At 38.6% G+C, this 72089-nt stretch overlaps 4 pseudogenes; all 4 read left to right on the top strand.

The window, feature by feature from the left end:
* The first annotated feature begins 16340 nt into the window (after nucleotides 1-16340).
* Nucleotides 16341-16437, top strand: LOC130023034 (uncharacterized; annotated as a pseudogene).
* Nucleotides 16438-31956: 15519 nt separating this feature from the next.
* Nucleotides 31957-32053, top strand: LOC130023033 (uncharacterized; annotated as a pseudogene).
* Nucleotides 32054-47572: 15519 nt separating this feature from the next.
* Nucleotides 47573-47669, top strand: LOC130023031 (uncharacterized; annotated as a pseudogene).
* A 23883-nt stretch (nucleotides 47670-71552) lies between these two features.
* On the top strand, nucleotides 71553-71649 carry LOC130022995 (uncharacterized; annotated as a pseudogene).
* The last annotated feature ends 440 nt before the right edge of the window (nucleotides 71650-72089 follow it).

Here is a 72089-nt window from a genome sequence, read left to right as displayed (position 1 = left end):
ATTTTCCTATTTCCTCTTAGAATCTAAAGCAGAAGTTGACTATTATCAAACTACTCTCATGTCAGGTAGAAAAAATCACATGAAATAATATTTGTAAAGATGACAAGCAGCTTAAACCTGGAACCTAATTACCACACAAATGAATCAAATCTCCTGAATCAAGTTAGAAAATACCATTTTTTAAATTTCAACAGGCAAGCGTACATGTACTTAAAAACCAGAACGTCATAAAACATTGAAGATTCTATTTCTTCCACCCACCTAGATAACTACTATTAGCTATTTATGGGATTCATCATTTCTGATGCATGTTTATATTCCAAATTGTCAAGTACCAAGTACTGTGTTCATAGAGATAATAAGGAAAAAAGTCACCAAGGATGCCTTTCTGATATACTGGTTTTCCTACTGGTACCCTACTCAAGGAACAGAATACTTTCTAGTCCTGGCATTTATTGAAGTAAATTGCTTTGACTTGCTCTCAGTGTATTTACCTCAGCATATTTAACATATATTCTTTCTTTTTTGATTTTAAATCCTTGGTTTTCTTCAACATTCAATCCAGACGGTTTCCCCTTCCGTGATAATTGCCGTCCATATTCTTTCATTCTTTCTGTCCTATTTTATTCTCCCTCATAAAGGTAAAGGTAAAGGCCCTCCCATTGATCGTTGATTTGCTCAAGCGGGCCCAGTAACGTCTCTATTGGAGACTTTGTTGTTACTGTGTCTGGCATATCGAATATGTCACGGGGAGCTTGCCAGGCCCTGCCGTGCGGGCGAGATACTCTCGGTACCTTGCCGGGCTCTCCGAGAGGGGCGGAGGAATCGAACTCGGGTCAGCCATGTTGGCCGCGTGTAAGGCGAACGCCCTACCCGCTGTGCTATCGCTCCAGCCATATCGTCTTGGTTTCGATTGGTCAATGTTTGATGAAAGTGATCCCAAACTTTCTTACCTTTGAGGGCTTGCCTCCCTATCGCTCAGCACTCCACACCTTCCCCATGCCCCAATTTTTCTTATTACCTGGTTTAAATAGAAAACTCAAAGATAAATGATTATTACAGTGTAATAGCACTATATTTAAAATACTGAGGTATAAATACATGAGGAGAGACCATTACAGAGCAAACATGCGAGTATATTTCAGCAGGATTCCACAGCATCTACATTTTCTTTTTCTGTAAAAATACTCTCTCTGATTTGCTTTTTTCAAAGGATATTATGTAAAATACACGATTAAAAGTAAAAAGAACCACAGAGAATCAACACAAATATATGTTTGTATTTGAGCTCATAAATATGTCTAAAATATAAACTAATCAATGAGGAAAAACAGTTTGTACGTGAGAGAAAGAAAGCCAATGTCTAAAATCACACAGCAAATGTCAAAGTCAACTAAAATGAGGCTTATAAAATTCAACTTGAATACTTTCTTTCACTAGTACATGTTGTTTTTACTAGACTGCTAAGTTTAGGGATGATAAATCTAATGAAAAGCTTTGAAAAGTATTATTCCTTACCTGACATGGTCAGAGAAGAGGAAATACCGATGAAAGGTAGACGAGAAGAGGAGACAGTATGAGAGTAAGTCAGTAAACTGCAGCGGCTTAAGACCACAAGTGTTCAGTACAGATGACTGGTCAATGGTGATTGGTCATTGGTTACTGGTCACTTGCCAGGATGATTCAAATTTTTTACAAACAACCGCATGGGAACCCCAAGGTTCTACCAGTTGGTAGTTGGTTTGGTGGGAGAATGGTGTCATAAAGTAGGCAGTTGAAAGGTAGAGGCTAGCCAATCAGGAGTTCCGATTCCCAAGAAGAAGACCGGATTGGATAAGAGAGAGGGGTAGAATGAAGCAGGCTAGGGAGATGGAATCCTACAAAACAGTTATAACAGTTTCAAATTCCTCAGACTATTGTGTTAGAAAACTACTCCCATTATACTTAAGAGCTTACATATTTCTTTAATAAATCAAGAAAAATACTAAATAATCATTTTTATTGCACTGTTAAAGAAACAACATTCGGTATTCCTAGTACTTTTCTATAACATTTACATCCAGCGGGTAGGGCATTTGCCTTGCAGGAGGCCAACCCTGATTCCGATTCCTCTGCCCGGCAAGATACCCAGATACCTAGAATATCTTGCCCTCATAGCAAAAGCCTGGCAAGCTACCCATGACGTATTCAATAGGCCAAAACCAGTAACAACAAGTCTCACAATCTGTTGTAAGAAGTTACTGGTGCCCACTCGAGCAAATGGACGAACCACGGGAGGATAGTGCTACAGTGCTATGATTGAAAATAATGATGGTTTCTTTCAATATGACAACACTTACTATGACAAATTGTAGATGAATCGAGATGTGTTAAAATGTAAAAATAATGAGAAGAAATTGTAAATGCACAAGTATCTTATTTTACAAAACAAACAGTTGTTCTAAAACTGTAGAATATGAAGAAAAATATATGCTCATTTGTGTGAAAATCTTACAATCTGAAAGAAAACATAAAAAGTAAATTAAGTGATCAAAAAACAAGCAAAACAAACAACTAATGGCAATTAATATGATAGGCAAATGATGAATGTTTTTAATAAATTACTGCTGTGAAATAAATCAATATTTAGCTATTAAACTTGTATAGAAAAAATAAGCATAAACCATGATCATATAATCTCTATTGAAAGAAGTGTAAATTCCTCGTAAACACAAGAGCAATTTTCAAGCTCACTAGTAGACAAAGAGCACAAAATAAAATGACAAATTAAAATGTGTCCCCAAATTACAAACATTTAAAAATCAGGTAACATCTTTTCCTAGCAAAGATGCTAAAAATAGACCTTTTCAAGTTATTTTATTGAGAATTAAATCTGTATAATAGTACGGCAATATGTACTTGGGTTTAAGCAGTTTAATATTCTTTAAGTAAATTAGCTTTTGTGAGCGTATATGGAAATTCAGGGATCAAACCCATAACCTCACAAATGTGAGGCAAATATTTTACCACTGAGATATATTTTCAACCATAGTTAGTGATTTTGTTTTTTTTTCTATAGTGTGAGGAATAAAACCCAAAATTTCATACTTGCAAGCCAAGTGCTTTAGCCCTGAGCTACATACACAGTCATAAGTAAGTTAGCTTTTTTTTTTCTTTTTTGGTCACACCTCGCTATGCACAGGGATTACTCCTGGCTCTGCACTCAGGAATTACCCCTTGCGGTGCTCAGGGAAGCATATGGTATGCTGGGAATTGAACCCAGGTCGGCCGCTTGCAAGATAAACATCCTACCAGTTGTGCTATCGCTCGAGCCCTAGTAAGTTAGCTTTTAATATCAGATCTTAAGTAAACAATCAGAAAAGTAGACAAATAGATATATATGTTCACAACAATATCATCTTAGCAATAAAACATTGCAATTATAAAAAACTCAATAAAATGTTATAGTATCTGAGATTTATTTTTCAAAGATTATACTTGTATATATGCAAATATAAATACAAAATTGAAAGACTCCAAAGAAATGTACCTTCATTTTATTTGTATGTTTATTCTGGTTCTATTTTCTTCTTAATATAGTTATCCCATGAACAATACAAATTTGGACCTCTATATGATTTTTTGTCAATAATTATATTTTGAAACTTTTTTGGAGGTTGGTATTGATGTAAAATAATTAAAAACGATCAATATATCCTAGAAATACAAAAAATCTAAGACAAAGTATGCCCTGCATGTATAAAATATATGCAGAAAAATTATTTGATTGGACCCCCGGAATTAGTAGAGGGGTTAAAGCACTTACCATGAACACAGCCAACTGAACTTAATGGCTGGCATCACCAGGAATGACACTTGAGCACAGAGTCAGAAGTTCCAAGCACCACATACTATGGCCCAAATACCCTACAAAAACAGAAATACAATTTATCACTTATTACTATAAAATACAAATTCATTATAAAGTCCATTATAAAATCCATTATAATTTTTTTAAATGTATCAAAATTTACAGACTTACAGGCCACAAATAGCATTACGTGCAGACAATGTGAGTAAATATTATTAAAAAACCATCTTCTTGGTCAACAGCAGACTATCTCTTAAATTTGGGGGTTTTCAAATGTTATACAGCAGTTGGCACCCTTAACCTCTATGTTACTCAAGAAACAGTTATATGTTTTTCTTTTCTTTTCTTCCTTTTTTGTGGGAGGGTAGCACACCCAGATGTGCTCTGGGCTCACTTCTAACTCTATCCAGAGATCACTCCTGGCAGGGACAGGGATCTGGGGACTGAGCTCAGGTTAGCTGCATAAAAGGTAAACACCCTCTACATACTGCACTAGCTCTTTGGCCTATATGTTTCCTTTTAATAAAGACATGTTAATAAAACTTTTTAAATAATTAAAAATCATTTGCAAATTCTGTTGAAGAAGTCAAAGAATACATGTTGTAAGTGACCATATAAAAGAAAGAAAATTAAAGTAAATTCCTTGGTAAGTTCTGGTAGTCTTGGAACCATGTTGCCCATGGGGTAATCAGCTAGCTAAGTCTTCCTTAACTTGGATGTTCCTTGTTCACATCCCTGATATCACTCCTATCCTCCACAGATCCCATTCCCAGTAAATCGTGTGATCACCAGATCTTGTGGTTTCAAGCTTTGTTTTCAGAGGAACCCAAATTTCATGTCCTTCCTTTTGAACTTATTGTCTCTTTTCCCATCATTTCAGACTTTTCACCCAGCATTTTTTCCTCACTGAATACAACTGTCCTTGAAGGGAGTTGAAGCTTGTTAGTTTTGAGAGATGACTGGGATCATTTTCCTCTAGCCATACATGAAAGGTAGCAAAACACTTTTCAAGTTGTTCTGTTCACAGCCATTAAACTACCCTTTCCTGGGAAAATTGATTAGCAGTTTAGACTTACGTCTGTCAGAAACTGCATTTGTTTTCTTCCATTTCCACCAAAGTAGTTACTGGTACCAAGCAGACTTAGTGAAATATATGTTCCTGTTAATACACTTGCACTTGGGATACATGTGAACACATTTCATGAACACATTTCACCTGGCATTTATGAAAGGTGGTCATCCAGTTTGCTTTTCTGGTGGCATTCTGTTTCTCACTATTCCTCTCCACAGCTATGTGATGTGAAAATACCATCTTTAGTAATTGGTACGATTGAAAGCTCCAGAAGGAATGCCAGCCCTTTCGGCTCTCTCGGTCTTATATGTAAACTCTTCTTTGGAACCTATCTTATTTTCGTATTTTTGTTTTGCTTATCATTTACGAAAAACATGTTAAAGTATTTAGAAAACATCTACCAAATCTCCCATGCTGATGACCAGCTGTCCAGTTCCCTACCCTTGCCGGTTTCCTTCCCATCCATCCATCACTCCATTAACTCTCCTAGGACCATCTCTTTCCGCCACCAACTTCCAGGCTCAAGGTCAAGTGGTACCAACCCCAAGATTCTACCAGTTGGTGGTTGGTTGGGTGGGAGAATGTTGTCATAAATTAGGCAGTTGAAAGGTAGAGGCTAGCCAATCAGGAGGTCAGATTCCCAAGAAGAAGACTGGATTGGATAGAGAGAGAGGTAGAATGAAGCAGGCTAGGGAGATGGAATCCTACAGGACAGTTATAACAGTTTCAACTTCCTCAGACTCTTATGTTAGAAAAATACTCCCATTATAATCAAGAGCTTACACATTTCATTAACAAATCAAGAAAATTACTAAATAATCATTTATATTGCACTGTTCACCAACATCATTAGGTCTTATTATTAGTATATTTTATATAACTTTTGCAGCACAGTGGGTAGGGCATTTGCCTTGCAGGAGGCCAACCCAAAGTTTCATACACGCAAGCCAAGTGCTTTAGCCCTGAGCCACAAAATCAGTCATCGGTAAGTTAGCTGTTAACTACTGATCTTAAATAAACAATCAGAAAATTAGACAAATAGATAAAAATGTTCACATCAATATAGACTGAGCAGTAAATCATTACAATTATGAAAAACACCAAAATTTTATTGTCACTGAAATTTATTTTTTAAAAATCATGCTTGTATATGGACTAATGTAAATACATAATTGAAAGACTATTGTAAAATCCATTATAAATTTTTAAATGTATCAAATTTACAGGTTTACAGACCACACTATCTTCGTTTTCTACGCACCAACATCTCATTATGATGAAAGAGAAATCGAGAAGTTCTACACGGAGCTAGAGGAGTTCTATAATGAAGACCACACCTTCTACAAGATCATTGTGGGTGATTTTAATGCCAAGATAGGACCGAGAAGATCAGCTGAAGAACTTCACATCGGGACCCATGGCCTAGAATGGAACAAACAGGGTGAGAGACTGTCTGAGTTCATCATGTTGACCAAGAGCATTCATGGTAACACACAGTTCCAGAAGGCAGAATCTAAATGATGGACATGGGAGTCTCCCGGTGGACGATTCCACAACAAAATAGACCACATCATATTCAATCAATGGTTTTGCCTGACTGAATTTGCTGTTGTCCCAAAATTTCGAACGGGATCGGACCACCGTCTCCTTCGTGCAAAATTCTACTTCACAGAGCGGGGAGAAAGGGCTGCAAAGTTCAAAAAGAGATCTCCCAGAATGACCACCAACTGGGAACTCTTTGCTACTATTGCGGCAACATGGGAAGATGCCATTGTTGACAACATTGACGAGGAATACAATCCACTGGTTCAGCACCTCCATGAATGTGCGAGGAACGCCAAGAGAGAGATAGCCACAAAAAATCGCCTATCTTCGAAAACCCTTGAGCTAATTCGCCAGCATGGTTTGGCGCATGCCTCAGGCAACCGCAAGCTAATGTTCTTCTCAGCACCCTTTTTTTGGTGTTCCCTTCTCTATCTGAGCTGCCTTTACCCCTAGAGTGTGAGGCTGGTATCTAAGCCATGGAGTGAAGAACCTGGTATTTATCACAGCTGTTCTTGTTGTTATTCTCTTAGTTTGCTACTTTATGTTACCCAGTTGAATGCAGTCTTTCTATGTCTGTCCCTCTCTTTCTGACTCATTTTGCTTAGCATAATATTTTCCACGCAGTAGCACTTGTAAGTAAATTTCATGACTTCATTTTTTTCGAACTGCTACATAGTACTCCACTGTGTAGATGTATCAACGTTTCTGTAATCAGTCATCTATTCTCAGGCAATCGGGTTTTTTCCATATTCTAGCTATTGTAAATAGTACTTCAATGAAAAAATAAGTGCAGGGGTCACTTCGACTATACTTTTTTGCGTCTCCGAGGTATATTCTCAGGAGTGGTATTGCTGGGTCAAATGGGAGCTCAAATTCTAATTTTTTGAGAATCATCTCTACTGTTTTCGGAAAGGGTTGAGCCAGTCGGCATTACCACCAGCAGTGAAAGAGGGTCCCTTTGTCGCCACATCACGCCAACAAAGGTTGCCTTTGTTTTTTTGAATGTGGGCCAGTGTCTGTGGTGTGAAATGATATCTCATTGTTGTTTTGATCCGCATCTCCCTGATGATTAAAGATGTAGAGCATTTTCTCATGTGCCTTTTAGCCATTCGGATTTCTTCTTTGATTAAGTCTCTGTTCATTTCGTTGCCCCATTTTTTGTTGGGGATGGATGTTTTCTTCTTGTGGAGTTCAATCAGTACTTTGTATATATTTGATATCAACCCCTTCTCAGATGTGTATTTGGAGAATATCCTTCCTCATTCTGTAGACTCTCTCTGTATTTTAGTCATTGTTTCTTTTGAGGTGCAGAAGCTTCTTAGTTTAAGATATTCCCACTTGCTTGGCCAGTGACGTGACATCCTTGAAGATAACATTAGCTTCAATGTCATGGAGGGTTTTTCCAACTTTGTCTTCAATGTACCTTATGGGTTCCGGTCTGATGATTAGGTCTTTGATCCATTTTCATCTTACTTTGGTACATTGTGTTAGGCAGAGATCGAAGCCCAGTAGTTTGCACGTAGTCGTCCAGTTTTGCCAGCACCATTTGTTAAAAAGACTTTCCTTACTCCACTTCACATTTCTTGCCCCTTTTTCAAAGATTAGATGGTCATATGTTTGAGGGGAGATGTCAGTATATTCAACCCCGTTCCATAGCTCTGCAGCTCTACCTTTGTTCCAGTATCCTTAATCTCTTTTGCTTGCCTAATTGCTATTGCTACTATTTCCAGTACTATGTTCAACAGCAGTTGAGAGAGTCGGAATCCTTATCTCGTTCCTGATCTTAGGGGGAACGCTCTCAGATTTTCCCCATTGAGAATGATGCTTGCTGTATGCTTGTGGTAGCTGGCTTTAACTATATTGGGGTAAGTCCCCTCTATCCCCAATTTGGCGAGGGTTTTCATCATAAACGGATGCTGGATCTTCTCAATTGCTTTCTCTACATCTATTGATATGATCATATGATTTTTATCTTTTGTTGATATGATGGATTATGTTGATTGATTTCCGAATGTTAAACCATCCTTGCATCCCCGGGATGAATCCCACTTGGTCATGGTGTATGATCTTTTTGATGAGCTGTTGAGTTCTCTTTGCTTGTATTTTGTTCAGAATCTTCTCCTCCGTGTTCATCAGTGATATCAGCCTGTAGTTTTCTTCTCTCGTGGTGTCTTTGTTTCCATTTGGTATTAGAGAGATATGGGATTCATAGAAACTGTTTGGTAGAGTTTCTGTTTTTTCAATTTCCTGGAAAAGTTTGAGAAGGACGGGCAGTAGATCCTCTTTAAATGTTTGGAAAAATTCGGTCGTGAATCCATCTGGACCTGGGCTTTTGTTTTTGGGAAGAATTTTGATTACAGTTTCAATTTCACTTTTATGACTAGGTCTATTCAGGTATTTTATATCCTCTTGACTCATTTTTGGGAGATTATAGGAATCCAGGAATTTATCCATTTCTTCTAACTTCTCTTTTTTCTTGGCATACAGACTTTCAAAGTAGTCTCTGATGATCTTTTGAATTTCTTTGGTTTCCATTGTGATATCTCCATTTTTATTTCTGATTCGGTTTATTAGTTTTCTCTCTCTCTGTTTCTTTGTGAGTGCTACTAGTGGTTTATCTATCTTGTTTATTTTCTCAAAGAACCAGCTCTTGGTTTCATCGATCTTTCGGATTGTTTCTTAGGTTTCCATGTCGTTGATTTCTGCTCTAAGTTTTATGATCTCTGTCCTTCTGTCCGATTTAGGCTCCTTTTCTTGATCCTTTTCTAAGATCTTGAGCTGTGAAATAAGTTGCTTATGTGCATCTTTTCTTCCGTCTATAGATATGCTTTCAGAGCTATGAATTTTCCCCTTAATAGGGCTTTAGCTGCATCCCATAAGCTCTGGTAGTTCGTGTCTTCGTTCTCATTTGTTTCCAGGTATCTTTTGATTTCTTCCTTGACGTCCTTCTTGACCCACACATTGTTCAGCAGTGACTTGGTTATTTTCCAGGTGTTCGATTTGGTTGTCCGTGTCTGTGTGTGATTCACATCTATCCTCAGTGCATCATGGTCTGAAAAGATTGTTGATACCCTTTCTATCTTCCTGATTCTATTGAGGTATGTTTTGTGGCCTAGCACATAGTCGATTTTGGAAAATGTTCCAGGAGCACTGGAGAAGAATGCGTATTCTTTCTTTGGGGCGTGTAAAGCCCTGTATAGGTCTATAAGTCCTTTCTCTTCTATTTCTTCATTCAAAGCCAATGTTTCCTTGCTGAGTTTTGTTCTTGTTGATCTATCCAGAGGTGATAAGGCGATGTTGAAGTCTCCATTTACTATTGTGTTGCTAGCACTGTCCTCTTTAAAATCTGATAGCAGTTGTTTTAAGTATCTAGCTGTTCCTTCATTAGGTACTTATACATTTAAGAGTATGATTTCTTCCTGTTGTATGTATTCCCTTGATGAAGAGAAAGTGGCCTTCGCTGTCCCTTCTAATCTTTTTCAGCCTGACATTAATGTTGTCGGATACTAGTGTGGCCATCCCAGCTTTTGTGAAGGAGCTGTTTGCTTGCAGGATTGTTTTCCATCCTTTCACTTTGAGTCTGTGTTTGCTCTGATTGTTCAGATGAGTTTCGTGTAGAAAGCAGAATGCTGGTTTCAGTTTCTGGATCCATTTTGCCACTCTGTGTCTCTTAGTAGGTGCATTTAGACATTGACATTAAGGGAGAGTATTGTCATGGGGTTTTGTGCCATCTTCCTGTAGGAGTTGTTTGTGTTTACACGTGTTTTCCTTCTTTTCTTACAGGAGCCCCTTTAGTTCTTCTTTTAGATTTGGTTTTGAGTGTATGAAGTTCCTGAGTTTGTGTTTATCTAAAAAGTGGTGTATCATTCCATCGAATTTGAGTGGGAGTTTTGCTGGATAGAGTATTCTCGGTGAGACGTTCATTTCTTTGAATTTTTTCACTATATCCCACTATTGCCTTCGGTTTTGAGGGTTTCCACTGATAGGTCTGCTGTAAATCTAAGGGGTGCTCCTTTGTATGTAATTTCCTTCTGTGACCTTGCTACTTGTAATATTGTGTATCTGTCCACAGCATCCATCGTTCTGACTATGATATGCTTGGAGTGTTTTTTCTGGGGTCTCCTTTAGCTGGTACCCTTCTGTCTCCTTGGATCTGGATGTCTGCTTTCCTTAACTCTGGGAACTTTTCAGCAATGGTTTCTTTTACTCTAGCTTTTTCATTGGGGTTGTTTCCCTGTCCTTCTGGTACTCCAATGATTCTAATGTTGTTCCTCTTGGTGTCATCCCCTTGGTCTCTGATTCTCCTTAGAGCCATTTTGAGGTCTTTTGCTATTGCTTGTTCTTCCCAGTGGGATTTCTGTTGCTAACCTTCAAGCTCGCTGATCCTAACTTCAGCTGCACTTATCCTATTGCTAAGGGCACTTACTAACTTTTTAATTTCATCCACTGAATCCTTTATTTGTGAATCTTCTTTTTTTAGCTTTTTAAAATTCTGTTCTCTTTTCTTCCTGTATTTTCTTGGCTCTCTTTTCTATTGTTTTTTTCATTTCTCTTTTAGACTTTGGATATCTCTTCCATTGATTCTTTGAATAGGTCCTTGAACACCCTCTGCATTTTATCCTGGAATTCTTTATCAAAGAGAGTGCAATTGTGGAAAACCTCGGTTGAGGATTCGGGATTCTTTTCTTCATATTCTCCTTGTGGTGGAGATTTGCGCTTTGGAGGAGGTACTTTTTAGTTTTGAGCTTGTACAGCACATTTCATACAGGTCTTTTGTTATAAATGGAGTAGGCGAGTGGGATGTTGTTGTATTCTAGTAGAGGTGGTCAGAAATTTTTAGTCGGTATTAGGCGACAAAGTGAGAGATGATAGTCCTGAGAGCCCAGATTGGGAAATATAACTGTGGCTGGCCACCCAGGAGAAGGCCACGCCCACTTCTGGGAGGAAACGCTCCCTATATGGTGGCCACGCCCCTGGCCCATCCCAGGGTCACTCCCACCCAGGATCCTGGAATGTAGGAGGAGCAATGGAAAATCCCATGGAGCTGCCTCAGGTGTCCCCTGCTGGAGGGTGTCCAGTTCTGCAGGAAAAGGTGGGGGGCTGGGGGTGAGTAGTGGAGGAGTGGTGCTCCCTCTACCCACCTGGAGGGGAGGGCTGATTAGGTGATGGATAGTACAAAGGAGCTGCTGCAGGTGTTGTCCGCAGGTGTACCCCTGTGGAGCGTGTCGAGTTCAGCGGGAAAAGGCACGGGGCTCTTGTTTTATTTTTAATTTATGTTCCAATATTAATGGTATCACCAGCTACTCAGTCAACCTAGCTAAACCCTAAAGTCTCTTCCACTTTCTCCTGCACAAGTCTCTGCTTTGTGACAAAAGGGAGGACCTCAGAATGCTGACATAAATCTAATACCCAAGGCTGCAGGAGATAGTGTAGTGCTTATGGAACTTGTCTCACATGCACTCAATTTGACTCCCAGCACCACCTGATTGCCAGAGTATCAAAGGCTGTATAGCCTCAGAGGACCCCAAGCACCATGGCCACGTTTTCTGAAAATTGTCTGTGGGGCCCCCACACCTCCTGAGCATTGCTTTACAGACTCTCCCAGCAACCAAAAAATATGTAGTGCCCCAGAAACATGTACTTGTCTTAATTAGGGAGCCTCACTTGAAGTGAGGTTCACAAGGAAATATTGCATGAAAACATAAATCAAAGAGCAGGGGAGACAGTGTAAATCATGTGAGTACAGATCATATATTTGGTGAAATGTGTTAAGATTCAGATGCCCTAGTCTTCGCACCAGGGATATTCCTTCAAAAATGCCCCAATATACTGGAAAGGTTCTAGAACATTAGATGACTGAAACTCAATTATGAGCAACTTTGTAACTTTGTATCTCTTGGTAATTCTAATCGTTAAAGTAAATTTTAAATACACCCATCAAAGTTACCTTTTTACCACTAAATGGGAAAGATACTTTATAATATTTATCCTCACCAAAAGCTCAACAGAGTGTGACACTTGCCAGGAAATGTCCTCCCTTGCATTTTTCTCATGATACTTATTAGTACTTCACTCTTCTGTTTCTTCCCTTTACTCATGCCAAATCTTCCCATCTCCCTTGCAAGCTCCTGAAACATTATCCATTCAACATTGATGCACTTTGCCACTGCTCCTCTTGACGTCTTGTCCATGTACTGATTCTAAAACATAACATAGCTGCAATTACAGTATTCATGCCAAAGACAGTCATTGATATGTCTTTGCGTTTAGCTTTCTACAAGCTATTGGCACACAGGTGATTAACATTTTTTTCCTACAGAGAACACAAAAATAGATATGCTGGGTTTTAAAGATCCATCAGTATTCTGAGGTACAAATGAAGGATATATATTTTTAATGTTTTATCCAATATCTGTGAGATAGACCATTGCAAATCTATTCATAATTTGCTTCCAGTCATACAACGATCCAACATCCGTCCCTCCTCTAGTGTACATTTCCCAAAACCAATATTCCTGGTTCCCTAAAACCATCCCCCAACACCCTACACCCACCCCCAGTGTGTCTCTATGGCAGGCTCTTTAATTCTTTCTCTCTGTCTCCTTTTTGTTTTGTGCATTAAGGGTCTCGTACAGGTACTAAGAGGTCATCATGTTTGTGCAAGGAATTTAGCATTTTTATCAGGAAAGTAAGCCTGGATTAGCTTTGAGGTATGGAAATGACTGCTGAGGCTTCCGTAAGTACAGGGCAGTGGGGGTGGTATGCCCATCCTGCCCAGAGAAAGCCTGGAGATTTCAGTCACAAAACCCGCATATCCGAATTTTCAGCTGTTATATTTCAGTGAGAGCCATCCTGAGACGATAGAAACCAGAGGAGAGCATGGTGGCGATTTTGGATTGTGGGAGCTAGTGGCTGCACTGGGTTCTGGTTGGGTGGGCAGCAAACTAACCTGCCTCCCTCTGATTTACCCTAGTGTCTTCAGCCTTTTGCAGGTCCAAGGTTAACTGTGGCTGTTGATATCTTCCAGATTTGTCTATGGGTCTTTGAAACAAGACCAATCCATTAGCTTGTATAGCTGAGCCTGGGGTGGTTTGTTAACATGGCTCCCACATATCTTTCGGGAGTTTAATTTCTCGGGAAACGTAGTCCTGAGTTGTTGGGAGCCAGCCAGAGGCACAGTGGCCATTTGAGGTTATCGGGAAGCATGAAGACACAATCAGACTGTTGATGCACTCACCTGAGGGTGCAGTTTGAATTCCTGCAGGCACTGCACAACCAGACTACTAACATACATTGACTGAATTAACGAATAATCAACATTTTCAAAATGTGTCTCTTTCTTGCATTTTAGAAGGGTAACTTCTAACAGGAAAATAATCTTCATGGTATAATCAAGACCTATGATTTATTCTTAATATATTTAATAAAAGCTACACATTTTGGAAATTTATACAAAGAAATACTTTTAAATTATCTGTCTTCATAATTTACTTGTAAATTACTAAGATATCACTGTTTCTTCCACCGTTCTTAGGATAGAAATTTACAGACAGAATGTGCTAAGTAAAAATTCATTTTGGCACTTCTCTTAAATGTAGTACTGGAAGTACTTGGAAGAGAAAATAGATAAGAAAAAGATATTAAGGGTTTTTCATGTATGAAAGTTAGAAATAATCTCTCACTATTCACAGAAGATATCATACTATATTCAGAGAATATTAAAATCTCTACGAAAAACTCCCAGAGACAATAGACATTTATAGTAAAATTGCAGGCTATAAACTCAATACCCAAAAGTCTATGGCTTTTTTATATGGAAGTAATGAGAGAGAAGAAAGTAACATGAAAAAGCAATCCCATTCACAATCGCGTCACAGAAAATCAAGAACCTTGGAATCAGCTTAACTAAAGAGGTAAAGGACCTATACATCAGGAAATTAAAAAAGACACGAGGAAATGGAAACATATATACTGCACAGGGAATGGGAGATTTAACATTGTCAAAATGGCAATTCTCCAAGAAGCATTGTAAAAATTCAACTTGATCCCTATAAAGATACCCATGACATTCTTCAAAGAAATTGATCAAGCACTCCTGAAATTCACATGGAACAACAAACGCACACGGATAGCTAAAGCAATTCTTGGGGAAAAGACAATGGAGGCATCACCTTCCCCAACCTCAAACTCTACTACAAACGATAATAATGAGAACAGCATGGTACTGGAACAAAGGCAGAGCTGCAGACCAATGGAAAAGGATTGAATATACTGACACACACCCTCAAATATATAATCATCTAATCTTTGATAAGGGAGCAAGAAATGTGAAGTGGATCAAGAGAGTCCTTATGAACAAACAGTGCAGAAAAAACTGGACAGCTACATGCAAAAAAAAAAAAATGGCTCAGACCTCTACCTAACACCATGCACAAAAGTCAGATTAAAATGGGTCAAAGGCCTCAACATCAGACCAGAATCCCTCAGGCTCATTGATGACAAGGTCGGCAAATACCTCCACAACATTGAAGCTAAAGGTATCTTCAAATATAACACGCCACTTGACAAGCACCTGGAAACAGAGATAAACAAAGGGAACTATCTTAAATTAAGCAGCTTCTGTACCTCAAAAGAAACAGTGACCAGAAACAAAGACTCCGCCATGCGGGCAAAATACTCACAGAAACCTACGAGGTTCTCTGAGAGTGAGAACTGGACAATCAGAGTTGCTGTTTTCTAAATAAGATCCAGTCTCTGGATGTTGGCCATTGATGGCATTACATGGATCCAGGAGCAGTTCGTGGTTGTAGCACTTAATTATTAGAAGATGGGGGATTTGGGAGGAGGGGGCACAGTCTTGATCTGAGCAGCCATAGAGATCTCATCCCCCCGGTCCCGCACATCTGGGTTCCTCTTCCAGTTCCTTCATGCAAGAGGCTCCTTCAAGCTTGGGAAGGGTGGTCTTAAGCGTACCTATGGCTGGTTGCAGAGGTCTTCAGCTGCTGGGGCTCTAATCAGGGCGGTGAGGGAAACTCACCCCGGCACATCCAAGGGGCCTCGGTGAGAAAAGCCAGGTGCGAGGTCAGGACACTGTCGTTTTAGACATATTTGGAATTAATTTTAGATCGAAAAGTACACATCATTCAAAATACTTATGTGCTTAGTAATAAATTACTACACACTTGTTCAATCACCTCAGAGACCCCACTCTGCTCAGAGAACTAGATTTTTAAATACAGGGCTGTTTTGCCCATGTGTCATGACTGACAATCACTATCAGTAGATATGAAACTCACTACACACAAAGATGCACACAGGTTACTTTGAGTCATCTATGTTGTTAATATGAGTTGGCCATTAAACTTCACTGAGACCCTTTGTTCTGTCCTTTATAGGAGCCTCATGAGTCTCACCTTCCGTTCAAGTTGAACTTGTAATAAGGTGGAATGAAATCATCAATATGATCCTCACCTCATCCTTCAGGAGAAAAATCCTACATACATTCAAGGTGGTCAAAGTGCAGACAACACCATCTACCTTTTCCTGGAGATGTACACAGGACTGAGGTGAGAACAGCAAAAGGCTCTATTTTAATGTTCTTAATGAAGGATTCAGGGAACAACATTAAACAAAATCAAATACCATCTTCCAAAAGAATTATTTTGTAAAACTGATGCCTAGGGTATGGTAAATGATAATATAGTAAAAACCACATTTTTATTTCTGGGACATTAAAGTTCTAAATCTATTTATTATTCATGCTGCTTTGAAATACATTCCTTGATTAGGAATCATTGTCTGCCATAGGAGTGAGGAAGGACAACACTCAAAGTAATAAGAAGCGAAAAATATGGAAAAATTAACTCCTACTAGGTTTGATAACACATATACTAAAATTGAAATGATACAATGATGAGCATGGTCCTTGTACAGAGATAACATGCAAACTTGTAAAGCATTCCATATTTTTGTTGCAAGAAGTATTAACAGGTATACTTTAAGCTAAGACAATCCCCACAAGTACAAAAATTATACATAAAGAGAGCACAAATCCCCAAAACAACAATCTCTCTCAATGTCAATGGACTAAATGTGCCAATTCAGACGCACAGAATAGGAAGATGAATTAGAAAATTGAACCCAACATTCTTCTGCCTGCAAGAAACATGTCTGAACAATCAAAGCATCCATGGGCTAAAAGTAAAAGGCTGGGAAACAAGTTTTCAAGAAAATATCACCTCCACAAAGCTGGAGTGGCCATACTAATATCAGACCACATGGACTTCAAGCTAAAGGTTATCAGATACAGTGAAGGTCATTTCTTAATGATCATGGGATATGTACATCAGAAAGAACTCACCCTCCTCAATGTATATGATCCTAATGACAGACCAGCAAAATACTTTAAAACAACTTCTAATAGACTTATAGAAAAACATTGATAGTAACACAATACTAGTAGGAGATTTCAACACTTCTTTGTCACTTCTCGATAGATCAAACAGACTGAAGCTCAGCAAGGAAATATTTTATTTAAGGGAAGTAATGAACAATCGTTGGCTTAGGGAAGAAATCAAAGAGGAAATAAAAAGTTTCCATAAACAAATGAGAATGAGGACACGAGCTACCAGAACTTGTGGGACACAGAAAAAGCAATGTTAAGAGGAAAGATTATAGCTCTGCCAGAATTCATCAGGAAGAAAGAAAGGGCCTACCTGAATAAATTAGAGATCAAGATTATGGAAAATAATCAACAAAAGTAGTCCAAACTAGGCTGGAGGAAGGAAATAATAAAACTTGTACGAGACATCAGTGAGCTAGAATCCCAAAATACAATCCAGAAGACCAATAAGAACAAAAACTGGTTCTTTGAGAAAATAAATAAGATCATTAAACTTAATAATAATAAATAATAAATAAGATAATATTTATTATATTTTATATATTTATATATATATATATATATTTATTATATTTTATATATATATATATATATATATATATATTTTATATATATATTTTATATATTATTTATATTTATATTATTATAATAATAATAAATAATAAATAAATAATAAATAAGATCATTATACTTAAGAGCTTACATATTTCTTTAATAAATCAAGAAAAATACTAAATAATCATTTTTATTGCACTGTTAAAGAAACAACATTCGGTATTCCTAGTACTTTTCTATAACATTTACATCCAGCGGGTAGGGCATTTGCCTTGCAGGAGGCCAACCCTGATTCCGATTCCTCTGCCCGGCAAGATACCCAGATACCTAGAATATCTTGCCCTCATAGCAAAAGCCTGGCAAGCTACCCATGACGTATTCAATAGGCCAAAACCAGTAACAACAAGTCTCACAATCTGTTGTAAGAAGTTACTGGTGCCCACTCGAGCAAATGGACGAACCACGGGAGGATAGTGCTACAGTGCTATGATTGAAAATAATGATGGTTTCTTTCAATATGACAACACTTACTATGACAAATTGTAGATGAATCGAGATGTGTTAAAATGTAAAAATAATGAGAAGAAATTGTAAATGCACAAGTATCTTATTTTACAAAACAAACAGTTGTTCTAAAACTGTAGAATATGAAGAAAAATATATGCTCATTTGTGTGAAAATCTTACAATCTGAAAGAAAACATAAAAAGTAAATTAAGTGATCAAAAAACAAGCAAAACAAACAACTAATGGCAATTAATATGATAGGCAAATGATGAATGTTTTTAATAAATTACTGCTGTGAAATAAATCAATATTTAGCTATTAAACTTGTATAGAAAAAATAAGCATAAACCATGATCATATAATCTCTATTGAAAGAAGTGTAAATTCCTCGTAAACACAAGAGCAATTTTCAAGCTCACTAGTAGACAAAGAGCACAAAATAAAATGACAAATTAAAATGTGTCCCCAAATTACAAACATTTAAAAATCAGGTAACATCTTTTCCTAGCAAAGATGCTAAAAATAGACCTTTTCAAGTTATTTTATTGAGAATTAAATCTGTATAATAGTACGGCAATATGTACTTGGGTTTAAGCAGTTTAATATTCTTTAAGTAAATTAGCTTTTGTGAGCGTATATGGAAATTCAGGGATCAAACCCATAACCTCACAAATGTGAGGCAAATATTTTACCACTGAGATATATTTTCAACCATAGTTAGTGATTTTGTTTTTTTTTCTATAGTGTGAGGAATAAAACCCAAAATTTCATACTTGCAAGCCAAGTGCTTTAGCCCTGAGCTACATACACAGTCATAAGTAAGTTAGCTTTTTTTTTTCTTTTTTGGTCACACCTCGCTATGCACAGGGATTACTCCTGGCTCTGCACTCAGGAATTACCCCTTGCGGTGCTCAGGGAAGCATATGGTATGCTGGGAATTGAACCCAGGTCGGCCGCTTGCAAGATAAACATCCTACCAGTTGTGCTATCGCTCGAGCCCTAGTAAGTTAGCTTTTAATATCAGATCTTAAGTAAACAATCAGAAAAGTAGACAAATAGATATATATGTTCACAACAATATCATCTTAGCAATAAAACATTGCAATTATAAAAAACTCAATAAAATGTTATAGTATCTGAGATTTATTTTTCAAAGATTATACTTGTATATATGCAAATATAAATACAAAATTGAAAGACTCCAAAGAAATGTACCTTCATTTTATTTGTATGTTTATTCTGGTTCTATTTTCTTCTTAATATAGTTATCCCATGAACAATACAAATTTGGACCTCTATATGATTTTTTGTCAATAATTATATTTTGAAACTTTTTTGGAGGTTGGTATTGATGTAAAATAATTAAAAACGATCAATATATCCTAGAAATACAAAAAATCTAAGACAAAGTATGCCCTGCATGTATAAAATATATGCAGAAAAATTATTTGATTGGACCCCCGGAATTAGTAGAGGGGTTAAAGCACTTACCATGAACACAGCCAACTGAACTTAATGGCTGGCATCACCAGGAATGACACTTGAGCACAGAGTCAGAAGTTCCAAGCACCACATACTATGGCCCAAATACCCTACAAAAACAGAAATACAATTTATCACTTATTACTATAAAATACAAATTCATTATAAAGTCCATTATAAAATCCATTATAATTTTTTTAAATGTATCAAAATTTACAGACTTACAGGCCACAAATAGCATTACGTGCAGACAATGTGAGTAAATATTATTAAAAAACCATCTTCTTGGTCAACAGCAGACTATCTCTTAAATTTGGGGGTTTTCAAATGTTATACAGCAGTTGGCACCCTTAACCTCTATGTTACTCAAGAAACAGTTATATGTTTTTCTTTTCTTTTCTTCCTTTTTTGTGGGAGGGTAGCACACCCAGATGTGCTCTGGGCTCACTTCTAACTCTATCCAGAGATCACTCCTGGCAGGGACAGGGATCTGGGGACTGAGCTCAGGTTAGCTGCATAAAAGGTAAACACCCTCTACATACTGCACTAGCTCTTTGGCCTATATGTTTCCTTTTAATAAAGACATGTTAATAAAACTTTTTAAATAATTAAAAATCATTTGCAAATTCTGTTGAAGAAGTCAAAGAATACATGTTGTAAGTGACCATATAAAAGAAAGAAAATTAAAGTAAATTCCTTGGTAAGTTCTGGTAGTCTTGGAACCATGTTGCCCATGGGGTAATCAGCTAGCTAAGTCTTCCTTAACTTGGATGTTCCTTGTTCACATCCCTGATATCACTCCTATCCTCCACAGATCCCATTCCCAGTAAATCGTGTGATCACCAGATCTTGTGGTTTCAAGCTTTGTTTTCAGAGGAACCCAAATTTCATGTCCTTCCTTTTGAACTTATTGTCTCTTTTCCCATCATTTCAGACTTTTCACCCAGCATTTTTTCCTCACTGAATACAACTGTCCTTGAAGGGAGTTGAAGCTTGTTAGTTTTGAGAGATGACTGGGATCATTTTCCTCTAGCCATACATGAAAGGTAGCAAAACACTTTTCAAGTTGTTCTGTTCACAGCCATTAAACTACCCTTTCCTGGGAAAATTGATTAGCAGTTTAGACTTACGTCTGTCAGAAACTGCATTTGTTTTCTTCCATTTCCACCAAAGTAGTTACTGGTACCAAGCAGACTTAGTGAAATATATGTTCCTGTTAATACACTTGCACTTGGGATACATGTGAACACATTTCATGAACACATTTCACCTGGCATTTATGAAAGGTGGTCATCCAGTTTGCTTTTCTGGTGGCATTCTGTTTCTCACTATTCCTCTCCACAGCTATGTGATGTGAAAATACCATCTTTAGTAATTGGTACGATTGAAAGCTCCAGAAGGAATGCCAGCCCTTTCGGCTCTCTCGGTCTTATATGTAAACTCTTCTTTGGAACCTATCTTATTTTCGTATTTTTGTTTTGCTTATCATTTACGAAAAACATGTTAAAGTATTTAGAAAACATCTACCAAATCTCCCATGCTGATGACCAGCTGTCCAGTTCCCTACCCTTGCCGGTTTCCTTCCCATCCATCCATCACTCCATTAACTCTCCTAGGACCATCTCTTTCCGCCACCAACTTCCAGGCTCAAGGTCAAGTGGTACCAACCCCAAGATTCTACCAGTTGGTGGTTGGTTGGGTGGGAGAATGTTGTCATAAATTAGGCAGTTGAAAGGTAGAGGCTAGCCAATCAGGAGGTCAGATTCCCAAGAAGAAGACTGGATTGGATAGAGAGAGAGGTAGAATGAAGCAGGCTAGGGAGATGGAATCCTACAGGACAGTTATAACAGTTTCAACTTCCTCAGACTCTTATGTTAGAAAAATACTCCCATTATAATCAAGAGCTTACACATTTCATTAACAAATCAAGAAAATTACTAAATAATCATTTATATTGCACTGTTCACCAACATCATTAGGTCTTATTATTAGTATATTTTATATAACTTTTGCAGCACAGTGGGTAGGGCATTTGCCTTGCAGGAGGCCAACCCAAAGTTTCATACACGCAAGCCAAGTGCTTTAGCCCTGAGCCACAAAATCAGTCATCGGTAAGTTAGCTGTTAACTACTGATCTTAAATAAACAATCAGAAAATTAGACAAATAGATAAAAATGTTCACATCAATATAGACTGAGCAGTAAATCATTACAATTATGAAAAACACCAAAATTTTATTGTCACTGAAATTTATTTTTTAAAAATCATGCTTGTATATGGACTAATGTAAATACATAATTGAAAGACTATTGTAAAATCCATTATAAATTTTTAAATGTATCAAATTTACAGGTTTACAGACCACACTATCTTCGTTTTCTACGCACCAACATCTCATTATGATGAAAGAGAAATCGAGAAGTTCTACACGGAGCTAGAGGAGTTCTATAATGAAGACCACACCTTCTACAAGATCATTGTGGGTGATTTTAATGCCAAGATAGGACCGAGAAGATCAGCTGAAGAACTTCACATCGGGACCCATGGCCTAGAATGGAACAAACAGGGTGAGAGACTGTCTGAGTTCATCATGTTGACCAAGAGCATTCATGGTAACACACAGTTCCAGAAGGCAGAATCTAAATGATGGACATGGGAGTCTCCCGGTGGACGATTCCACAACAAAATAGACCACATCATATTCAATCAATGGTTTTGCCTGACTGAATTTGCTGTTGTCCCAAAATTTCGAACGGGATCGGACCACCGTCTCCTTCGTGCAAAATTCTACTTCACAGAGCGGGGAGAAAGGGCTGCAAAGTTCAAAAAGAGATCTCCCAGAATGACCACCAACTGGGAACTCTTTGCTACTATTGCGGCAACATGGGAAGATGCCATTGTTGACAACATTGACGAGGAATACAATCCACTGGTTCAGCACCTCCATGAATGTGCGAGGAACGCCAAGAGAGAGATAGCCACAAAAAATCGCCTATCTTCGAAAACCCTTGAGCTAATTCGCCAGCATGGTTTGGCGCATGCCTCAGGCAACCGCAAGCTAATGTTCTTCTCAGCACCCTTTTTTTGGTGTTCCCTTCTCTATCTGAGCTGCCTTTACCCCTAGAGTGTGAGGCTGGTATCTAAGCCATGGAGTGAAGAACCTGGTATTTATCACAGCTGTTCTTGTTGTTATTCTCTTAGTTTGCTACTTTATGTTACCCAGTTGAATGCAGTCTTTCTATGTCTGTCCCTCTCTTTCTGACTCATTTTGCTTAGCATAATATTTTCCACGCAGTAGCACTTGTAAGTAAATTTCATGACTTCATTTTTTTCGAACTGCTACATAGTACTCCACTGTGTAGATGTATCAACGTTTCTGTAATCAGTCATCTATTCTCAGGCAATCGGGTTTTTTCCATATTCTAGCTATTGTAAATAGTACTTCAATGAAAAAATAAGTGCAGGGGTCACTTCGACTATACTTTTTTGCGTCTCCGAGGTATATTCTCAGGAGTGGTATTGCTGGGTCAAATGGGAGCTCAAATTCTAATTTTTTGAGAATCATCTCTACTGTTTTCGGAAAGGGTTGAGCCAGTCGGCATTACCACCAGCAGTGAAAGAGGGTCCCTTTGTCGCCACATCACGCCAACAAAGGTTGCCTTTGTTTTTTTGAATGTGGGCCAGTGTCTGTGGTGTGAAATGATATCTCATTGTTGTTTTGATCCGCATCTCCCTGATGATTAAAGATGTAGAGCATTTTCTCATGTGCCTTTTAGCCATTCGGATTTCTTCTTTGATTAAGTCTCTGTTCATTTCGTTGCCCCATTTTTTGTTGGGGATGGATGTTTTCTTCTTGTGGAGTTCAATCAGTACTTTGTATATATTTGATATCAACCCCTTCTCAGATGTGTATTTGGAGAATATCCTTCCTCATTCTGTAGACTCTCTCTGTATTTTAGTCATTGTTTCTTTTGAGGTGCAGAAGCTTCTTAGTTTAAGATATTCCCACTTGCTTGGCCAGTGACGTGACATCCTTGAAGATAACATTAGCTTCAATGTCATGGAGGGTTTTTCCAACTTTGTCTTCAATGTACCTTATGGGTTCCGGTCTGATGATTAGGTCTTTGATCCATTTTCATCTTACTTTGGTACATTGTGTTAGGCAGAGATCGAAGCCCAGTAGTTTGCACGTAGTCGTCCAGTTTTGCCAGCACCATTTGTTAAAAAGACTTTCCTTACTCCACTTCACATTTCTTGCCCCTTTTTCAAAGATTAGATGGTCATATGTTTGAGGGGAGATGTCAGTATATTCAACCCCGTTCCATAGCTCTGCAGCTCTACCTTTGTTCCAGTATCCTTAATCTCTTTTGCTTGCCTAATTGCTATTGCTACTATTTCCAGTACTATGTTCAACAGCAGTTGAGAGAGTCGGAATCCTTATCTCGTTCCTGATCTTAGGGGGAACGCTCTCAGATTTTCCCCATTGAGAATGATGCTTGCTGTATGCTTGTGGTAGCTGGCTTTAACTATATTGGGGTAAGTCCCCTCTATCCCCAATTTGGCGAGGGTTTTCATCATAAACGGATGCTGGATCTTCTCAATTGCTTTCTCTACATCTATTGATATGATCATATGATTTTTATCTTTTGTTGATATGATGGATTATGTTGATTGATTTCCGAATGTTAAACCATCCTTGCATCCCCGGGATGAATCCCACTTGGTCATGGTGTATGATCTTTTTGATGAGCTGTTGAGTTCTCTTTGCTTGTATTTTGTTCAGAATCTTCTCCTCCGTGTTCATCAGTGATATCAGCCTGTAGTTTTCTTCTCTCGTGGTGTCTTTGTTTCCATTTGGTATTAGAGAGATATGGGATTCATAGAAACTGTTTGGTAGAGTTTCTGTTTTTTCAATTTCCTGGAAAAGTTTGAGAAGGACGGGCAGTAGATCCTCTTTAAATGTTTGGAAAAATTCGGTCGTGAATCCATCTGGACCTGGGCTTTTGTTTTTGGGAAGAATTTTGATTACAGTTTCAATTTCACTTTTATGACTAGGTCTATTCAGGTATTTTATATCCTCTTGACTCATTTTTGGGAGATTATAGGAATCCAGGAATTTATCCATTTCTTCTAACTTCTCTTTTTTCTTGGCATACAGACTTTCAAAGTAGTCTCTGATGATCTTTTGAATTTCTTTGGTTTCCATTGTGATATCTCCATTTTTATTTCTGATTCGGTTTATTAGTTTTCTCTCTCTCTGTTTCTTTGTGAGTGCTACTAGTGGTTTATCTATCTTGTTTATTTTCTCAAAGAACCAGCTCTTGGTTTCATCGATCTTTCGGATTGTTTCTTAGGTTTCCATGTCGTTGATTTCTGCTCTAAGTTTTATGATCTCTGTCCTTCTGTCCGATTTAGGCTCCTTTTCTTGATCCTTTTCTAAGATCTTGAGCTGTGAAATAAGTTGCTTATGTGCATCTTTTCTTCCGTCTATAGATATGCTTTCAGAGCTATGAATTTTCCCCTTAATAGGGCTTTAGCTGCATCCCATAAGCTCTGGTAGTTCGTGTCTTCGTTCTCATTTGTTTCCAGGTATCTTTTGATTTCTTCCTTGACGTCCTTCTTGACCCACACATTGTTCAGCAGTGACTTGGTTATTTTCCAGGTGTTCGATTTGGTTGTCCGTGTCTGTGTGTGATTCACATCTATCCTCAGTGCATCATGGTCTGAAAAGATTGTTGATACCCTTTCTATCTTCCTGATTCTATTGAGGTATGTTTTGTGGCCTAGCACATAGTCGATTTTGGAAAATGTTCCAGGAGCACTGGAGAAGAATGCGTATTCTTTCTTTGGGGCGTGTAAAGCCCTGTATAGGTCTATAAGTCCTTTCTCTTCTATTTCTTCATTCAAAGCCAATGTTTCCTTGCTGAGTTTTGTTCTTGTTGATCTATCCAGAGGTGATAAGGCGATGTTGAAGTCTCCATTTACTATTGTGTTGCTAGCACTGTCCTCTTTAAAATCTGATAGCAGTTGTTTTAAGTATCTAGCTGTTCCTTCATTAGGTACTTATACATTTAAGAGTATGATTTCTTCCTGTTGTATGTATTCCCTTGATGAAGAGAAAGTGGCCTTCGCTGTCCCTTCTAATCTTTTTCAGCCTGACATTAATGTTGTCGGATACTAGTGTGGCCATCCCAGCTTTTGTGAAGGAGCTGTTTGCTTGCAGGATTGTTTTCCATCCTTTCACTTTGAGTCTGTGTTTGCTCTGATTGTTCAGATGAGTTTCGTGTAGAAAGCAGAATGCTGGTTTCAGTTTCTGGATCCATTTTGCCACTCTGTGTCTCTTAGTAGGTGCATTTAGACATTGACATTAAGGGAGAGTATTGTCATGGGGTTTTGTGCCATCTTCCTGTAGGAGTTGTTTGTGTTTACACGTGTTTTCCTTCTTTTCTTACAGGAGCCCCTTTAGTTCTTCTTTTAGATTTGGTTTTGAGTGTATGAAGTTCCTGAGTTTGTGTTTATCTAAAAAGTGGTGTATCATTCCATCGAATTTGAGTGGGAGTTTTGCTGGATAGAGTATTCTCGGTGAGACGTTCATTTCTTTGAATTTTTTCACTATATCCCACTATTGCCTTCGGTTTTGAGGGTTTCCACTGATAGGTCTGCTGTAAATCTAAGGGGTGCTCCTTTGTATGTAATTTCCTTCTGTGACCTTGCTACTTGTAATATTGTGTATCTGTCCACAGCATCCATCGTTCTGACTATGATATGCTTGGAGTGTTTTTTCTGGGGTCTCCTTTAGCTGGTACCCTTCTGTCTCCTTGGATCTGGATGTCTGCTTTCCTTAACTCTGGGAACTTTTCAGCAATGGTTTCTTTTACTCTAGCTTTTTCATTGGGGTTGTTTCCCTGTCCTTCTGGTACTCCAATGATTCTAATGTTGTTCCTCTTGGTGTCATCCCCTTGGTCTCTGATTCTCCTTAGAGCCATTTTGAGGTCTTTTGCTATTGCTTGTTCTTCCCAGTGGGATTTCTGTTGCTAACCTTCAAGCTCGCTGATCCTAACTTCAGCTGCACTTATCCTATTGCTAAGGGCACTTACTAACTTTTTAATTTCATCCACTGAATCCTTTATTTGTGAATCTTCTTTTTTTAGCTTTTTAAAATTCTGTTCTCTTTTCTTCCTGTATTTTCTTGGCTCTCTTTTCTATTGTTTTTTTCATTTCTCTTTTAGACTTTGGATATCTCTTCCATTGATTCTTTGAATAGGTCCTTGAACACCCTCTGCATTTTATCCTGGAATTCTTTATCAAAGAGAGTGCAATTGTGGAAAACCTCGGTTGAGGATTCGGGATTCTTTTCTTCATATTCTCCTTGTGGTGGAGATTTGCGCTTTGGAGGAGGTACTTTTTAGTTTTGAGCTTGTACAGCACATTTCATACAGGTCTTTTGTTATAAATGGAGTAGGCGAGTGGGATGTTGTTGTATTCTAGTAGAGGTGGTCAGAAATTTTTAGTCGGTATTAGGCGACAAAGTGAGAGATGATAGTCCTGAGAGCCCAGATTGGGAAATATAACTGTGGCTGGCCACCCAGGAGAAGGCCACGCCCACTTCTGGGAGGAAACGCTCCCTATATGGTGGCCACGCCCCTGGCCCATCCCAGGGTCACTCCCACCCAGGATCCTGGAATGTAGGAGGAGCAATGGAAAATCCCATGGAGCTGCCTCAGGTGTCCCCTGCTGGAGGGTGTCCAGTTCTGCAGGAAAAGGTGGGGGGCTGGGGGTGAGTAGTGGAGGAGTGGTGCTCCCTCTACCCACCTGGAGGGGAGGGCTGATTAGGTGATGGATAGTACAAAGGAGCTGCTGCAGGTGTTGTCCGCAGGTGTACCCCTGTGGAGCGTGTCGAGTTCAGCGGGAAAAGGCACGGGGCTCTTGTTTTATTTTTAATTTATGTTCCAATATTAATGGTATCACCAGCTACTCAGTCAACCTAGCTAAACCCTAAAGTCTCTTCCACTTTCTCCTGCACAAGTCTCTGCTTTGTGACAAAAGGGAGGACCTCAGAATGCTGACATAAATCTAATACCCAAGGCTGCAGGAGATAGTGTAGTGCTTATGGAACTTGTCTCACATGCACTCAATTTGACTCCCAGCACCACCTGATTGCCAGAGTATCAAAGGCTGTATAGCCTCAGAGGACCCCAAGCACCATGGCCACGTTTTCTGAAAATTGTCTGTGGGGCCCCCACACCTCCTGAGCATTGCTTTACAGACTCTCCCAGCAACCAAAAAATATGTAGTGCCCCAGAAACATGTACTTGTCTTAATTAGGGAGCCTCACTTGAAGTGAGGTTCACAAGGAAATATTGCATGAAAACATAAATCAAAGAGCAGGGGAGACAGTGTAAATCATGTGAGTACAGATCATATATTTGGTGAAATGTGTTAAGATTCAGATGCCCTAGTCTTCGCACCAGGGATATTCCTTCAAAAATGCCCCAATATACTGGAAAGGTTCTAGAACATTAGATGACTGAAACTCAATTATGAGCAACTTTGTAACTTTGTATCTCTTGGTAATTCTAATCGTTAAAGTAAATTTTAAATACACCCATCAAAGTTACCTTTTTACCACTAAATGGGAAAGATACTTTATAATATTTATCCTCACCAAAAGCTCAACAGAGTGTGACACTTGCCAGGAAATGTCCTCCCTTGCATTTTTCTCATGATACTTATTAGTACTTCACTCTTCTGTTTCTTCCCTTTACTCATGCCAAATCTTCCCATCTCCCTTGCAAGCTCCTGAAACATTATCCATTCAACATTGATGCACTTTGCCACTGCTCCTCTTGACGTCTTGTCCATGTACTGATTCTAAAACATAACATAGCTGCAATTACAGTATTCATGCCAAAGACAGTCATTGATATGTCTTTGCGTTTAGCTTTCTACAAGCTATTGGCACACAGGTGATTAACATTTTTTTCCTACAGAGAACACAAAAATAGATATGCTGGGTTTTAAAGATCCATCAGTATTCTGAGGTACAAATGAAGGATATATATTTTTAATGTTTTATCCAATATCTGTGAGATAGACCATTGCAAATCTATTCATAATTTGCTTCCAGTCATACAACGATCCAACATCCGTCCCTCCTCTAGTGTACATTTCCCAAAACCAATATTCCTGGTTCCCTAAAACCATCCCCCAACACCCTACACCCACCCCCAGTGTGTCTCTATGGCAGGCTCTTTAATTCTTTCTCTCTGTCTCCTTTTTGTTTTGTGCATTAAGGGTCTCGTACAGGTACTAAGAGGTCATCATGTTTGTGCAAGGAATTTAGCATTTTTATCAGGAAAGTAAGCCTGGATTAGCTTTGAGGTATGGAAATGACTGCTGAGGCTTCCGTAAGTACAGGGCAGTGGGGGTGGTATGCCCATCCTGCCCAGAGAAAGCCTGGAGATTTCAGTCACAAAACCCGCATATCCGAATTTTCAGCTGTTATATTTCAGTGAGAGCCATCCTGAGACGATAGAAACCAGAGGAGAGCATGGTGGCGATTTTGGATTGTGGGAGCTAGTGGCTGCACTGGGTTCTGGTTGGGTGGGCAGCAAACTAACCTGCCTCCCTCTGATTTACCCTAGTGTCTTCAGCCTTTTGCAGGTCCAAGGTTAACTGTGGCTGTTGATATCTTCCAGATTTGTCTATGGGTCTTTGAAACAAGACCAATCCATTAGCTTGTATAGCTGAGCCTGGGGTGGTTTGTTAACATGGCTCCCACATATCTTTCGGGAGTTTAATTTCTCGGGAAACGTAGTCCTGAGTTGTTGGGAGCCAGCCAGAGGCACAGTGGCCATTTGAGGTTATCGGGAAGCATGAAGACACAATCAGACTGTTGATGCACTCACCTGAGGGTGCAGTTTGAATTCCTGCAGGCACTGCACAACCAGACTACTAACATACATTGACTGAATTAACGAATAATCAACATTTTCAAAATGTGTCTCTTTCTTGCATTTTAGAAGGGTAACTTCTAACAGGAAAATAATCTTCATGGTATAATCAAGACCTATGATTTATTCTTAATATATTTAATAAAAGCTACACATTTTGGAAATTTATACAAAGAAATACTTTTAAATTATCTGTCTTCATAATTTACTTGTAAATTACTAAGATATCACTGTTTCTTCCACCGTTCTTAGGATAGAAATTTACAGACAGAATGTGCTAAGTAAAAATTCATTTTGGCACTTCTCTTAAATGTAGTACTGGAAGTACTTGGAAGAGAAAATAGATAAGAAAAAGATATTAAGGGTTTTTCATGTATGAAAGTTAGAAATAATCTCTCACTATTCACAGAAGATATCATACTATATTCAGAGAATATTAAAATCTCTACGAAAAACTCCCAGAGACAATAGACATTTATAGTAAAATTGCAGGCTATAAACTCAATACCCAAAAGTCTATGGCTTTTTTATATGGAAGTAATGAGAGAGAAGAAAGTAACATGAAAAAGCAATCCCATTCACAATCGCGTCACAGAAAATCAAGAACCTTGGAATCAGCTTAACTAAAGAGGTAAAGGACCTATACATCAGGAAATTAAAAAAGACACGAGGAAATGGAAACATATATACTGCACAGGGAATGGGAGATTTAACATTGTCAAAATGGCAATTCTCCAAGAAGCATTGTAAAAATTCAACTTGATCCCTATAAAGATACCCATGACATTCTTCAAAGAAATTGATCAAGCACTCCTGAAATTCACATGGAACAACAAACGCACACGGATAGCTAAAGCAATTCTTGGGGAAAAGACAATGGAGGCATCACCTTCCCCAACCTCAAACTCTACTACAAACGATAATAATGAGAACAGCATGGTACTGGAACAAAGGCAGAGCTGCAGACCAATGGAAAAGGATTGAATATACTGACACACACCCTCAAATATATAATCATCTAATCTTTGATAAGGGAGCAAGAAATGTGAAGTGGATCAAGAGAGTCCTTATGAACAAACAGTGCAGAAAAAACTGGACAGCTACATGCAAAAAAAAAAAAATGGCTCAGACCTCTACCTAACACCATGCACAAAAGTCAGATTAAAATGGGTCAAAGGCCTCAACATCAGACCAGAATCCCTCAGGCTCATTGATGACAAGGTCGGCAAATACCTCCACAACATTGAAGCTAAAGGTATCTTCAAATATAACACGCCACTTGACAAGCACCTGGAAACAGAGATAAACAAAGGGAACTATCTTAAATTAAGCAGCTTCTGTACCTCAAAAGAAACAGTGACCAGAAACAAAGACTCCGCCATGCGGGCAAAATACTCACAGAAACCTACGAGGTTCTCTGAGAGTGAGAACTGGACAATCAGAGTTGCTGTTTTCTAAATAAGATCCAGTCTCTGGATGTTGGCCATTGATGGCATTACATGGATCCAGGAGCAGTTCGTGGTTGTAGCACTTAATTATTAGAAGATGGGGGATTTGGGAGGAGGGGGCACAGTCTTGATCTGAGCAGCCATAGAGATCTCATCCCCCCGGTCCCGCACATCTGGGTTCCTCTTCCAGTTCCTTCATGCAAGAGGCTCCTTCAAGCTTGGGAAGGGTGGTCTTAAGCGTACCTATGGCTGGTTGCAGAGGTCTTCAGCTGCTGGGGCTCTAATCAGGGCGGTGAGGGAAACTCACCCCGGCACATCCAAGGGGCCTCGGTGAGAAAAGCCAGGTGCGAGGTCAGGACACTGTCGTTTTAGACATATTTGGAATTAATTTTAGATCGAAAAGTACACATCATTCAAAATACTTATGTGCTTAGTAATAAATTACTACACACTTGTTCAATCACCTCAGAGACCCCACTCTGCTCAGAGAACTAGATTTTTAAATACAGGGCTGTTTTGCCCATGTGTCATGACTGACAATCACTATCAGTAGATATGAAACTCACTACACACAAAGATGCACACAGGTTACTTTGAGTCATCTATGTTGTTAATATGAGTTGGCCATTAAACTTCACTGAGACCCTTTGTTCTGTCCTTTATAGGAGCCTCATGAGTCTCACCTTCCGTTCAAGTTGAACTTGTAATAAGGTGGAATGAAATCATCAATATGATCCTCACCTCATCCTTCAGGAGAAAAATCCTACATACATTCAAGGTGGTCAAAGTGCAGACAACACCATCTACCTTTTCCTGGAGATGTACACAGGACTGAGGTGAGAACAGCAAAAGGCTCTATTTTAATGTTCTTAATGAAGGATTCAGGGAACAACATTAAACAAAATCAAATACCATCTTCCAAAAGAATTATTTTGTAAAACTGATGCCTAGGGTATGGTAAATGATAATATAGTAAAAACCACATTTTTATTTCTGGGACATTAAAGTTCTAAATCTATTTATTATTCATGCTGCTTTGAAATACATTCCTTGATTAGGAATCATTGTCTGCCATAGGAGTGAGGAAGGACAACACTCAAAGTAATAAGAAGCGAAAAATATGGAAAAATTAACTCCTACTAGGTTTGATAACACATATACTAAAATTGAAATGATACAATGATGAGCATGGTCCTTGTACAGAGATAACATGCAAACTTGTAAAGCATTCCATATTTTTGTTGCAAGAAGTATTAACAGGTATACTTTAAGCTAAGACAATCCCCACAAGTACAAAAATTATACATAAAGAGAGCACAAATCCCCAAAACAACAATCTCTCTCAATGTCAATGGACTAAATGTGCCAATTCAGACGCACAGAATAGGAAGATGAATTAGAAAATTGAACCCAACATTCTTCTGCCTGCAAGAAACATGTCTGAACAATCAAAGCATCCATGGGCTAAAAGTAAAAGGCTGGGAAACAAGTTTTCAAGAAAATATCACCTCCACAAAGCTGGAGTGGCCATACTAATATCAGACCACATGGACTTCAAGCTAAAGGTTATCAGATACAGTGAAGGTCATTTCTTAATGATCATGGGATATGTACATCAGAAAGAACTCACCCTCCTCAATGTATATGATCCTAATGACAGACCAGCAAAATACTTTAAAACAACTTCTAATAGACTTATAGAAAAACATTGATAGTAACACAATACTAGTAGGAGATTTCAACACTTCTTTGTCACTTCTCGATAGATCAAACAGACTGAAGCTCAGCAAGGAAATATTTTATTTAAGGGAAGTAATGAACAATCGTTGGCTTAGGGAAGAAATCAAAGAGGAAATAAAAAGTTTCCATAAACAAATGAGAATGAGGACACGAGCTACCAGAACTTGTGGGACACAGAAAAAGCAATGTTAAGAGGAAAGATTATAGCTCTGCCAGAATTCATCAGGAAGAAAGAAAGGGCCTACCTGAATAAATTAGAGATCAAGATTATGGAAAATAATCAACAAAAGTAGTCCAAACTAGGCTGGAGGAAGGAAATAATAAAACTTGTACGAGACATCAGTGAGCTAGAATCCCAAAATACAATCCAGAAGACCAATAAGAACAAAAACTGGTTCTTTGAGAAAATAAATAAGATCATTAAACTTAATAATAATAAATAATAAATAAGATAATATTTATTATATTTTATATATTTATATATATATATATATATTTATTATATTTTATATATATATATATATATATATATATATTTTATATATATATTTTATATATTATTTATATTTATATTATTATAATAATAATAAATAATAAATAAATAATAAATAAGATCATTATACTTAAGAGCTTACATATTTCTTTAATAAATCAAGAAAAATACTAAATAATCATTTTTATTGCACTGTTAAAGAAACAACATTCGGTATTCCTAGTACTTTTCTATAACATTTACATCCAGCGGGTAGGGCATTTGCCTTGCAGGAGGCCAACCCTGATTCCGATTCCTCTGCCCGGCAAGATACCCAGATACCTAGAATATCTTGCCCTCATAGCAAAAGCCTGGCAAGCTACCCATGACGTATTCAATAGGCCAAAACCAGTAACAACAAGTCTCACAATCTGTTGTAAGAAGTTACTGGTGCCCACTCGAGCAAATGGACGAACCACGGGAGGATAGTGCTACAGTGCTATGATTGAAAATAATGATGGTTTCTTTCAATATGACAACACTTACTATGACAAATTGTAGATGAATCGAGATGTGTTAAAATGTAAAAATAATGAGAAGAAATTGTAAATGCACAAGTATCTTATTTTACAAAACAAACAGTTGTTCTAAAACTGTAGAATATGAAGAAAAATATATGCTCATTTGTGTGAAAATCTTACAATCTGAAAGAAAACATAAAAAGTAAATTAAGTGATCAAAAAACAAGCAAAACAAACAACTAATGGCAATTAATATGATAGGCAAATGATGAATGTTTTTAATAAATTACTGCTGTGAAATAAATCAATATTTAGCTATTAAACTTGTATAGAAAAAATAAGCATAAACCATGATCATATAATCTCTATTGAAAGAAGTGTAAATTCCTCGTAAACACAAGAGCAATTTTCAAGCTCACTAGTAGACAAAGAGCACAAAATAAAATGACAAATTAAAATGTGTCCCCAAATTACAAACATTTAAAAATCAGGTAACATCTTTTCCTAGCAAAGATGCTAAAAATAGACCTTTTCAAGTTATTTTATTGAGAATTAAATCTGTATAATAGTACGGCAATATGTACTTGGGTTTAAGCAGTTTAATATTCTTTAAGTAAATTAGCTTTTGTGAGCGTATATGGAAATTCAGGGATCAAACCCATAACCTCACAAATGTGAGGCAAATATTTTACCACTGAGATATATTTTCAACCATAGTTAGTGATTTTGTTTTTTTTTCTATAGTGTGAGGAATAAAACCCAAAATTTCATACTTGCAAGCCAAGTGCTTTAGCCCTGAGCTACATACACAGTCATAAGTAAGTTAGCTTTTTTTTTTCTTTTTTGGTCACACCTCGCTATGCACAGGGATTACTCCTGGCTCTGCACTCAGGAATTACCCCTTGCGGTGCTCAGGGAAGCATATGGTATGCTGGGAATTGAACCCAGGTCGGCCGCTTGCAAGATAAACATCCTACCAGTTGTGCTATCGCTCGAGCCCTAGTAAGTTAGCTTTTAATATCAGATCTTAAGTAAACAATCAGAAAAGTAGACAAATAGATATATATGTTCACAACAATATCATCTTAGCAATAAAACATTGCAATTATAAAAAACTCAATAAAATGTTATAGTATCTGAGATTTATTTTTCAAAGATTATACTTGTATATATGCAAATATAAATACAAAATTGAAAGACTCCAAAGAAATGTACCTTCATTTTATTTGTATGTTTATTCTGGTTCTATTTTCTTCTTAATATAGTTATCCCATGAACAATACAAATTTGGACCTCTATATGATTTTTTGTCAATAATTATATTTTGAAACTTTTTTGGAGGTTGGTATTGATGTAAAATAATTAAAAACGATCAATATATCCTAGAAATACAAAAAATCTAAGACAAAGTATGCCCTGCATGTATAAAATATATGCAGAAAAATTATTTGATTGGACCCCCGGAATTAGTAGAGGGGTTAAAGCACTTACCATGAACACAGCCAACTGAACTTAATGGCTGGCATCACCAGGAATGACACTTGAGCACAGAGTCAGAAGTTCCAAGCACCACATACTATGGCCCAAATACCCTACAAAAACAGAAATACAATTTATCACTTATTACTATAAAATACAAATTCATTATAAAGTCCATTATAAAATCCATTATAATTTTTTTAAATGTATCAAAATTTACAGACTTACAGGCCACAAATAGCATTACGTGCAGACAATGTGAGTAAATATTATTAAAAAACCATCTTCTTGGTCAACAGCAGACTATCTCTTAAATTTGGGGGTTTTCAAATGTTATACAGCAGTTGGCACCCTTAACCTCTATGTTACTCAAGAAACAGTTATATGTTTTTCTTTTCTTTTCTTCCTTTTTTGTGGGAGGGTAGCACACCCAGATGTGCTCTGGGCTCACTTCTAACTCTATCCAGAGATCACTCCTGGCAGGGACAGGGATCTGGGGACTGAGCTCAGGTTAGCTGCATAAAAGGTAAACACCCTCTACATACTGCACTAGCTCTTTGGCCTATATGTTTCCTTTTAATAAAGACATGTTAATAAAACTTTTTAAATAATTAAAAATCATTTGCAAATTCTGTTGAAGAAGTCAAAGAATACATGTTGTAAGTGACCATATAAAAGAAAGAAAATTAAAGTAAATTCCTTGGTAAGTTCTGGTAGTCTTGGAACCATGTTGCCCATGGGGTAATCAGCTAGCTAAGTCTTCCTTAACTTGGATGTTCCTTGTTCACATCCCTGATATCACTCCTATCCTCCACAGATCCCATTCCCAGTAAATCGTGTGATCACCAGATCTTGTGGTTTCAAGCTTTGTTTTCAGAGGAACCCAAATTTCATGTCCTTCCTTTTGAACTTATTGTCTCTTTTCCCATCATTTCAGACTTTTCACCCAGCATTTTTTCCTCACTGAATACAACTGTCCTTGAAGGGAGTTGAAGCTTGTTAGTTTTGAGAGATGACTGGGATCATTTTCCTCTAGCCATACATGAAAGGTAGCAAAACACTTTTCAAGTTGTTCTGTTCACAGCCATTAAACTACCCTTTCCTGGGAAAATTGATTAGCAGTTTAGACTTACGTCTGTCAGAAACTGCATTTGTTTTCTTCCATTTCCACCAAAGTAGTTACTGGTACCAAGCAGACTTAGTGAAATATATGTTCCTGTTAATACACTTGCACTTGGGATACATGTGAACACATTTCATGAACACATTTCACCTGGCATTTATGAAAGGTGGTCATCCAGTTTGCTTTTCTGGTGGCATTCTGTTTCTCACTATTCCTCTCCACAGCTATGTGATGTGAAAATACCATCTTTAGTAATTGGTACGATTGAAAGCTCCAGAAGGAATGCCAGCCCTTTCGGCTCTCTCGGTCTTATATGTAAACTCTTCTTTGGAACCTATCTTATTTTCGTATTTTTGTTTTGCTTATCATTTACGAAAAACATGTTAAAGTATTTAGAAAACATCTACCAAATCTCCCATGCTGATGACCAGCTGTCCAGTTCCCTACCCTTGCCGGTTTCCTTCCCATCCATCCATCACTCCATTAACTCTCCTAGGACCATCTCTTTCCGCCACCAACTTCCAGGCTCAAGGTCAAGTGGTACCAACCCCAAGATTCTACCAGTTGGTGGTTGGTTGGGTGGGAGAATGTTGTCATAAATTAGGCAGTTGAAAGGTAGAGGCTAGCCAATCAGGAGGTCAGATTCCCAAGAAGAAGACTGGATTGGATAGAGAGAGAGGTAGAATGAAGCAGGCTAGGGAGATGGAATCCTACAGGACAGTTATAACAGTTTCAACTTCCTCAGACTCTTATGTTAGAAAAATACTCCCATTATAATCAAGAGCTTACACATTTCATTAACAAATCAAGAAAATTACTAAATAATCATTTATATTGCACTGTTCACCAACATCATTAGGTCTTATTATTAGTATATTTTATATAACTTTTGCAGCACAGTGGGTAGGGCATTTGCCTTGCAGGAGGCCAACCCAAAGTTTCATACACGCAAGCCAAGTGCTTTAGCCCTGAGCCACAAAATCAGTCATCGGTAAGTTAGCTGTTAACTACTGATCTTAAATAAACAATCAGAAAATTAGACAAATAGATAAAAATGTTCACATCAATATAGACTGAGCAGTAAATCATTACAATTATGAAAAACACCAAAATTTTATTGTCACTGAAATTTATTTTTTAAAAATCATGCTTGTATATGGACTAATGTAAATACATAATTGAAAGACTATTGTAAAATCCATTATAAATTTTTAAATGTATCAAATTTACAGGTTTACAGACCACACTATCTTCGTTTTCTACGCACCAACATCTCATTATGATGAAAGAGAAATCGAGAAGTTCTACACGGAGCTAGAGGAGTTCTATAATGAAGACCACACCTTCTACAAGATCATTGTGGGTGATTTTAATGCCAAGATAGGACCGAGAAGATCAGCTGAAGAACTTCACATCGGGACCCATGGCCTAGAATGGAACAAACAGGGTGAGAGACTGTCTGAGTTCATCATGTTGACCAAGAGCATTCATGGTAACACACAGTTCCAGAAGGCAGAATCTAAATGATGGACATGGGAGTCTCCCGGTGGACGATTCCACAACAAAATAGACCACATCATATTCAATCAATGGTTTTGCCTGACTGAATTTGCTGTTGTCCCAAAATTTCGAACGGGATCGGACCACCGTCTCCTTCGTGCAAAATTCTACTTCACAGAGCGGGGAGAAAGGGCTGCAAAGTTCAAAAAGAGATCTCCCAGAATGACCACCAACTGGGAACTCTTTGCTACTATTGCGGCAACATGGGAAGATGCCATTGTTGACAACATTGACGAGGAATACAATCCACTGGTTCAGCACCTCCATGAATGTGCGAGGAACGCCAAGAGAGAGATAGCCACAAAAAATCGCCTATCTTCGAAAACCCTTGAGCTAATTCGCCAGCATGGTTTGGCGCATGCCTCAGGCAACCGCAAGCTAATGTTCTTCTCAGCACCCTTTTTTTGGTGTTCCCTTCTCTATCTGAGCTGCCTTTACCCCTAGAGTGTGAGGCTGGTATCTAAGCCATGGAGTGAAGAACCTGGTATTTATCACAGCTGTTCTTGTTGTTATTCTCTTAGTTTGCTACTTTATGTTACCCAGTTGAATGCAGTCTTTCTATGTCTGTCCCTCTCTTTCTGACTCATTTTGCTTAGCATAATATTTTCCACGCAGTAGCACTTGTAAGTAAATTTCATGACTTCATTTTTTTCGAACTGCTACATAGTACTCCACTGTGTAGATGTATCAACGTTTCTGTAATCAGTCATCTATTCTCAGGCAATCGGGTTTTTTCCATATTCTAGCTATTGTAAATAGTACTTCAATGAAAAAATAAGTGCAGGGGTCACTTCGACTATACTTTTTTGCGTCTCCGAGGTATATTCTCAGGAGTGGTATTGCTGGGTCAAATGGGAGCTCAAATTCTAATTTTTTGAGAATCATCTCTACTGTTTTCGGAAAGGGTTGAGCCAGTCGGCATTACCACCAGCAGTGAAAGAGGGTCCCTTTGTCGCCACATCACGCCAACAAAGGTTGCCTTTGTTTTTTTGAATGTGGGCCAGTGTCTGTGGTGTGAAATGATATCTCATTGTTGTTTTGATCCGCATCTCCCTGATGATTAAAGATGTAGAGCATTTTCTCATGTGCCTTTTAGCCATTCGGATTTCTTCTTTGATTAAGTCTCTGTTCATTTCGTTGCCCCATTTTTTGTTGGGGATGGATGTTTTCTTCTTGTGGAGTTCAATCAGTACTTTGTATATATTTGATATCAACCCCTTCTCAGATGTGTATTTGGAGAATATCCTTCCTCATTCTGTAGACTCTCTCTGTATTTTAGTCATTGTTTCTTTTGAGGTGCAGAAGCTTCTTAGTTTAAGATATTCCCACTTGCTTGGCCAGTGACGTGACATCCTTGAAGATAACATTAGCTTCAATGTCATGGAGGGTTTTTCCAACTTTGTCTTCAATGTACCTTATGGGTTCCGGTCTGATGATTAGGTCTTTGATCCATTTTCATCTTACTTTGGTACATTGTGTTAGGCAGAGATCGAAGCCCAGTAGTTTGCACGTAGTCGTCCAGTTTTGCCAGCACCATTTGTTAAAAAGACTTTCCTTACTCCACTTCACATTTCTTGCCCCTTTTTCAAAGATTAGATGGTCATATGTTTGAGGGGAGATGTCAGTATATTCAACCCCGTTCCATAGCTCTGCAGCTCTACCTTTGTTCCAGTATCCTTAATCTCTTTTGCTTGCCTAATTGCTATTGCTACTATTTCCAGTACTATGTTCAACAGCAGTTGAGAGAGTCGGAATCCTTATCTCGTTCCTGATCTTAGGGGGAACGCTCTCAGATTTTCCCCATTGAGAATGATGCTTGCTGTATGCTTGTGGTAGCTGGCTTTAACTATATTGGGGTAAGTCCCCTCTATCCCCAATTTGGCGAGGGTTTTCATCATAAACGGATGCTGGATCTTCTCAATTGCTTTCTCTACATCTATTGATATGATCATATGATTTTTATCTTTTGTTGATATGATGGATTATGTTGATTGATTTCCGAATGTTAAACCATCCTTGCATCCCCGGGATGAATCCCACTTGGTCATGGTGTATGATCTTTTTGATGAGCTGTTGAGTTCTCTTTGCTTGTATTTTGTTCAGAATCTTCTCCTCCGTGTTCATCAGTGATATCAGCCTGTAGTTTTCTTCTCTCGTGGTGTCTTTGTTTCCATTTGGTATTAGAGAGATATGGGATTCATAGAAACTGTTTGGTAGAGTTTCTGTTTTTTCAATTTCCTGGAAAAGTTTGAGAAGGACGGGCAGTAGATCCTCTTTAAATGTTTGGAAAAATTCGGTCGTGAATCCATCTGGACCTGGGCTTTTGTTTTTGGGAAGAATTTTGATTACAGTTTCAATTTCACTTTTATGACTAGGTCTATTCAGGTATTTTATATCCTCTTGACTCATTTTTGGGAGATTATAGGAATCCAGGAATTTATCCATTTCTTCTAACTTCTCTTTTTTCTTGGCATACAGACTTTCAAAGTAGTCTCTGATGATCTTTTGAATTTCTTTGGTTTCCATTGTGATATCTCCATTTTTATTTCTGATTCGGTTTATTAGTTTTCTCTCTCTCTGTTTCTTTGTGAGTGCTACTAGTGGTTTATCTATCTTGTTTATTTTCTCAAAGAACCAGCTCTTGGTTTCATCGATCTTTCGGATTGTTTCTTAGGTTTCCATGTCGTTGATTTCTGCTCTAAGTTTTATGATCTCTGTCCTTCTGTCCGATTTAGGCTCCTTTTCTTGATCCTTTTCTAAGATCTTGAGCTGTGAAATAAGTTGCTTATGTGCATCTTTTCTTCCGTCTATAGATATGCTTTCAGAGCTATGAATTTTCCCCTTAATAGGGCTTTAGCTGCATCCCATAAGCTCTGGTAGTTCGTGTCTTCGTTCTCATTTGTTTCCAGGTATCTTTTGATTTCTTCCTTGACGTCCTTCTTGACCCACACATTGTTCAGCAGTGACTTGGTTATTTTCCAGGTGTTCGATTTGGTTGTCCGTGTCTGTGTGTGATTCACATCTATCCTCAGTGCATCATGGTCTGAAAAGATTGTTGATACCCTTTCTATCTTCCTGATTCTATTGAGGTATGTTTTGTGGCCTAGCACATAGTCGATTTTGGAAAATGTTCCAGGAGCACTGGAGAAGAATGCGTATTCTTTCTTTGGGGCGTGTAAAGCCCTGTATAGGTCTATAAGTCCTTTCTCTTCTATTTCTTCATTCAAAGCCAATGTTTCCTTGCTGAGTTTTGTTCTTGTTGATCTATCCAGAGGTGATAAGGCGATGTTGAAGTCTCCATTTACTATTGTGTTGCTAGCACTGTCCTCTTTAAAATCTGATAGCAGTTGTTTTAAGTATCTAGCTGTTCCTTCATTAGGTACTTATACATTTAAGAGTATGATTTCTTCCTGTTGTATGTATTCCCTTGATGAAGAGAAAGTGGCCTTCGCTGTCCCTTCTAATCTTTTTCAGCCTGACATTAATGTTGTCGGATACTAGTGTGGCCATCCCAGCTTTTGTGAAGGAGCTGTTTGCTTGCAGGATTGTTTTCCATCCTTTCACTTTGAGTCTGTGTTTGCTCTGATTGTTCAGATGAGTTTCGTGTAGAAAGCAGAATGCTGGTTTCAGTTTCTGGATCCATTTTGCCACTCTGTGTCTCTTAGTAGGTGCATTTAGACATTGACATTAAGGGAGAGTATTGTCATGGGGTTTTGTGCCATCTTCCTGTAGGAGTTGTTTGTGTTTACACGTGTTTTCCTTCTTTTCTTACAGGAGCCCCTTTAGTTCTTCTTTTAGATTTGGTTTTGAGTGTATGAAGTTCCTGAGTTTGTGTTTATCTAAAAAGTGGTGTATCATTCCATCGAATTTGAGTGGGAGTTTTGCTGGATAGAGTATTCTCGGTGAGACGTTCATTTCTTTGAATTTTTTCACTATATCCCACTATTGCCTTCGGTTTTGAGGGTTTCCACTGATAGGTCTGCTGTAAATCTAAGGGGTGCTCCTTTGTATGTAATTTCCTTCTGTGACCTTGCTACTTGTAATATTGTGTATCTGTCCACAGCATCCATCGTTCTGACTATGATATGCTTGGAGTGTTTTTTCTGGGGTCTCCTTTAGCTGGTACCCTTCTGTCTCCTTGGATCTGGATGTCTGCTTTCCTTAACTCTGGGAACTTTTCAGCAATGGTTTCTTTTACTCTAGCTTTTTCATTGGGGTTGTTTCCCTGTCCTTCTGGTACTCCAATGATTCTAATGTTGTTCCTCTTGGTGTCATCCCCTTGGTCTCTGATTCTCCTTAGAGCCATTTTGAGGTCTTTTGCTATTGCTTGTTCTTCCCAGTGGGATTTCTGTTGCTAACCTTCAAGCTCGCTGATCCTAACTTCAGCTGCACTTATCCTATTGCTAAGGGCACTTACTAACTTTTTAATTTCATCCACTGAATCCTTTATTTGTGAATCTTCTTTTTTTAGCTTTTTAAAATTCTGTTCTCTTTTCTTCCTGTATTTTCTTGGCTCTCTTTTCTATTGTTTTTTTCATTTCTCTTTTAGACTTTGGATATCTCTTCCATTGATTCTTTGAATAGGTCCTTGAACACCCTCTGCATTTTATCCTGGAATTCTTTATCAAAGAGAGTGCAATTGTGGAAAACCTCGGTTGAGGATTCGGGATTCTTTTCTTCATATTCTCCTTGTGGTGGAGATTTGCGCTTTGGAGGAGGTACTTTTTAGTTTTGAGCTTGTACAGCACATTTCATACAGGTCTTTTGTTATAAATGGAGTAGGCGAGTGGGATGTTGTTGTATTCTAGTAGAGGTGGTCAGAAATTTTTAGTCGGTATTAGGCGACAAAGTGAGAGATGATAGTCCTGAGAGCCCAGATTGGGAAATATAACTGTGGCTGGCCACCCAGGAGAAGGCCACGCCCACTTCTGGGAGGAAACGCTCCCTATATGGTGGCCACGCCCCTGGCCCATCCCAGGGTCACTCCCACCCAGGATCCTGGAATGTAGGAGGAGCAATGGAAAATCCCATGGAGCTGCCTCAGGTGTCCCCTGCTGGAGGGTGTCCAGTTCTGCAGGAAAAGGTGGGGGGCTGGGGGTGAGTAGTGGAGGAGTGGTGCTCCCTCTACCCACCTGGAGGGGAGGGCTGATTAGGTGATGGATAGTACAAAGGAGCTGCTGCAGGTGTTGTCCGCAGGTGTACCCCTGTGGAGCGTGTCGAGTTCAGCGGGAAAAGGCACGGGGCTCTTGTTTTATTTTTAATTTATGTTCCAATATTAATGGTATCACCAGCTACTCAGTCAACCTAGCTAAACCCTAAAGTCTCTTCCACTTTCTCCTGCACAAGTCTCTGCTTTGTGACAAAAGGGAGGACCTCAGAATGCTGACATAAATCTAATACCCAAGGCTGCAGGAGATAGTGTAGTGCTTATGGAACTTGTCTCACATGCACTCAATTTGACTCCCAGCACCACCTGATTGCCAGAGTATCAAAGGCTGTATAGCCTCAGAGGACCCCAAGCACCATGGCCACGTTTTCTGAAAATTGTCTGTGGGGCCCCCACACCTCCTGAGCATTGCTTTACAGACTCTCCCAGCAACCAAAAAATATGTAGTGCCCCAGAAACATGTACTTGTCTTAATTAGGGAGCCTCACTTGAAGTGAGGTTCACAAGGAAATATTGCATGAAAACATAAATCAAAGAGCAGGGGAGACAGTGTAAATCATGTGAGTACAGATCATATATTTGGTGAAATGTGTTAAGATTCAGATGCCCTAGTCTTCGCACCAGGGATATTCCTTCAAAAATGCCCCAATATACTGGAAAGGTTCTAGAACATTAGATGACTGAAACTCAATTATGAGCAACTTTGTAACTTTGTATCTCTTGGTAATTCTAATCGTTAAAGTAAATTTTAAATACACCCATCAAAGTTACCTTTTTACCACTAAATGGGAAAGATACTTTATAATATTTATCCTCACCAAAAGCTCAACAGAGTGTGACACTTGCCAGGAAATGTCCTCCCTTGCATTTTTCTCATGATACTTATTAGTACTTCACTCTTCTGTTTCTTCCCTTTACTCATGCCAAATCTTCCCATCTCCCTTGCAAGCTCCTGAAACATTATCCATTCAACATTGATGCACTTTGCCACTGCTCCTCTTGACGTCTTGTCCATGTACTGATTCTAAAACATAACATAGCTGCAATTACAGTATTCATGCCAAAGACAGTCATTGATATGTCTTTGCGTTTAGCTTTCTACAAGCTATTGGCACACAGGTGATTAACATTTTTTTCCTACAGAGAACACAAAAATAGATATGCTGGGTTTTAAAGATCCATCAGTATTCTGAGGTACAAATGAAGGATATATATTTTTAATGTTTTATCCAATATCTGTGAGATAGACCATTGCAAATCTATTCATAATTTGCTTCCAGTCATACAACGATCCAACATCCGTCCCTCCTCTAGTGTACATTTCCCAAAACCAATATTCCTGGTTCCCTAAAACCATCCCCCAACACCCTACACCCACCCCCAGTGTGTCTCTATGGCAGGCTCTTTAATTCTTTCTCTCTGTCTCCTTTTTGTTTTGTGCATTAAGGGTCTCGTACAGGTACTAAGAGGTCATCATGTTTGTGCAAGGAATTTAGCATTTTTATCAGGAAAGTAAGCCTGGATTAGCTTTGAGGTATGGAAATGACTGCTGAGGCTTCCGTAAGTACAGGGCAGTGGGGGTGGTATGCCCATCCTGCCCAGAGAAAGCCTGGAGATTTCAGTCACAAAACCCGCATATCCGAATTTTCAGCTGTTATATTTCAGTGAGAGCCATCCTGAGACGATAGAAACCAGAGGAGAGCATGGTGGCGATTTTGGATTGTGGGAGCTAGTGGCTGCACTGGGTTCTGGTTGGGTGGGCAGCAAACTAACCTGCCTCCCTCTGATTTACCCTAGTGTCTTCAGCCTTTTGCAGGTCCAAGGTTAACTGTGGCTGTTGATATCTTCCAGATTTGTCTATGGGTCTTTGAAACAAGACCAATCCATTAGCTTGTATAGCTGAGCCTGGGGTGGTTTGTTAACATGGCTCCCACATATCTTTCGGGAGTTTAATTTCTCGGGAAACGTAGTCCTGAGTTGTTGGGAGCCAGCCAGAGGCACAGTGGCCATTTGAGGTTATCGGGAAGCATGAAGACACAATCAGACTGTTGATGCACTCACCTGAGGGTGCAGTTTGAATTCCTGCAGGCACTGCACAACCAGACTACTAACATACATTGACTGAATTAACGAATAATCAACATTTTCAAAATGTGTCTCTTTCTTGCATTTTAGAAGGGTAACTTCTAACAGGAAAATAATCTTCATGGTATAATCAAGACCTATGATTTATTCTTAATATATTTAATAAAAGCTACACATTTTGGAAATTTATACAAAGAAATACTTTTAAATTATCTGTCTTCATAATTTACTTGTAAATTACTAAGATATCACTGTTTCTTCCACCGTTCTTAGGATAGAAATTTACAGACAGAATGTGCTAAGTAAAAATTCATTTTGGCACTTCTCTTAAATGTAGTACTGGAAGTACTTGGAAGAGAAAATAGATAAGAAAAAGATATTAAGGGTTTTTCATGTATGAAAGTTAGAAATAATCTCTCACTATTCACAGAAGATATCATACTATATTCAGAGAATATTAAAATCTCTACGAAAAACTCCCAGAGACAATAGACATTTATAGTAAAATTGCAGGCTATAAACTCAATACCCAAAAGTCTATGGCTTTTTTATATGGAAGTAATGAGAGAGAAGAAAGTAACATGAAAAAGCAATCCCATTCACAATCGCGTCACAGAAAATCAAGAACCTTGGAATCAGCTTAACTAAAGAGGTAAAGGACCTATACATCAGGAAATTAAAAAAGACACGAGGAAATGGAAACATATATACTGCACAGGGAATGGGAGATTTAACATTGTCAAAATGGCAATTCTCCAAGAAGCATTGTAAAAATTCAACTTGATCCCTATAAAGATACCCATGACATTCTTCAAAGAAATTGATCAAGCACTCCTGAAATTCACATGGAACAACAAACGCACACGGATAGCTAAAGCAATTCTTGGGGAAAAGACAATGGAGGCATCACCTTCCCCAACCTCAAACTCTACTACAAACGATAATAATGAGAACAGCATGGTACTGGAACAAAGGCAGAGCTGCAGACCAATGGAAAAGGATTGAATATACTGACACACACCCTCAAATATATAATCATCTAATCTTTGATAAGGGAGCAAGAAATGTGAAGTGGATCAAGAGAGTCCTTATGAACAAACAGTGCAGAAAAAACTGGACAGCTACATGCAAAAAAAAAAAAATGGCTCAGACCTCTACCTAACACCATGCACAAAAGTCAGATTAAAATGGGTCAAAGGCCTCAACATCAGACCAGAATCCCTCAGGCTCATTGATGACAAGGTCGGCAAATACCTCCACAACATTGAAGCTAAAGGTATCTTCAAATATAACACGCCACTTGACAAGCACCTGGAAACAGAGATAAACAAAGGGAACTATCTTAAATTAAGCAGCTTCTGTACCTCAAAAGAAACAGTGACCAGAAACAAAGACTCCGCCATGCGGGCAAAATACTCACAGAAACCTACGAGGTTCTCTGAGAGTGAGAACTGGACAATCAGAGTTGCTGTTTTCTAAATAAGATCCAGTCTCTGGATGTTGGCCATTGATGGCATTACATGGATCCAGGAGCAGTTCGTGGTTGTAGCACTTAATTATTAGAAGATGGGGGATTTGGGAGGAGGGGGCACAGTCTTGATCTGAGCAGCCATAGAGATCTCATCCCCCCGGTCCCGCACATCTGGGTTCCTCTTCCAGTTCCTTCATGCAAGAGGCTCCTTCAAGCTTGGGAAGGGTGGTCTTAAGCGTACCTATGGCTGGTTGCAGAGGTCTTCAGCTGCTGGGGCTCTAATCAGGGCGGTGAGGGAAACTCACCCCGGCACATCCAAGGGGCCTCGGTGAGAAAAGCCAGGTGCGAGGTCAGGACACTGTCGTTTTAGACATATTTGGAATTAATTTTAGATCGAAAAGTACACATCATTCAAAATACTTATGTGCTTAGTAATAAATTACTACACACTTGTTCAATCACCTCAGAGACCCCACTCTGCTCAGAGAACTAGATTTTTAAATACAGGGCTGTTTTGCCCATGTGTCATGACTGACAATCACTATCAGTAGATATGAAACTCACTACACACAAAGATGCACACAGGTTACTTTGAGTCATCTATGTTGTTAATATGAGTTGGCCATTAAACTTCACTGAGACCCTTTGTTCTGTCCTTTATAGGAGCCTCATGAGTCTCACCTTCCGTTCAAGTTGAACTTGTAATAAGGTGGAATGAAATCATCAATATGATCCTCACCTCATCCTTCAGGAGAAAAATCCTACATACATTCAAGGTGGTCAAAGTGCAGACAACACCATCTACCTTTTCCTGGAGATGTACACAGGACTGAGGTGAGAACAGCAAAAGGCTCTATTTTAATGTTCTTAATGAAGGATTCAGGGAACAACATTAAACAAAATCAAATACCATCTTCCAAAAGAATTATTTTGTAAAACTGATGCCTAGGGTATGGTAAATGATAATATAGTAAAAACCACATTTTTATTTCTGGGACATTAAAGTTCTAAATCTATTTATTATTCATGCTGCTTTGAAATACATTCCTTGATTAGGAATCATTGTCTGCCATAGGAGTGAGGAAGGACAACACTCAAAGTAATAAGAAGCGAAAAATATGGAAAAATTAACTCCTACTAGGTTTGATAACACATATACTAAAATTGAAATGATACAATGATGAGCATGGTCCTTGTACAGAGATAACATGCAAACTTGTAAAGCATTCCATATTTTTGTTGCAAGAAGTATTAACAGGTATACTTTAAGCTAAGACAATCCCCACAAGTACAAAAATTATACATAAAGAGAGCACAAATCCCCAAAACAACAATCTCTCTCAATGTCAATGGACTAAATGTGCCAATTCAGACGCACAGAATAGGAAGATGAATTAGAAAATTGAACCCAACATTCTTCTGCCTGCAAGAAACATGTCTGAACAATCAAAGCATCCATGGGCTAAAAGTAAAAGGCTGGGAAACAAGTTTTCAAGAAAATATCACCTCCACAAAGCTGGAGTGGCCATACTAATATCAGACCACATGGACTTCAAGCTAAAGGTTATCAGATACAGTGAAGGTCATTTCTTAATGATCATGGGATATGTACATCAGAAAGAACTCACCCTCCTCAATGTATATGATCCTAATGACAGACCAGCAAAATACTTTAAAACAACTTCTAATAGACTTATAGAAAAACATTGATAGTAACACAATACTAGTAGGAGATTTCAACACTTCTTTGTCACTTCTCGATAGATCAAACAGACTGAAGCTCAGCAAGGAAATATTTTATTTAAGGGAAGTAATGAACAATCGTTGGCTTAGGGAAGAAATCAAAGAGGAAATAAAAAGTTTCCATAAACAAATGAGAATGAGGACACGAGCTACCAGAACTTGTGGGACACAGAAAAAGCAATGTTAAGAGGAAAGATTATAGCTCTGCCAGAATTCATCAGGAAGAAAGAAAGGGCCTACCTGAATAAATTAGAGATCAAGATTATGGAAAATAATCAACAAAAGTAGTCCAAACTAGGCTGGAGGAAGGAAATAATAAAACTTGTACGAGACATCAGTGAGCTAGAATCCCAAAATACAATCCAGAAGACCAATAAGAACAAAAACTGGTTCTTTGAGAAAATAAATAAGATCATTAAACCATGAGAAGCCCCTCAAAGAAACAAAGAGAAAGAATTCTAATAAATCGAATCAGAAATGCAAAGGGGGGTATCCTAATAGAAAATACAGAAATCCATAGGATCATCAGAGATTATTTTGAGAATCTTTGCAGCAGGAAATGAGAGAATCTTGAATAAATTGATACATTATTGGATTCCAATTACCTCCCAAGGCTGAACCAAGAAGATTTGGAATACTTGAACCTATCACTACCAAGGAAATTGAAATGATGGTCAAAATTATACCCCCAAACAGAATCCAGGGCCCAGATGGATTCAATAGTGAACTATTTCAAACCTTTAAAGAGGAACTGCTTCCAACATTTTTAAGATTTTCCAGGAAATTGAAGAAACAGAAATACTCCCAAATAGTTTCTATGAGGCAAAGAACACCCTAATACTCAAATCGACAGAGACACACAAAAAAAGAAAATTGCCGACCTATTTCCTTTGTGAATACAGATACAAAAATTTTCAAGAAAATACCAGCAAAGAGAATCTAGAAACTCAACAAAAGATCACGCACTATGACCAAGTACGTTTAGCTTGGGGATGCAAGGATGGCTTAACATTCTCTTGTCAATCAACAGAATACACCATCTCAATAAAATAAAGATAAAAGTCATATGATCATATCAATAGATGTAGATAAAGCATTTGATGAGATCCAGCACCCATTCATGATGAAAAACTCTCAACAAAATGGGAGTTGAAAGTACTTTCCTCAATATAGTCAAAGCAAATTACCACAAACCCACAGCAAGCATTATTCTCAACGGGGAGAAAACTAAAGGCTTGGAGCAGAAATCAATGAAATAGAATCCCAGAATACAATCAGGCACAAAACAAGTTACCCACTCTCACCACTCCTATACAACATAGTACTTGAAGTACTTGCCATATGATTTCGTTAAAAAAAAAAAGATATCATGGGCATCCATATAAAAAAGGAAGAACTCAAGCTTTTACTATTTGGAGATAACATGATAATATACGTAGAAAGTCCCAAAGAATCTCCAAAAAAGCTCCTGGGAACAATAGATTTGTTTAGTAAAGTAGCATATTACAAAATCAATATCTGGTACGCCATGGCTTTCCCATATATTAATAATGAAAGAGAAAAAAAGAGATAGAGAAAAACAATCCCATTCACAATAATACCTCAGAAAATCGAGTATATTGGAATCAACTAAAAAGTTTAAGGAACTGTACCAAAAAAAAAAAACCTACAAAACACTACTTCACGAAATAAGAGAGTATATGAGGAAATGGAATCACATCCCATGCTCATGGATTGAGAGGATTAACACTGTCAAAATGGTAATACACCCCAAAGCTATATAAAGATTTAATGCACTTTCTAAAAGGATACCCATAACATTTTTCAAATAAATAGATTAAACACTCTTGAAACTCATACACAACCATAAACTCCCATGAAGAGCTAAAGCAATCTTTGGTAAAAAGAAGAAGGGAACACCTTCCCCAACTTCAATCCCTACTACAAAGTTGTAGTCATCCAAATACCATGATATTCAGATAAAGACAGGCCTCAGATCAATGGAATATAGTCAAATATCTTGACGCTGGCCCTCAGATTATTATTACCTAATCTTTCATAAATGCTCAAGAAATATGAAGTTGAGCTAGGAAGTCTCTCCAGCAACTGGTGCTGGGAAAACTGGACAGCAACATGCAAAAAAAATGAACTCAGACCTCTTTATAGTGCCAGGCACAAAGTCAGATCAAATGTCTTAAAGATCTAACTATCATACCTGAATTCTTAAGATATATGGAGAAAAATGTGGGAAGATCCCTTCATGACATTAAAGCTAAGGGAAACAAAAAAGCAAGCAAGCAAGAAAGAAAGAAAGAAAAAAATTAAAAATTAGAAAATAATGCTGTTTGCAATGCTAAGGATCAATCCCAGATCATCATTTTCTTACGTTTTTGGGTCACACGTGGCGATGCACAGTGGTTACTCCTGGCTGTGCACTCTGGAATTACTCCTCATGGTGCTTGGGGGGACCATACAGGATGCTGGGAATGTAACCTGGGTATGCCGTGTGCAAGGCAAATGCCCTAGCTGCTGAACTATCGCTCCAGTTCCCCCCCTCTCCATAATTCATCATCTTGAGGGCCTCAGATTTTTACCTTTGATTTATAAACTTCATGTTTACATTGACACAGTAAATCGAAACCACAGAACCATTGAATGGCATGTTATAATGGTAGCAGCCATGAGCAAACTTTGATAACCCATAAGTTGTCATGAATGAATTCTGTCTCAGAGGCTTCACTTCTGAGGATACCTGTCACTACCTCCTTTCTGTTACGTATCCCAGGATCAGAACCTACATCAGGCCATCAGTAGAAATTGTCCACCCGAAAGCTAGCCTTCCACTGAGATCAGAATCCTTGATCCATGTAACTTGTAATTTTTCATTCATGATTTGTTGACCTTGTTTCAGGTGGAGGCATCCAGAGCATAAACTCAGCTTTCCCGTTGTTTCCACAGGAAATCCAAATACCTAAGAATGTTATCATTTCTGACGCCACTGTTACAGATTTTTTGGAATCTCACGGTAAGATACTATCATTAATGTTATAATATTACTGTTCTCCATAGTTCAGATCTCCCCAAAGAACTCTATACCCACCTCATTCCAACTGCAGACTCCAGTTTATCATGCTCCTGAATACTTCTAATAGTTTCACTCAGGTTCTCCCCTAAAGTGCAAAGGTAAAGTTCATACCACTCCAAGTACTTTTTCCTAAACTACCAGAGTGGGCTTGTTCCTCAAGCTTTTGTTCTCATAAGAAGAAATACCGTGCTTCCTTTCTCTATGTCTCTCGTTGCTTGCTTTGTTAAATGACTGTTCTCGCTTGAACAAATATTCCATTCCACCCTACACCTGTTTCACAAGTTTCTGAGTGTTTTTCAGTAAAATCTATTTAGCTTCACTAAACTAAAAATTTTAAAACACCAGAGCATTGTTAAAACCAATATTTGTATCTTTTAAACCACAAATTTTGAAAATGAAAGGTGGTAAATCAATGGAATACTACTCAGTTGTATGAAGTGAAATCTTCTTATTATTTGTATATAAAATGGATTACATGAGGAAATTATGTTTAGTGACATAAACCAGGCAGAGAAAGATAGGCATCCTACAAGTTCATGCATATGTGGCATATGGAGAAAACAAATTAAAAGAATAAAATGAGACAGACAAACGTCTAAAACATTATTTATATTCTATGATTTATAATTTAATTAACAATGGTTTCTCATACACATAATTCCAACATGACACTCACTCCTCATTCTCTCGAAGAATAAACCCTCCTTCTCCCCCAATCCCCCAGAATCCCTCACTCTCAATCCCCTGACTCAATTGTGTGGATCAGTTCTCCCCTTACATTGCTCTTGAACCTTTGTTTCTACCTTGCTGTGTGTCTTTAGATCCCACATATGAGAAAAATCTCTCTGTATCTGTTCATTTCCTTAAGGCTAACTTTACATGCATGATATCCTCTAGTTTCATCCAATGTTGAAAATTGCATAATTTTGATCTTTTCAAAGCAATAAAAACAAATTTTAGAACTATGAGACTATTTAGTTACCAGATCGAGAAGTATAATTAAAGTGGAAAAACTGAACAATGGTGAATGACAGAGTAGGCCTTTCAGTAGTGAGTGTAATATGATACATGCACGTTGATTCTGCATAATCCTAAAATTTATGAAATTCTATAATGTAATTCTATAAGGTAATTTTACATAATCAAAAAAGTATTTAAATAATTTACATTTATCTATGATTTTGACGTATCTTTTGTGTCGAACTATCAGAAATAAAAATAATGTGAGATAGAGATATGGTCTATCACTATACTTTTAAACAAGAGAAGCGCTAAAAATTTCTGTGTCTTGATGAACTCTCATATAAATTGACTCCAAAATCAAATGAATATACTCAAGGAAAAATAAAAGTCAACCAATTTAATCTTTTGCCTTCACTCAGGTTCCCATCTGTTGATCTCTCGCAGACAAAAAAAAATATTTACTTTATTTTTTTAAAAATTTTTATTAGTGAAACACCATGATGTACAGTTGTACATTTACAAATTTTTGTGCTTGGGTTTCGATTATAAAATGATCAAATGCCCATTTCTCCGCCAGTGCCCATTTTTCACCACCATGGATTTCAGTATCCCTCCCACACCAATCCCCCCCATGCCACCCTGCCTCGGTGGCAGGGCATTCCCTTTTGTTCTCTCTCTCCTTTCGGGTGTTGTGGTCTGCAAAAGAGGCATTGAGTGTCATTCATGTTCAGTACATAGTCAGAATTTTTATTTTCAAAGGATTTCTTGGCGGAGGTTTGGCATTCTTTGCTAGAAACCAACTTCTTTTCTTCTGCTTTTTTTTTTCTAGAAATATATATTTATACTAAGACTGATTAGTCATGGCACCAAATTGACAAATGTCCCTGTTTTTACTTCAGTACTCTTTCCTGATTATCACAAATTATTAGCAGTGGATAGAAAAAAAGTAGCCCAAAATTCGTGGGGGAAAGGGAAATGTTTATGCTTTTCTAACTTTGGAAAATCCCTGTCACTAGTATAGTGACATTCATCTAAATTTGTAAACACAATGATTAAGAAGAGGTAAACCATGACTGCCACTTCAAGGAAGAACGGGTCTTCAGCAAATATCCATGGTTTCAGAAGGATGGCTCTGGCTTGGATGGGGGGGCAAACATGAGAGCTGTGAGCTACCTGCAGTTAACACATGCTCTTAGGCTATGTGGTGATACTGCTGAGAAATGTGGCGAGCCCTGATTAGGTAGGGTCATGGTGGAGAATGGAATGATGACAAGAAAACAGAGCAACAGGACAAGATGATAGATTCCTTTGTACAAAAGTTTTCATCTCTAATGTATTAATCTGTGAATAAGAGAACCAACTTTTTATCATTTTCCTGGCAATATATTATCCTTACATAGTGCTTCAGGAAAAAAACGCTTCCCTTGTTAGTTATTATAGCCTGAATATCTGTGAGGTCTTTGAACTCTTTCTATATATACAGTGCTGATGACTGAAACCAATCTCACTATTTAAGTATCTAAACTGCAATGTTCTCACCATTTAACTCACTAAACTCTGATGGCTCCAAATCTTCTTAGATCAGCTTTCATCTCTTCCATGATATCCAGGCTTCTCTTCCCAACTGTCAACTCTCCCTTTCTTTCTCCCTCTCTCTACCAACTATGGTCTCCCTGCCAAAATTTGCTAAGACAACCTTTCTTGAAATATAGACGTAAGTTGACTTCTCTTTTTTTAAAATTTAGGCAATTTTGATTTCCAAGTCATTTATAATGGAGATTTGTCATACAATATTTCAATTCTAATCACACCACCAGTGTCTGCATCCTTCCACCAACAGATTACCCATTTCTCCCTGCATTCCCACCGATTTCCTTGACAAACACATTTTGAAATTTTACTACTGTACTTTGGGTTCCATACTTACAGTAGTGTTGGCATTGGTGGTTAAGACATACACCTCAACTTTTTCATGCTGGCCTTCCTGGATCAATGCCCACTGACACCATGTAGGGGAAATATATGAGAACAAATCATTAAGCTCCAAATTTTTCAAATAATCTTTAAACAATTCTAATCGAAAAGAAAATAGTGGGAACTGGAGGAGACAACCTCTTGTCAGCCTGCAAAGTCTTTTCATTTTTCCACATTACAACAGAAGAAATCAGTGAAGGAGATCTGTCATCACGCAAGTTAGGTGACCCTGCTGAGGTGTGGTCAACAGGGTGTTTTGTGCTCTTCTCTCCTTCCACCAGAAGTCCCAACCCTATAATTTTTGTCTCTTCAGTCCGCATAAAATGGAAAAAGTTTTACCACACAGACATCCATGTAATGAGCCCAGCCAAGGTGATAAAAATAAATTTCAGCAAATTCATAGGTTAGCCATGGTGGTAGAAACTAAATATCATATTTTTGTATTGAATCTGCAGGAGACACATATTACAAACATTTTTTATGATTCAGTTTCAATCATAGGATAGTTTAACACCCAACCTCCTCTAGTATACAGTTCCATTGCTAATGTCCCCAGTTTCTCTCCCACCACTCCCTCTCCCAACCCCAAACCCCACCTGACAGCCTGCTGTCTCTACACTATGGCAGGCACCTCTCTCTCTCTCTGTCTCTCTCTCTCTCATCCTTTGGGCATTATGGATTGTAATACAGAGAGGGAGAGGTTCTCACGTTTATTCCTTTACCTACTTTCAGGACTCAGTTCTCACCCAGAGTAATCACTTCCAACTCTCATTGTCATAGCGGTCCCTTCTTTATTCCAAATGCTCGCCTTCAGCACTTGTGGCAAGTGTCCAACCATTGACCAATTCTCCTGGCCTGTGTTTCTGCTATCCTTGGGTATTAGTCTCATATTCTGGTTTTTTATATCCAAAAAATGGGGTAGTCCAATCAGTATACCCCTTTCCTTCTGACTGATTTCATTGAGCATGATATTCTTCCCTGTACATCCATTTATAAGCAAATTTCATGATGTCAGTTTCCTGCCAACTGCGTAGTATTCAATTGTGTAGGTATACCATAGTTTCTTCTGGCTATTGTGAATAATACTGCAGATGGTATTTCTGTTATAAATATCATGTTTAATGTAACTTACATAGGAAAATACTTCCCAGGTTCCAAACATACATAATCCACTCACAAACACAAATTTATTTACTTTTTTAAAAAATATAATTTATTATGATGCTTTCTAATAAACGGAAGCGATTAACAAAAACTCAGGGAAAACATATTCTATAAATGCCAAAAAAATAACCTTAAGAAAGGACAGCAGGTACGTGTTCTTGCTCCTCAAAAATCCATGTGTTTCTTGATATATTGTCAATATCTTTCTATAGCCTTCAAATTCTTCAACTTCATTTCTAAACACTATTTAAAGTTATATTAATTATTAGGTATAATCAGCTTTATAGAATATTTATTTGATTCTTTCATATTTTGCATAAACAACGTTTGAATTAACCATAGCACTGTAGCACTGTCCTCTCATTGTTCTCTGATTTGCTTGAGCGGGCACCAGAAACGTCCCTATGGTGAGATTTGTTGTTACTGTTCGTGGCATGTTGAATACATCACAGGTACCTTGCCAGGCTTTGCCATGAGGGAGGGTTACTCTCAGTAGCTTGCTGGGCTCTCTGAGAGGAGGAGAGCAGTCAAACCCAGGTTGCTCGTGTGCAAGGCAAACGTCTTACCCACTGTGCTATGGCTCCAGCCCATATATATATTTATACATATATATGTGCATTTACACACACATACATATCTATATATTCCTCTTACATGGCTCTTAAGCTCCAACTCATATTTCTTTCTCCTCCAATTATTTACTACTTCTCTCCCCATACTTGGGGCTCAACTAATTTTCCGAGTGCCCTCAGATGCATTTCTGAGGCCATGATAAAGGAATGCATAACACATACATGCAAGGAAGGCACAAAGCATATGTAGATAAATTTCATATGGACATATAATTGTGATGACTAGTTTACAAACTGTATTCGCTTCAAGTACAGAGTTCCTCATCTCTGGAACTGTGTATTCATACTCCATGCACTGTCAAATATCCAGCTACTGTCCACAACTAACTAACAACACTCCCCTACGCATTTCAGTCATTTACTTCCCCTCCTATTAGGAAGATTTTGATGTCAGAGTGTAAAGGTTTGATTTTGCTTTTGTTTTATTAGTCCATTTAATTTTTTTCTTTATATTCCCGAAACAAATCAAATATTTAAAAAAAAAATAAAGGACAGGAGGTGATATCAGGCAACAATTGAAATAATTGATGTGGCTGAGAATCAGCAAGAGTCTTCCAGGTCAGTTTGAGGAAAGGAACATCCAGTTGTCCTTCCCAGCATATTTCCAAAGGGCTGGCTTGGAGGAGGGTACATTCTGGAAAGAACCGCAGGAGAGTAGTAGTGTCTTGAACATATAGGGGACTATGTTCTTCTTTGAAAATGTAATGGTATTGACCTCCATTGCAAACCACAACACCCTAAAACAAAGAAAAAGCAAAAGGGAATGCCCTGAGTTGGGACAAAGTCGGGGAGATGGGGGGTGGGAGGGTCATTGGGTTCCTTGGTGGTGGAGAATGTTCACTGGTGGAGAGATGGATACTTGATTCTTGTATAACTGAAAACCAAGTACAAAGGTATGTAAGTCTACAACTGCACCTCATGGTGTTTCATTAATAAAAATAAATAAATAAAAACTAAAAAATTAAAAGTGCTATCAGCTGGTATAAGAAAAAAATGTAGTGGTGTTGACTAGATTACATCAAGATCATTTTTATCTATAGGATGCTATGATTCATCTTTGATTCACTGATTGATACTTTGAAATGTCCCAGTTCATCCTCATTCAGAGAAGTCATTTCTTTCTTCGAGTATTGATTTGTACAGGGAATTCCTCACAAAATTCTTTATATAATGTCTATTGAGGGACTCAAGGATAATGTTCTTATTACCATTTTCAAAGAAAACAAAAATACTCTTTTAATAAGATTTCTTGGTTCTCTATCTAAAAGCTAAATGACAACAATAAAGTTTAACTCAATATTTTCTAAAGCGCAGTACATTAGTACTTGAAAAAGAAATTTTAAAAGACTCTGGGAGAGGGAGGAGGAAAAGTCATGGATCTATAAGGATTAGTACAAGTCTTTGGGTGTGTGGGGCATGGGAGTGTGTAGAAAAGATGAGATCACACTCAGCTATGTGATCTAATTTCTATATATCTATTCTCTAGATACCAGCGATATATTCACACAGGTGTATTCATATGACTATCATGTACACTAACCCTGTATCATGTACATTCACCTAATCCTGAAGGCTTCACCGACATGGCAGCACTGAGAAGGATGAGAAAGGGGAGGCCGACAAAATCTCAAGGCCGACCTAGGCTGTCACAATGAAGGAAGACAAAAATGATCGTCTGTACTTTCAATGCATGTACGCTAGCATCAGATGCATCCATCGAGGACCTGATGGTACAAGCGCGAATGATCAAGTACGACATCATTGGTCTGACTGAGATAAGAAGGCAAGAATCTCACTATGCCGTTTTTGACACTGGAGAAGAATTGTTCCTGGGAACTTGCGATAAAAGAGGTGTTGGAGGCGTCAGTGTCCTTGTCAACACAAACTTGACCAAGAGCATTGATTCATTCGAATGTATAACAACCCGAATCAGAAGTTTACATTTGAATAGATGTGGCTCACTGCCTGCAGTTTCTATCTTCGTTGTCTACGCACCAACATCTCATTATGATGAAAGAGAAATCGAGAAGTTCTACATGGAGCTAGAGAAGTTCTATAAAGAAGACCACACCTTCTATAAGGTCATTGTGGGTGATTTTAATGCCAAGATAGGACCGAGAAGATCAGCTGAAGAACTTCACATTGGGACCCATGGCCTAGAATGGAATGAACAGGGTGAGAGACTATCTGAGTTCATCATGTCGACCAAAACCATTCATGGTAACACAGTTCCAGAAGGCAGAATCTAAACGATGGACATGGGAGTCTCACGGTGGAAGATTCCTCAGCGAAATAGACCACAACATATTCAATCGACGGTTTTGCCTGACAGATATCGCTGTTTTCCCAATATTTCATACGGTATCGGACCACCGTCTCCTTCATGCAAAATTCTACTTCACAGAGCGGGGAGAAAGGGTTGCAAAGTTCAAAAAGAGAACTGCCACTATGACCACAAACTGGGAACTCTTTGGTACAATTGCGGCAACATGGGAAGATGCCATTGTTGACAACATTGACGAGGAATATGATCCGCTGGTTCAACACCTCCAGGAATGTGCGAGGAATGCCAAAAGAGAGATAGACACAAAAAATCGCCTATCTTCAAAAATTCTTGAGCGAATTTGCCAGTGTGGTTTGGCGCATAACTCAGGCAACCGCAAGCTAATGTCCAAGCTCGCAAAGCAGTGCAGAGATGCGATCAAGGAAGACCTCAAAGAGAGAAGAGCAGAAGTACTGGTAGATGCGGCAGAAGCCGGGAAAAGTATTCGTAACGCCCGCCTGTCCTTCGCCAACTACAAGACCAAGATGACTGCCCTCCGACATCCTGATGGATCCATCACATCCTCCAGAACGGCAATGGAGAAGATTACCATGACTTCTACTCAAATCTCTTCGACAGCCATGCCCACTTGCCGACATACCAAATTCCACAGGATGGATATGTTGTTCCCAACGTTCTCCCTTCTGAAATCCGACACGCCATTTAGTTGGTAAAGGAACAAACAGCACCCGGCCCAGACAAGGTCAGACCTGAACACCTGAAGAACCTGCAGTCAGTACTCATCAATACACTGGCTCGGCTCTTCACTCGCAAATTGCCTGAAAGCAAGGTTCCGTCCCAATGGAAAACCAGCAGGACCGTATTACTGTTCAAGAAGGGAGACATCCATGACATTGGCAACTATCGCCGGATCTGCCTATTGTCTGTCATCTACAAGATGTTCACTCGAGTCATCCTAAATAGGATTGGCAGAACACTAGATGAAGGACAACCATGCGAGCAAGCCGGGTTCTGCAAAGGATTCAGCACCATCGACCATATCCAAAGGATAACCAAACTCATTGAGGTTTCTCGGGAGTTCAAGATGCCGCTCTGTTTAACATTCATTGACGTAAAGAAGGCCTTTGGAGGTACAGCACCCCGCCAAGGGCCTGGGACCCTCTCTGGACATGCGCAGCTAGATCCAGCCCCTAGAAAGCCGGTTTTCAACCCCTGAGCTGCGTGGGACAGGCACAGAGGCCCAGTTCTGTGCAACAAAGCTGAACGGCTCCAATTCCAAACAGGTACAGCCCGCCCCCAAGGGCCTGGGACCCTCTCTGGGCATGCGCAGCTAGATCCAGCCCCTAGAAAGCCGGTTTTCAACCCCTGAGCCGCGTGGGAGGGGCACAGAGGCCCAGCTCTGGGCAACAAAGCTGAATGGCTCCAATTCCAAACAGGTACAGCCCGCCCCCAAGGGCCTGGGACTCTGTCTGGGCATGCACAGCTAGATCCAGCCCCTAGAAAGCCGGTATTCAACCCCTGAGCCGCGTGGGACGGGCACAGAGGCCCAGCTCTGGGCAACAAAGCTGAACGGCTCCAATTCCATACAGGAGACATTCCCAACTCCTTGCCCAGCGCCAGGGAGTCTCTGTGGAGCTGCGGCCGCATCAGCGGCCGCGAAATATTTTCCCACTGCATATGCCATAGGAGCCATAAGCTACCTTCTTAGGTGGAAACTTCTCTATTTTAGCTCAGCCACTAGAAATATAGTAGCCAATAACTCATAAGCCTATCTTAACTCTTACTGCATATCAAGCAGAATAGTAACGGTGAACGTGACGGACTAAACCACACCTCTCACAATGGTAAAGCAACGCAAAAGCCCACCAAACTTTCATATTGAAGAGTCTAGCCCAGATGACACCAACAGTACTGTAATGTTAGACATCCTCTCTGACAAGGAATTCAGAAGGGAGCTACTTAGGATGCTTAGGGAATTAAAAGAAACAATGGAAATCAATGCCAATAGAAGATAAGAGGATCTGAAGGCAGAAATGAGGAAATTGCAATCAGAAATGTCAGACCTGAAAAATCTCGTAGGCGAATTGAAAAGCCCAGTGGAAGGCCTCAGCAGCAGAGTAACAGCTGCTGAGAACAGAATCAGTAAGCTCGAAGATGAAGTTCAGAGACTCTCCAGAAAAGAGCAGAAAATGGAAAAGAGACTCACAATTCGGGAATAGATGGCAAGAGAAGATCGGGATGAAGCCAAGAGGGGTAACATAAGAATTATTTAAGTCCCAGAGGTACAGGAAGAAAACCTTGATGAAGAAGAAACTGTCAAAGACATCATTGCTACAACGTTTCCAGAGCTGAGGAAAACTTGTGACCACATTCAGGAGGCCCGAAGGGTACCAGCTAGAAGAAATCCGAATAAAAATACCCCAAGACACATTCTGATCAAAATGACCAAAACCTTAGACAGAGACAAAATTCTGAAAGCAGCAAGATCGAAGAAAGAAATCTCTTACAAAGAAGCATTCTTAAAATTCACAGCTGATTTTTCTGATGAAACCCTCATGGCCCGAAAACAGTGGTGGGACATAGTGAAAAAACTCAATGAAATAAATGCCTCCCCAAAAATACATTTCCCAGCAAGACTCTCATTCATAATAGAAGGAAAAACACACAGTTTCACAGACAAACAACAGCTCAGGAACTTCATAGACTCAAAACTGGATTGGCTGTGTACAAGATAAATGCTTTTTGCCCTCCAGTACTATCTCTCTCAGTGCCTTTTGAATTTCCAGGTTACACATCCTAAAGCATGTGGACTTTTGGCCAGGACCCTGCATGATCACTACAAGTCCAGAAACCAGAAGGAATACCTTACATTAATTTAGGCATTTGGGGTCTTTACAACTATTACCATTGTAATCATCAGGTTTCCATTTGACTTGTGCGATGAGTACCTGTAACTTACGGTTCACATACGACTTACTCTTGTGGATGCATTGAAGTTTACCCTCATTTTTGATCCACTTCAAAAAGGACAACTTGAGTTTTTTCAAAGAAATGTTTTTGGAAGGAAAACTTTATTTAAACTCTGTGTCTTAAATTGTTTGTCTAAAATGTAGTTACTAATAATTCTTAGAAAAATAACGCATACATGAATATAATTTTTCTATTTCATGTGATTTACATAGGAGGAAGGGTAAAGAAAACATAATGAAAAATATTTATCACATAACTGAAAAAGAATATAGATATTAATGAAATCTGGGCTCTGTAGCAAGCAGCATAGTACAGTAAGTTATGGAGAGCAGACCCAAGAGTAGGCCTTGAATAACAGTGGATGTGATCCCAACCAAAACCAAATAAAACAGTACAATAAGATTATTAATAAATTTTTCCACATATACAATATGTAGACAGTATTCGATTTTACAAAAAACTGCTAGCCAAAAATGGAATAGAAGGTGATTTTTGAGTGCACACTTTACCAGTCCATTAAAGAGAAAGGATTTACCAGTAACTACATAACAAAAAGAAAATAGGAGTAAGCGTGATTGTATTTCATAGAAAGGAAATGTTTTAAATGAGTAAAATACAGAAAAGAAATTTCGAAAGTACAAAAAATTATTCTCATCAGTACCTTTGAATATTAACCAGCAAACAACACGTGTTAAACATAGCATAGGATTTCTCTTGATCACACAAGACACAGAAAAGACCATTTAAAAAGTGATCACAAAATTTGCAAATTTACTTTCAATCCCTAGATTAGAATTAGCTTTATCAACCAGGGAAACGTTCTTCTCAATGTTTAATAAATGAGCACCAAAATCCAATAAAATATCTTTAATGTAGGAAAAATCTTAATTCACAAATATGACAAAAATCTGTAATTAGACCTGTGAGACTTGATTTTTCTTTTTCCTCTTAGGATTTAAAACAGAATTTTACTATTATCAAAATACTTTCATGTTAGGAAGAAAAAATCACATGAAATAATATTTGTAAAGATGAGAAGCCGCTTTAACCTGGAACCTACTTACCACACAAATGAATCAAATCTCCTTATTTAAGTTAGAATATACCAATTTTTAATTTTAACAGGCAGCGCATACATGTACTTAAAACCATAACGTAATAAAAGCATTGAAGATTATGTGTCTTCCACCGCCCTAGATAAGCACTATTAGCTATTTATGGGAAGCATCATTTCTGAAGCGTGTTTATACTCAAATTGTCAAGAACCAAGTACTGTGTTCTAAGAGATAATACGGAAAAATGCCAGCAATGATGGCTTTCTGATAATATGCTTTTCCTACTGGTACCTTTCTTTTTTGATTTTAAATCTTTGGTTCTCTTCAACATTCTGAACAAACGTTTTCCTCTTCCTTGATAATCGAAGTCCCTTTTCTTTCTTTCTTTCTTTCTTTCTTTCTTTCTTTCTTTCTTTCTATACTTTTTCTTTCTTTCTTCCTATTTTTTTCTCCCTCATATTGTCTTGGTGTCGATTGGTCAAATTTTGATGAAAGTGATCCCAAACTTGCTTACCTTAGAGGGCTTGCCTCCCTAATGCTCAGCACTCCACACCTTCCACATGCCCCATATTTTCTTATTACCTGGTTTAAATAGAAAACTCAAAGATAAATGATTATTACTTTGTAATATCACTATATTCAAAATACTGAAGTATAAATACAAGTGGAGAGACCATTACAGAGAACACATGCTAGTATATATTAACAGTTTTTCACAGCATCTATATTTTCTGTTTCTGTAAAAATACTGTCTCTGATTTACTTGTTTTAAGTGAATATCATGTAAAATTCACTATTAAAAGGAAAAAGAAACACAGAGAATCAACCCTCATATGTATATATATATATATATATATATATATATATATATATGTGTGTGTGTGTGTGTGTATGTGTGTGTATTTGAGCTCCTAAGTATGTCTAGAATATAATGTAATCAATGGCGAAAAACACTTTGTATGTGACATAAAGTAAGCCAATGTCTAAAGTCACACAGCAAATATCAAAGTCAAGTTAAAATGAGGCTTATAAAATTCTACTTGAATACTTTCTTTCATTACTACGTGCTGTTCTTCCTTGACTGCTAAGTTTAGGGATGATAAATCTAATGACAAGCTTTGAAAGGTATTATTCCTTACCTGACATGGTCAGAGAAGAGGAAATACCGATGAAAGGTAGATGAGAAGAGGAGACTGTACGAGATTACGTCTGAACACTGAAGCGGCTTAAGAACACAAGTGTTTAGTACAGACAACTGCTCACTGGTGATTGGTCATTGGTCACTCGTCACTTGCCATGATGTTTCAAATTTGTTTACAAACAACTACATGGGACCCCGAATATTCTACCAGTTGGTGGTTGGTTTGGTGGGAGAATGATGTCATAAAGTAGGCAGGTGAAAGGTAGAGGCTAGCCAACCAGGAGGTCAGAATCCCATTAGAAGACCGGATTGGATAGTGAGTGGGGTAGATTGAAGCAGGCTAGGGAGATGGAATTCTACAAGACGGTTATAACAGTTTCACCTTCGTCAGACTCTTGTGTTAGAAAAATACTCCCATGATACTCAAGAGCTTAGCTATTTCATTAACAAATCAAGAAAATTACTAAATAATTGTTTATATTGCACTGTTTATGAAACAACATTTGTTATTACTAGTATATTTTAGATAACGTTTACAGCACAGTGGATTTGGTCGTTTGCCTTGCAGGAGGCCAACCCTGATTCCGATTCCTCTGCCCGGCAAGCTACCGAGAATATCTCGTCCACATAGCAAGAGCCTGGCAAGCTACCCATGACGTATTCGATAGGCCAAAGCCAGTGACAACAACTCTCACAATTTGTTGTAAGATGTTACTGGTTCCCGCTCGAGCAAATGGATGAACCGCGGGAGGACAGTGCTACAGTGCTATGATTGAAAAAATTGGTGGTTTCTTTCAATATGACAACACTTACTCGGATAAGTTGTAGATGAATCGAGATGTGTTAAAATGTAAATAAAATGAAACAGCCCCGAGACAGCCGGTTTTCAACCCCTGAGCCGCGTGGGACGGGCACAGAGGCCCAGCTCTGGGCAACAAAGCTGAACGGCTCCAATTCCAACAGGTACAGCCCGCCCCCAAGGGCCTGGGTTCCTCTCTGGGCACGCGCAGCTAGAAACAGCCCCGAGACAGCCGGTTTTCAACCCCTGAGGCGCGTGGGACGGGCACAGAGGCCCAGCTCTGGGCAACAAAGCTGAACGGCTCCAATTCCAAACAGGAGACATTCCCAACTCCTCGCCCAGTGCCAGGGACTCTTTCCGGAGCCGCGGCCGCGTTCGGCCGCGAAATATTTTCCCACTACATATGCCATAGGAACCATAAGCTAACTTCTTAGATGGAAACTTCTCTATTTTAGCTCAGCCACTAGAAATACAGTTGCCAATAACTCATAAGCCTATCTTAATTCACACTGCATATCAAGCAGAATAGTAACACTGAACGTGAAGGACTAAACCACACCTCTCACAATGGTAAAGCAACGCAAAAGCCCACCAAACATTCATATTGAAGAGTCTAGCCCAGATGACACCAACAGTACTGTAGTGTTAGACAACCTCTCTGACAAGGAATTCAGAAGGGAGCTACTTAGGATGCTTAGGGAATTAAAAGAAACAATGGAAAGCAATGCCAATAGAAGACAAGAGGATCTGAAGGCAGAAATGAGGAAAATGCAATCAGAAATGTCAGACCTGAAAAATCTCGTAGGCGAATTGAAAAGCTCAGTGGAAGGCCTCAGCAGCAGAGTAACAGCGGCTGAGAACAGAATCAGTGAGCTCGAAGATGAAGTTCAGAGACTCTCCAGAAAAGAGCAGAAAATGGAAAAGAGACTCACAATTCGGGAACAGATGGCAAGAGAAGATCGTGATGAAGCCAAGAGGGGTAACATAAGAATTATTGGAGTCCCAGAGGGACAGGAAGAAAACCTCGATGAAGAAGAAACTGTCAAAGACATCATTGCTACAACATTTCCAGAGCTGAAGAAAACTTGTGACCACATTCAGGAGGCCCGAAGGGTACCAGCTAGAAGAAATCCGAATAAAAATACCCCAAGACACATTCTGATCAAAATGACCAAAACCTTAGACAGAGACAAAATTCTGAAAGCAGCAAGATCGAAGAAAGAAATCTCTTACAAAGGAGCATCCTTAAAATTCACAGCTGATTTTTCTGATGAAACCCTCATGGCCCGAAAACAGTGGTGGGACATAGTAAAAGAACTCAATGAAATAAATGCCTCCCCCAAAATACTTTTCCCAGCAAGACTCTCATTCATAATAGAAGGAACAACACACAGTTTCACAGACAAACAACAGCTCAGGAACTTCATAGACTCAAAACCATGGTTACAAGAACAACTAAATGGGCTTCTTTAAGGCAAGAAAGGCCCCTCAAATACACCCAATTTTAACATAACAATGAGACAAAATCCCATAACAATAATCTCTCTCAATGTCAATGGGCTAAACGCACCAATTAAAAGACATAGAGTGGCAGGATGGATTAGAAAATTGAACCCAACATTCTGCTGCCTGCAAGAAACGCATCTCAATAGTCAAAGCAAACATAGACTCAGAGTCAAAGGCTGGAAAACAATCCTACAGGCAAACAGCTCCCATAAAAAAGCTGGGGTAGCCATCCTTATATCAGACCACATTGATTTCAGAGTGAGGAAGGTCATAAGAGACAGTGAAGGCCATTACTTATTGATCAGAGGATCTGTACAACAGGAAGAACTTACAATAATAAATGTATATGCACCTAATGAGAGACCAGCAAAGTACTTAAAACAACTACTCATAGATTTGGAAAAAGACATCAATAGCAACACAATACTAGTGGGAGACTTCAACACTGCTTTGTCACCTCTTGATAGATCAACCAGACTCAAGCTTAGCAAGGACATACTTCATTTGAGGGAAACAATGGAAGAAAGGGACTTAGTAGATATATACAGGACACTTCATCCACAAAAAGCTGAATACACATTCTTCTCAAGCGTACATGGAACATTCTCCAAGATAGACCACATGCTGAGCCACAAAACATGCCTCCATAAAATTAAGAAGGTAGAGATTGTACCAACAATCTTCTCAGACCATAATGCGCTGAAATTAGAAGTAAATCACACACAAAAACAGAAAACTAAATCAAACACCTGGAAATTAAACAGTGCACTATTGAACAACGAGTGGATTAGACAGGAAATCAAAGAGGAAATCAAAAGATTCCTAGAAACGAATGAAAATGAGAACACGAGTTACCAAAACTTATGGGACACAGCAAAGGCTGTGTTAAGAGGAAAGTTTATAGCTCTACAAGCATTCCTCAGGAAGGAGGAGCGAGCACACATAAGTAACCTAACCTCACAGCTTAAGAGCTTGGAGAAGGACCAAAAAAAGGAGCACAACCCGAACAGGAGAAAGGAAATAATAAAACTCAGAGCAGAGATTAACGAGATGGAAACCCAAAAAACAATCCGAAAGATCAATGAAACCAAGAGCTGGTTCTTTGAGAAAATTAACAAGATCGATAAGCCTCTAGCAAAACTCACAAAGAAAGGGAGAGAGAAAACCCTAATAAACCGAATCAGAAATGAAAAGGGGGTCATTACAACAGAAACCACAGAAATTCAGAGGATCCTCAGGGAGTACTTTGAGAAGCTTTATGCCACGGAACATCAAAACCTCGAGGAAATGGATAAATTCCTAGACTCCTACAGACTCCCAAGGCTGAACCAAGAAGACCTGGAATACCTGAACAGACCTATCACCATCAAGGAAATTGAAATGGTAATAAAAAGTCTCCCCAAGCACAAAAGTCCTGGCCCGGATGGATTCACTAGTGAATTCTTCCAAATCTTTAAAGAGGACTTACTCCCAATACTCTTTAAGCTTTTCCACGAAATTGAAATATCAAAAACACTTCCAAACAGTTTCTACGAAGCAAATATCACACTGATACCAAAAGCAGACAGAGATACCACAAAGAAAGAGAATTACAGGCCGATATCCCTGATGAACACAGATGCAAAGATCCTCAACAAACTACTAGCAAATAGAATCCAACTACTCATCAAAAAGATCATACACCATGACCAAGTAGGATTCATCCCAGGGATGCAAGGATGGTTCAACATTCGGAAATCAATCAACATAATCCACCATATCAACAAAAGAAAAGATAAAAAGCATATGATCATATCAATAGATGCAGAGAAAGCATTTGATAAGATCCAGCACCCCTTTATGATGAAAACCCTAGCCAAAATGGGTATAGAGGGGACCTTCCTCAACATAATTAAAGCCATCTACCACAAGCCTACAGCAAGCATCATCCTCAATGGGGAAAAACTGAGAGCCTTCCCTCTAAGATCAGGGACGAGACAGGGATGCCCACTCTCTCCACTGCTGTTCAATATAGTACTGGAAGTACTTGCAATAGCGATTAGGCAGGAAAAAGATATTAAGGGCATTCAGGTAGGAAAGGAAGAAATCAAGCTCTCACTATTCGCTGATGATATGATACTCTACTTAGAGAACCCAATAACTTCCACCAAAAAACTCTTAGAAACAATAGAATCGTATAGTAAAGTTGCAGGTTATAAAATCAATACCCAAAAGTCCATGGCTTTCCTATACGCAAACAGTGAAAGAGAAGAAAGCAACATGAAAAAAACAATCCCATTCACAATTGTGCCCCAGAAAATCAAGTACCTAGGAATCAGCTTAACTAAGGAAGTAAAGGACCTGTACAAAGAAAACTACAAAACGCTACTTCAGGAAATAAAAGAGGACATGAGGAAATGGAAAGATATCCCCTGCTCATGGGTCGGGAGACTTAACATTGTCAAAATGGCAATACTACCGAAAGCATTGTATAAATTCAATGCAATCCCTATAAGGATACCCATGACATTCTTCAAAGAAATGGAGCAAACACTCTTGAAATTTATATGGAACAATAAGCCCCCACGAATAGCTAAAGCAATTCTTGGGAAAAAGAAAATGGGAGGAATCAACCTCCCGAACTTCAAACTGTACTACAAAGCAGTAATAATTAAAACAGCATGGTACTGGAACAAAGGCAGAACTGCAGACCAATGGAACAGGGTTGAATACACTGACATCTCTCCTCAATCATATGCTCATCTAATCTTTGATAAAGGTGCAAGTAATGTGAAGTGGAGTAAGGAAAGCCTCTTTAATAAATTGTGTTGGCATCACTGGACGGCTACATGCAAAAAAATAGACTCAGAACTCTGCCTAACACCATGTACAAAAGTAAGATCAAAATGGATTAAAGACCTCAACATCAGACCAGAAACCATAAGGTACATTGAAGATAAAGTTGGCAAAACCCTCCATGACATTGAAGCTAATGGTATCTTCAAAGATGCCACGCCACTGGCCGAGCAAGTGAAAACAGAGATAGATAAATGGGACTATCTTAAACTAAGAAGCTTCTGCACCTCCAAAGAAACAGTGACCAAAATACAAAGACAGTCAACAGAATGGGAAAGGATATTCACCGAATACACATCTGACAAGGGGTTGATATCCAGGATATACAAAATACTGGTTAAACTCCACAAGAAGAAAACATCCAACCCCATCCAAAAATGGGGCAATGAAATGAACAGAAACTTTCTCAAAGAAGAAATCCGAATGGCAAAAAAGCACATGAGAAAATGCTCTACATCATTAATCATCAGGGAGATGCAGATCAAAACCACAATGAGATACCATCTCACACCTCAGAGACTGGCCCAAATTCAAAAGAACAAAAGCAACCGATGCTGGCGTGGATGTGGTGAGAAAGGGACACTCCTTCACTGTTGGTGGGAATGTCCACTGGTTCAGCCCTTCTGGACAACAGTATGGACGATTCTCAAAAAATTAGAAATTGAGATCCCATTTGACCCAGCAATACCACTCCTGGGAATATATCCCATAGAGGCAAAAATGTATAGTCGAAGTGACATCTGCACTTGTTTGTTCATTGCAGCGCTCTTTACAATAGCCAGAAACTGGAAGAAACCTGAATGCCCAAAAACAGATGACTGGTTAAAGAAACTTTGGTACATCTACACAATGGAGTACTATGTAGCTCTTAGAAAAGATGAAGTCATGAAATTTACATACAAGTGGTACAATATGGAAAGTATCATGCTAAGCGAAATGAGTCAGAAAGAGAGGGATAGACATAGAAAGATTGCATTCATCTGGGGGATATAAAGTAACAAAGTATGAGATTAATACCCAAGAATAGCTGAGATCATCTCCAGGAGGATTACTCCATAACTTAGAGGCCAGCCGGGTATCCTAGAGGAAAGGGCTATTCAGATAGAGAAGGGAGCACCAAATAAAGGATGTTTGGAGGATCCTCCCAGGAGGGGAGATGCATGTCGAAAGTAGACTATGGACTGAACATGTTTGCCACTCAATGCCTCTTTTGCAGACCACAACACCCAAAAGGAGAGAGAGAACACGGGGGATTGCCCTGCCACAGAGACGGGGGGATGGGGGGATGGGGGTGGGAGGGATATTATCCATGGTGGTGGAAAATGGGCACTGGTGGAGGGATGGGTATCTGATCATTGTATAATTGAAACCAAAGCACAAAAAATTGTAAATCTACAACTTTAAAAAAAATAAAATAAAATAAAGGGGAAAAAATGTAAATAAAATGAGAAGATATAGTAAATGCACAGGTATCTTATTTGTACAAAACAAACAGTTGTTCTCAGTTTAAAACTGTAGAAGATAAAGAAAAACATATACTCATTTGTGTCAAAATTTTTCAACCTGAAAGAAAAGGAACAAAATCAATTTAAGTAATCAAAAAACAAGCAAAACCAACAAATCCTGGCAATTACTATGATAGGCCAAGGATGAATGTTTTTAATAAATTAGTGCTGTGAAATAAATCAGTATTTAGCTATTATACTTCAATAGTAAAAATAAGCATAAACCATGATCATATAATCTGTATTGAAAGAAGTGTAAATGACTGGTAAACACAAGGGCAAGTTACTCGCAGATGCGTACCAGGTTCTCTCAGAGTGACAACTGGACAATAATTGTTGTTGTCTTATCAACAAAATCCAGTCTCTGTATCTTGGCCATTGATGGGATTACATGGCTCCAGGGGCAGTTCGTGGTTGTAACACTTAGCTACTAGGAGATGGGGGATCTGGTTGGAGGGGGCCCAGTCTTGATCTGAGCAGCCTTGGAGATCTCATCCCCCGGTTGCGCACACCTGGGTTCCTCTGTCAGATTCGTTCATGCATGAGGCTCCTTCAAGCTTGGGGAGAGTGCTTTAAAGCGTACCTATGGCTGGTTGCAGAGGTCTTCAGGTGCCGGGGCTCTGCTTGGCACGGTGAGGGAAACTAAACACACCCCCTCCAAGGGACCCTGGTGAAGAAAGCCAGGTGCGGGGTCAGGAGACTGTCATTTTAGACATATTTGGAATTAATTTTAGATCAAAAAGTACACATCATTCAAACTACGTATGTGCTTAGTAATAAATTACTACACACATGTTCAATCACCTAAGAAACCCCACTCTGCTCAGAGAACTAGATTTTTAATTATAGGTCTGTTTTGCCCGTGTGTCATGACTGAGAATCACTATCATTAGATATGAAACTCACTATACAAAAAGATGCACACAGGCTGCTTTGAGTCATCTGTGTTTGTTAATGTGTATTGGCCATTAAACTTCACTGAGACCCATTTTTCTGTCCTTTACAGGACCCTCATGAGTCTCAACTTCCGTTCAAGTTGAACTTATAATAATGTGGAATGAAATCATCAATATGCTCCTCACCTCTTCCTTCAGGAGAAAAACCCTACTTACATTCAAGGTGGTCAAAGTGCAGACAACACCATCCACCTTTTCCTGGAGATGTACACGGGACTGAGGTGAGAACAGCAAAAGGCTCTAGTTTAATGGTCTTAATGAAGGTTTCAGGGAAGTGCATTAAACAGGACTCATATAACATCTTCAAAAGAATTATTTTGTAAAACTGATGCGTTGATTATGGTAAAAGATAATATGGTAAAAACCATATTTTTCTTTCTGGGACATTAAAGTTCTAAATCTATCAAGCTGCTTTGAAATACTTTCCTTGACTAGGTACCACTCTCTGCCATAGGTTATGTAAGGACAACATTCAAAGTAATCAGAAGAGAAAAATTAACTCCTACGAGGTTTGGTTACACATATACTAAAATTGAAATGATACAGAGATTATCATGGTCCTTGCACAGAGACGACATGCAAACTTGTAAAGAGTTCCATATTTTTGTTGCAAGAAGAACTAACAGGGCTACTTTAAGCTAAGGCAATCCCCACAAGTACAAAAATTCTACATAAAGATAGCACAAATCCCCATAACAACAATCTCTCTCAATGTCAATGGACTAAATGTGCTAATTCAGAGGCACAGAATAGGAAGATGAATTAGAAAACTGAACCCAACATTCTGATGCCTGCAAGAAACACATCTGAGCAATCAAAGCAACCATGGGCTAAAAGTAAAAGGCTGGAAAACAAGTCTTCAAGAAAAGAACACCTCCACAAAGCTGGAGTAGCCATACTAGTATCAGACCACATGGACTTCAGGCTAAAGGTTATAAGAGACAGTGAATGTCATTTCTTCATGATCATGGGATCTGTACATCAGAAAGAACTCACCCTCCTCAATGTAGATGCTCAATGACAGACTAGCAAAATACTTAAAATCA

The sequence above is a fragment of the Sorex fumeus genome, unplaced genomic scaffold, assembly GCF_029834395.1.
Source record: "Sorex fumeus unplaced genomic scaffold, SorFum_2.1 ptg000021l, whole genome shotgun sequence".
Lineage (NCBI taxonomy): Eukaryota > Metazoa > Chordata > Mammalia > Eulipotyphla > Soricidae > Sorex > Sorex fumeus.
This window is presented reverse-complemented; position numbering and strand designations above follow the sequence as displayed.